Raw genomic sequence first — 72,089 nt, 5'->3', positions numbered from 1 at the left:
CTTTGCACCTACTCTATATTGATGAGTATCCAGAAGACCAATAGTCTTCTCTGAACAGTGCTGAGGAACTGTTGTGGTTTATCCCCCAGAGATTTGTGTCCTGTAATCTTGGTGCCCCAGGAGGTAGTGCTGGATTGATCTAATTTTAAGAGATGAGGCCTGGTGTAAGGTCCTTAGTTCAGTTGAAAATACGACCTTGAAAGAAAAAAGAGCCCTTTACTTTTCCAATATTGCCTGTCTTTCTTATACTTGTTATCACTGCATGCCATCTACCATGTGGCCATCGTTAAAGAACAAAAATAGTAAGAATACTGATTGAGGACTTTCACCCCACATGATATTATCTAAATAATCCTCTTTTATTTACAAAGCAGCATGCTTGGTTATTCATTAAACAAAACCAAACTAACACAACATCCATAGTCACAGTAGAGATGATAAGGCAGCATGAACTTAAAGCAACTAGTCATATTATGTCCATAGCTGAGAGAGAGAGAGAGAGAGAGAGAGAGAGAGAGAGAGAGAGAGAGAGAGAGAGAGAGACAGAGGGGGCGAGACTTAATATATGCTTGTGCTCAACTTAACTTTCTCCGCCATTAAAGTTCAAAGTATCCTCTACTTAGGGAATGGTGCCACCCATAATAGACAGGTCTTCTCATTTCAATTGGGGTAATGAAGATAATCCTCTGCAGACTTGTCTACATGGCAACCTGATCTAGATCTTCATTGAAACACTTTCCAGCTTATTCTATTCTGTTTCATATTGACAATCAAAATTAGCCATCCCATCTTCCAACCCCAAAATATCTATCAATGTGGAAATGAGTATGATAGTGGAGACAGAGTAGAAAACAAATAAATAATTTAATTATAGGTACACTGGAATGGAGTCTTGACTGACACAGGTAGCCCATAACAAAATATCACAGGCTCAATTGCTTAAATAGCAGAAATATAGTTCCCTAAGTTCTGAAAGCTGGCAAATCAAGATAAGGATGCCAAAGTGGTGGGATTCTGGGGTGGGGGCATTCACATTGCTGTTCCACAGATGGCTTTATTCTTTCTATGGCTTCACAGAATAGAGAAGGAATCCTATGTCACTCATGTGTCTTCTTACAAGAATGCCATTTCTAATCTAATCTAATCTAATCCATCAACACCTAAAACCTCACTTCTAAATACCATTGTACTTCCACGGAGGAAGTCTGGGGAGAGTTTCCATGCACACAGGCCATAGCAGGTAAAGGGAAATATATCAGCCATCCAAAGTAGGCCCAGTTAATAACATACTTGTTAACATAGACTCATCCAGTCTCCATTTCTTGTACTGCTCCTAAATCTCCTAGTTTCTCCAGTTGTCATCTTAGGGTAGAAGTATGAGGATTTCCTCATCTGTTCTGTACTGTCTCACTCTTCCCTCTCTATTCCCCCAGATAGCTTCCATTCCTTTCTTTCAACTAAGTTAGATAGCATCAGAACATACTAAATTTATTTCCATTAAGATAAAATGACACATTTGTCTATCCCTAATCCCTTAGGCCATGTTTGTTTGGATATTCAAATAACTATGGTTGGAACACCTTCTGGCCCCTGAGATATTTAAGGCATCTTCTGATGACCACTTTGAAAAATTAAAGCAGTGAGTTCAAACATGCTAACTTTGGACTTAAAACGTTATTGCCAGGATACCTCTCAATGTGAAACTAGGTCCTAACCTTATTCTCCTGGGAAGGATGATTTCTTTATTTACAAAGATCTTATGGCTCATGAGATTTGCCTTCTTTCAATTCATTAAAACTATTATTTTGGGAATTAAAGAAAAAAATTTCCCAGCTTTCAATTCTCTGTTGGTAGCTCTTTCTGAAACCTTCTCTCCCTAGTGAGTTATTCTCCTTGGACAAGGATTCCTCACTGATGTGCTGACTCATCCTCTACTCCAGCTCTCTTTCTGACAGCTGGTCTGCCCCCTGTTATGGGAGTTCCCCAACTCAGAGCTAGCTCCCTCCATTGTCTCCAATTTTTATAGTGTCACAGGTGTATTCTGAGCAATTCTATACATGTAATTGAATCTGTTATACACCAATCTGGTTGTTTCACAAAATCCTATCCATAGAGTTGCCTTCCATTGAAGAAACACAAGTAATTACTCTAATGATACATAATACTTAATATTCCTGGCATCCCTGGAGCAACAGAGAAAACCATTGTGACCTATGTTAACTCCTTAAATCACTACAGTGATTATTGACTGAAAGTCAATGGCAAAAATTGTGTTTTTTTTTTTTTCAGAAAAAAAACCCAAGACTTTTAACAGGATTTTTGTAAGAAAAAAAGCTGTCAAGATTTCTCTACTTAGTCTTGGGAACTGTGTCATGCTTTGCCTGTACTTAAGAAAGGAAGACTACATCAAGATATGTATATTGTGCCACTTAAATTCTACTTACATGAAACATTGGAAGTAGTCATATTCATGAAAGCAGAATATAGAATGGCAGTGCATAGGTCTTCAAGGAGGAGAGGTATAGATATAGACACGGGTCAAAGGTCACAAAGCTTCAGTTGAGGAGGGAGAAAACTCAAGAGATCCAGTGTATCATATAAAAACTACAATTAATAGATGATATACCTTAAATAGCGAAGAGCATAGAATTTAAATGTACTTACCACAATAATTCATTATGTGTGCACATATCATATTGATACATGCCTTGATGTGGTCATTTGTCAGAGCTCTGCCCCAGCCAGCTAAAAGTTCTGAGTGTTTATCTTGCAGGTGGAAAGTAAAAGTTTTATGGTAAAGCTGTCATCAGTGCTGGTAAAGGATTTTCTGAGAATGTCCTCAGTTCTTACATTAATGTGAGGTATCGTCACCACACAAAGGGAAATAATCATATTTAATGCATAAGAGTGACCACTGGGATGACTACAGGCACATGTCTGTTTAAAGGGATAAACACTGTTTAGATGGTGGGCACTGCCTGGCATGTGTGAACATAGCGACTCCTTTGGAAACAGAACTTTCGGTCAGGCAAAACAGTCTAGTTAGTTAATGTTGGAAGAGGCAGCCAAATGTGTCAGGCTTGTTTATTGATTGAGAAACAACAAAGCAGCTTGCAGGATTTGATACACATTGGACTGATGGCAGCTTTAAGGGAAATCTCCCAAGCTGCTTCTTTGTTGTCACAAACTGAGGACTGAGATCAGAGGCAGCATGAGGCACAGGAAGAATTCCAAAGCTGTACTAAACAAAGCATTCCATGGTCCAGCGTTTGAACAAAGTTGGCCACTCTGGACCAGAGTAAGCATCTAATTTTGGTCTTTTGACACAGCACACATAGTCTACACATATGCATATACCCTGCAGATAATACTTTAGTCAAGACCTAAATGAAGTAAGATAAAAAGAGAAAAAATAAAACCTTTGTTTCTTCATCTCCCCAAAGAGGGAGTTAAAAGCTATAACTTTGTTCCACACCTCAACAGTTATATAACATTTTAGCATTTTCTTCAATATGCAAAATAAGGACTGAATGTGGCTTAGTTGGTAAGGTGCTTATCTAGCTTACACAAGGCATTGGGTCCATCCCTAAGACTTCATAAATTACTCAAGGTCATCCTTGAGTGACCTTGAAGTCATCTTTGAGTGAGCTCAAGTCCACTCCATGCTCCTTGACACCCTGTGTGAATAAAAGGGCAGAGAAGGGGCCAGATAACAAAAAGGGAAGCAGAAAAGAAGAGAGACAAAAGAAGGGTGGATATAAAAATAAAAACTGATAGAAGAAAATAAGAACCATTTCTGGATTTATTCTTGCTTCAGATAGCATAGGAAAGCCAGAATGGCAGCTTTGAACTCAGTGTGTCTTTTCCACTCACCATGAGATCCTCTGGATTTTATCTCTCATCAGAAATTAGTCTATTCCATTTTTATGAATGGCCATATGTGTTTGGTCCAGTCACTGTAAAAGTTAGAACAAATTAAATATTTTCAGAAGTATAAATAAAGATGACTAAGTTAGAACAATCATAATTCAAAAATAAAAGTAAAGGGTCTAATTTGCATTTTATAAGGCGAAGACTATCAGACATAATTGACTAATAATCGATTATGTTATTCTAGAAACGAAGTGTTTCCAAATAAAATGTGTCAAATATATATATATATATATACATATATATATATATATGTATATATATATATATATTTGAAAACACTTCCTTTCTAGAATAACATAATGAAATACAATGAAATGAAATACAATGATGACTCATCTATAAACAAAAATTCCAAAGGTGAAAATATTAATGACTAGTACTATATTTGAAGAATTAACTGAAATCATTCCACTGGAGTTCATGACAGCAGTCAGGACATTTCATTGACAGGCCCATGTTCATGCCTTTCATGGTGTCTAAAGGCAAGCAGAATTCAAGAAATACTCACTGAGCTCGGTGCAGTAGCACATGCCTTTAATTCTAGCACTCGGGAGGCAGAGGCAGGAAGATCTCTGAGTTTGAGGACAGCCTGGTCTGCAGAGTGAGTTCAAGGACAGACAGGGCTACATAGAGAAACCCTGTTTCCAAAAACCAAAAGAAATTAAAAGGAATACTCACTGGGTGAATTAATTAGTAAATTAGCAAAAACTATAATTGCAAAAACGTATTTTATTGATCTAGAGAATCTATAACAATATTCAACTTTTATACTTCAGGTTACTTCAAAATAACCTTAATAACAGACATAAATCAGTCTCAATTCAGTCATCTTTATAATTTTAGAATTTTCTGTTGTGCCTTGTGTGCAATGTACTTATCTGACAAAGAAATAATGTAGTTCAAGTTATAAAAAAATAAGCCAGGCATCCACAATAAATGAACAATAAGGAAAGTATTGTTATGTGTATATGATGAAACACCATTCAGCCTAAAGAAAAATTAATTCAACCAGGAGTTGTGGTGCACGCCTTTAATCCCAGCACTCGGTAGGCAGAGGCAGGCAGATCTCTATGAGTTCGAGGCCAGCCTGGTCTACAGAGCGAGTGCCAGGATAGGCTCCAAAGCTACACAGAGAAACCCTGTCTCGAAAAAAAAGAAAGAAAGAAAGAAAGAAAGAAAGAAAGAAAGAAAGAAAGAAAGAAGGAAGGAAGGAAGGAAGGAAGGAAGGAAGGAAGGAAGGAAGGAAAAAAGAAAAAAGAAAGAAAGAAAGAAAGAAAGAAAGAAAGAAAGAAAGAAAGAAAGAAAGAAAGAAGAAAAATGAATTCCTATCATTGACAACACTAGGTTCCAGTTAGACAGGTATAATAACTTCAAGAAATCTTCTGTAGAATATGGTGACTACAGTCAATGAATGTAACCTCACAAATTGTGGAGGGTAAATTTTAATCAAAATATATTGGCTATATTATGTGGTATAATGTATATGTTAATTTGCTTAATTTAACATCTCCACAATGCTTACATCTGTGGAATCACTGTGTTATGTATATGATAAATGTATATAATTCTTATTTGTCCACTTCAAAAAGGATGGTAGCAGGGGAAATTTTGTGGCTAACCCAAAGCATGTATTGTGGTTGGAGAGGATGCCCATGGATACCACAAAGATGTATACATCACCACTGTGTGTCTGTCCCTTCTCTCTTGAAACAAGGGTCACAACTAAGCAGATCTGTCCCATAAAGTCAAATTCAGACTCTACTTTAATAAATGCAAACTTTGTAGTTTAGAGTGTGTCTGGATTCCCCTTCACCTCTCTGTACACCCCCTAAAAGATAATTCTCAACTCTTTGAATGTGTCACAAGAGCAGGATCCACATTAAGCCAGAGCTGAGCAAATTTCTTCTGCTGAACAGTTAGTCCATGAACCAGTTAGCTTAATAGAGAAGAAAAATGTTTCAGAAACATTGATGCCTCTAAAATAATGCCACTAACCTTAAAGGAAGATAACTGGTACCAATATAGTCTAGCATGTCAGGAAACTCAGGCACTAAAGAAAGCCTAGAATGGCATATAATTGTAAGAGATGCATTACAAAAGCTAGGATGGAAACACACTTTTGCTTTGACAGAATAAATGTGATTAATAAGTAATAAAGTTTAAGATGGCTTCTAGAACACCAACTAGGAAGATGTAGCCATGGATGGTGGTGTCACCAATAGTATCTGTGGATGATGATTTCACTAATAATAGCCTTGGATTATGGTGTTGTTAATAGCAGAAACAGCTTTAGAAAATAAGGACACCATGAGATCAACGGTGGCTTTATTTCCAGACATCTCACTTTCGTTGAATTCAAAATGGTCTAAGATGAGTTAACTCACAAATGGTGAGTGTAGTTTACAAAGTGCTTTAGCTGAGTACCAGCTACAGAAAAGTGATCAAGGAGATAAGAAATGAATACACTTTATGGTTGAGCAGACCATGAGAGAAGGATAAGTTACTCCTTTGTTGTCATGGATAGCTGTGTACCTTAGGACTTATTTTTGGAATCCCAGTGGAATTGGATGAGGACCTTACTGTACTGACAAGCAGCAATATTAAAAGGTCAGCTCTAGGCTAGTAGTGTAGCGCAGTAGCAGAGAATTCACCGAAGGCTTGGGCTCAGTCTTCAGCAAGGTGATCATAAATAAGTCAGTGGTGCTAGGATATTCATATCATTTCCTTTATCATACAAATATCTTCATCAGAAATGGTAAGAACTGAGCTAGTGATTCTTGCTCTATAAAAGGTGCATTCAGTTGAATTAGGCTCTGACTGTCTCAGACTAGCATCTTCACACGTTCAGATCCCACAGGAATCCTGTTAGATGTGAACAACACTTTGCTCCTACAGAGAGCCTTTTATGAGCCCTCTATCACATCCTTCTGGCACCAGAGTAGCAGTGATTATGGATCACCGAGACAGGTAGGCTAGAAGGTAGATCACCTTTGTCAAGGCAGAAAATTTACAGAGTCCAAGAATCATAACTCTTATTCTCTACAGTAAACATGGCATTGTTGGTGATTTAAGATCTGTGGATAGTGCTACTCAAGGTGATAATTATAAAGAATGCCCTGCTGTGGAGTATTATTTCACACGTCTGTAAATTTTCTGCCACTGTTTCTATTCCATCTCATCTTACACATCAAAAACTCATGCTGTCCATAAAAAGGAAGACCTGACACACAGTGGTTCTATCAAAAAAAGATCTTTCAGGTAAAGTCATTTCAGAATTCTCTGTCTGACCAGAAAGTATCTGTAGTTATTTTAGCTTATCCCAGGACCAGTGCATCCTGATTCAGAGATTCAAAGTCAGACTCTTGCATCATTCAATATGCACTTTGAAACTGTCAGCATACTAGTTCTAAAGCAGAACAACGACTGGCCAGAGTTACAGACCCTGAGGGATTTAATCTCACCTATGCAGCACAGGAAAGTGGGGGACCAGACTAGAATTCAGTCAGTCCTTCTGTTCTGTTACTGTCAACTGTCTTCGGATTTCACAGATCATCAGAAATGAGACATTATCTCTCTGTCTCATTTATGTGAAGGGTCACATGGGTGTCACCTTCTGAACTCCCTCATTCATTCCCTTGTTTCTAAGTTTTGGAGCCACCTAGAAATAGAACGTCCATTCTGGGAGCAAAATGATACCTTCCAAGATGAAGAAAATGCTAGCTCAATGGTAATGACATTGTCTATTTTATTTTAGTTAAATTTGGTTTAATTCTAGTTTTAGAGTTTTTAGTGTTTGTTTAACTTTTAAATATGTGTAAAAACATGTGTGTATTGTATGTGTAGGGGGATATGTAGATGCATGTGAGTGCTTTAGAGGTCAAAAGTATCATATCCCCAAGAGTTAGTGTTCCAGGTGCTTGTGCACCGCCTGCCATGAGTGCTGGGGATAAACATGGGTTCTCTACAAGAGGGATTTACACTGTTGACCACTGAGCCCTTACTGCAGGCCCTCTAGTTTAAGTTTTGATGGTGTTTAACAATTCTTTCCAAATCATTTGTTTGGGGCAGCATCTAACTATGCATCTTAGGCTAGGATAGAACTCACTGTGTAGCAATACTCCTGCCACTCCCCACTCAGTGCTAGCAATGCTCCTGCCTCTCTCCCTTCAGTGCTAGCAATGCTCCTGCCTCCCTCCCCTCAGTACTATCAATGCTCCTGCCTCGCCCCCCTCAGTGCTAGCAATGCTCCTGCCTCGCCCCCCTCAGTGCTAGCAATGCTCCTGCCTCGCCCCCCTCAGTGCTAGTACTATAGTACTATAGTACTATTGTTCAATACTATAGTACTCAGTGCTAGTACTACCACCACCCTTGATGTCTAATTCTTTTGAAAGTAACACCATTTAAGGAAAAGGAAAGGCTTGCCTCAGGTTGAACATTTGGTGTAGACTTCTTAAGAAGTAGTTTTGAGCTAAATTTCGTCAAGTTTTGTATTATTTTGTTATATACATATATATATATATATGTGTGTGTGTGTGTGTGTGTGTGTGTGTGTGTGTGTGTGTGTGGAAATATGCATGTACATATATATATATATATATAATATATATATATATATATAGTGTGTGTGTGTGTGTGTGTGTGTGTGTGTGTTTATTTGTTGTTTGTTTTTTAGAGTCAAGGTTTCATGCAGCCACTAACTCACTATGTTGCCAACATGACCTGGAACCCCTCATCCTCCTGTCCCCCGACCCCAGTGCTCGGATTGCAGATGTGCTCCACCATGCCTGGTGAGACTACATTTTTATTATTAGCAATAGCCATAGAATTTCCAACTGTGACCTGAAAACAAACGTTACACAGAACTGCCACTGGATCAGTTTGCCAGCCATAGTCAGCACCAAAGTATCAGTGAACTCATTTCACAACCTGGCCCAGATTTCTTGGTTCTAACATCCCTTCCCTTTGTTATGTAGACATGTATGAGAGACCACCTGGTATGTGTGTCCCACATGCCAATCCTATTCCTTATTCCCAGACATAAGTTGTTTTCTGAACATTTGTCTCTGTTTGTTTCTTGTTGGCTAAAAGAGTGGCTTGGTACAGCTCCTCAATTCCTCTTCACTCTCCTTAAGCTTCTTTTGCATATTTAGCTCCCCAAGGAACTGCCCCAGATACCCTCAAATGGTATTTCTCATCAAAAATGGTGACTAAGAGATGGTGAAAAAACAATGACTTCCAGTCTGTTCTTAAAGGGGACCAGCTCTGCGGAGGAGGTTTGTCCACAATTTCTCTATTTCATATCCTCTTTCCTTCTAGACTGCCTGCTTTGTAAACTTCAGGCTGTGGCATCCCATACTATACCAACACCCTCACATGCCCTGGTGGACATAGGATCTCATCGCAGGCTGTTATAGCAAACATCATAGACCAACTGCTGGAACAATGGGAATCTCTTTGGTGCATATTGAAGCATTTGCTCCAGGAGGCTGGTGGCAATCACAAGAAAGTAGAAAGATTTACAATGTTCCTTCCTGGGGTTATATGAGCAGAATTCCTGGGAGAGTGGAGATTCTTCAGTGGAGCTGCCGGCAACTAGGGTAGAGAGCCCGAGTGATGATGATTTCATGCTTAGTCATTCCTCTGAGGTGCACTTTTCAGTGATGCAGCTGTCTGCGTCACCCACGATCCAGTAGCAACCCCAATGAACTTACTAGGCTAGATTTGAGTTCACTCATTTCTTTGTATGTCCACAGGAAATACACCACATAGACAGTTTCGAATGAGAACCCTCTTCCTTGCCTAGAGATGATTCTTTACTTGAGGTACCCTGACAAGGTGTGGAGAAAGAGTTCTGCTATCTTCATCTCCTTGGAAGAACGCCAGACGCATTACAAGGGCTCCACGCTCCCAGCCCCATTCAATCACAGTATCTCCCAAAGGTCCCACTCCCAGACTTGTCACACTAGAGGTGGGGACTTCCATCCGTGAATTCCGGGAGAGAGGAGCATTCATTCTTCAGTGACAAGAATTCCTTGTGAGTCTGCTTTTTTGACCAAATGTCTGAATGCTGTATACATTGAAAATTTCTTGATGATTGCTCTTATGTGCTGTTCACTCTTGCCTGTCCCTTAAGTCTTCCTCTGATTTCCCTACCAAATCCTGCAGGAGTATTCCAAGCCCCGCTCTTTGCATGTAGCCTTCCCTCATATTTATGGTAAAATGTAGCCTCTTTTTTCCCTCCACCTCCCTAGACAGTTTTCTTGTATCTCTCTTGGAGCACATAGTGCATCCTGCCTTGTCTGGCTGCCCTGTGAGCCTCTGTCTTCTCTCATTGATTCCTTGAGGGCAGGAACAATGTCTCACTGTCTTCATATCCCCAAAAGCAACCATCCTAGTGCCTGATGCAGAACTGGAGTTCAATAAATGTCTGTTGACTTGAAGTCTGGTTCAGCCTGCTTTGTCCTCTGGCAGTGCTTGGGTCGTCACCATGGCACTATCTAAAAGACAGCTTTAGCCTTCTGGACTCTCTGCTCTTGTTTTATCTGTTTTTATGATGTGTTTATACAAAGTCCCTGCTTTCTGCCAGAAGCCAAACACTGTAGTGATACATTTGCAATCAGGTTAAGTGCTTTGCACTTTTTCATGTGGAGAGGCCCTTACTGGACATGTTAAAAGTTTTCTTTGGAAACCTTCTCATGAAAATAAATGGCTTAAATAACTGTATCCAATAAGGCATTACTTAGTCAATAAGTAAGGCAAGTTACCTAATACAGCAAACTCTTGAGAAACATGGGTTGAGTGACTGAGGGAATAAACTTATTAGTTTACTAATTAATGAAAACCCTAAGCGAGTGTTATTGTGGTGTGTGTGTGTGTGTGTGTGTGTGTGTGTGTGTGTGTGTGTGTGATATGCTATTTTAGTTTCATCACGAGAATCTTTCAAACAAACACAGATAAACACCGGTTTTGATGGACCAGCAAGCAGAGGACTCTTCTTCCAATTCTATTAGCTCATCCTCTTTGCCTTGGGTTTGCAACAGAGGGTAGTACACAATGAAGTATAATTTATGACTATGCAGAAATTATTTTTTTTTACATTTTCAAACAAGAAAACCAAACAATCACTGGTAGAATGGCTATCAAACAAACTCTTATCAGAATAAATCTTTATCAACTTTGTTTGTCTAACATCTATGAGAGAAAGGGTAGGTAGTAATTTCTCAAATGCTTTTCTAACATTACTGATATTAGTCAACCTGTTGACAGTATAAAAATTCACTTATACACAGTAAAGTTTGGGGGGCTCACAGTTCAGGTGGTGACTTGACTCCACTGTTTCAAGCCTTTGGGAAAATGGAAAATCAAGGCAGGAGGGCAGGACACTGCATAGCTGCTCATGAGGACTAAAGGAGAGAAAGAATGAAAGACTAGGCTCTCATCAGTACCCCACAAGGACATCATTCACAGTGACCCAAGGATCGCTTACTGGGCTTCACCTCCTAAAATGTCTATCAGTTCTAAATACAGCCACCCTCAGGTGTGTGTTTTTAGCACAAGTAGTTGTGGGTACAACATTCAAGCAATAGTTCAAAACGTATTAGGACTTGTTAAGAATTCTTTCAACTTCCTTTTGTCTATCAGCTTCTAGAAGGTACTGATCATTACATGATACTTCCATTCAAGGAAAGATCTGCCTTAAGTCCTGAGAAACCAAGTCCAATGCTACTGTAATCTATTAGCTCACTTGGCAAATTACCAGGGTAAAACTTCTTTCATAGATGCTATTTTTCTTTATGAAAAACAAAACAGCAGAAAAGGACTCAAAGAAACTGAAATAATTTTAAAAAACAATACTTTTAATCAAGTTATGTTTAAATTCCTAGTAAATCTAAAAGAATAATTTTTAAGCTCCAAGCAAAGGTTTTAGGCCAGTGAGACAGCTCAGTACATAAAGACAATTGCTGCTGATGCTGAGGACCCAAGGCCCTAGGACTCACATGGCATCAGAAGAGAACTGTAACAAGCTGTCCTCTGATCTCCACACACATGCCCTGACACACCTCCCTCCCCCCTTCGCCCCCCAAAATGTAATACTTTTAAATCAAGCTTCCTGGTTTGATACATGTTGCATTTCATGCAAACATTGTAATGTGACCTCTGATTCTGCCCTTGGCTGTCCTTTTATTTTTTAGGCTTAACATGTTGAAAACAAGCATCTCCATAAATATGCTTCTGTAAATGAGGAATATAGTGCTCCCCTCACTGTATGCTGTCCACCCAATTAAACTTAGGGAAGGTCAGCAAAAATAGCACTCATTCAACACACCTTCACTAAGTGCAGCGCCTGTCACATGCTATAACTGAATATTCCCATGGATACCAGGAGGTGACAAAAGACAACAAAGGGTTCTGTTGAAATAAGACTTGAAATTTCATCAGCGCTTATTAGACAAAGTAGGTCTAAATTAAATTGAAAATCCTTTTGTGTAAAGAAAGCAAAGTTAACAAAGTTTTACATGTGAAAGGTGTTGATGGATCAACAAAACACCGGGTGTGCCCATGCTTGTCAGACAGAAGGAAGAAAATAAGCCATCTGCTACGAACTCAACAGTGTGTCTCTTGTAACTCCAAACATGAGTGTATTCCAAGATATGACCTTAAAAGAGGTAATGAAAGTGAAATGAGTCCATTGTGGTGATGTCTAAACTAGGGTGCCTGTTGTCCTTTTAAGAAAACAGTCTGACACAGAGAAAGACATGGGGACCAGTGTAAAGAGGGTGAGCCATGTGAAGCAGCAGTGAGGCTGATGTCTTTATGCTGCAGAGAGACCTCTGGAGAAGACAACCCTGCTGGCTGATGCTTGGATCTGGAGTCCCAGACTCCAGACTGAGGGATAAACGTGTTCCCTAGGCCCCAGGCTGCAGTTTGTTACTGTAGCACTATAAGACCCTTAGAGAAATGAGATGACAGAGGAGCATAGGGACCTTTTCACACAGTAGGTCCTGCCCATCCTGAGTTTGTGCACCAGCAGGCTATGCAAAACTTCCAACAGCTATAAGTGGAGGACTAACAATACCTTGATTTTAAGTTGTAGTTCACAAAAATACTGCTAGCTGGGTTTCACATATGATAGAAAACACGGGCAGGACAGAAGAAGAAAAGGAAACTAATGATCCATTCAAGTGATCCCAGCAGCCTCACGGGGACCAGATGGAAGACAAGAGAGGTGTGATGTGTCCAGTGCATGTGATGTTTTAGAGATGGATTTACTAGGAGCTGGTCCAGGGAACTCCTTGTTTTCCAAATGCAAATGACTGGTCAGCTTCACTGTTGGGACTTTGTATACAGAGGTCTCCAAAACATTTACTGAATGAATAAACAAAGGAATGAAAAAATAATTAGATGTTCATTTGATCAAAAATTACACTGCTTCAATTATGATAACAATGTCTGGCCTACTCCCCCTTCTTAATCACTAAATATGAAGACAAGTGCTAACTCTAAATTTACAGCTGGCATGAGTATCATGCCTGGTCTATAGATTGTATATATATGTCCTGGCATATATAGTGATCAATTTCTCAATAGATGCACAAATGCATGGTGATTTGTCTCCGGAGGTGTTCTGTCTACTCACATAGACTAGCCACATATCCTGAAAGGGCTTTTTAGAAGGCTGGGAACTTTGTCTAGGGTTGAGGCCTCCTGATTTTACCCTATTTATGTTAACTTATATATTTTTATCATCCTTGTTCAGGTCATGTTTAGGTAGCAATCTTCACTAAGGAAGAGCACACCAGGTGATCATTCGATTCCAAATGGCCAGCCCTAGAAACATACACACATTGCATTAACATTATACATACTGAGGTTGGGTTTATGTATTTAAGAATATATATATATATATATATATATATATATATATATATATATATGATACATGTATATAGATAGATACCCATTGCAGTAATTTAAGATTAAAAAAAGCCATGAATTTGAAGGAGAGCATTGGGAGTATTTGGAGGAGGAAAGTGAATGGAAGGGAGAAAAATGTAATTATAATCTCAAAAAATAAAAAACTATTTTAAAAATCTGGGAACTACAAAATGTTACTTTTAAAAAATGCATTCAGCAAAAACACAACCCTTTCGCAAACAGCAGAAGATAGATAGCAGCAGCCTGGCACAGATGTGCATTGTTCTAAAAAGGTGGGAAGACTTCATGATCAGAAACAAAGGCTAAAAGAAAGTCTCATCGTCATCATAAGGTTTTATCGAGGAATGGGCAGACTGAATAAGTGTTTCTTTATCAAGATTTTCACAAAACCACAGAAAATAAGTAAGAATGTTTCTATATCTAGCTCAGTTTACCAGCTGCCTTAGTTAGGATTTCTACTGCTGTAAGAGACAACATGACGATGGCAACTCTTACAAAGGAAAAACATTTAAGAGGTGGCTTACATTTCCAGAGGTTTGGTCCATTATCATCATGGTGAGACATGGTAGCATTCAGGCAGACATGGTACTGGAGAGGTAGCCTAGCATCCTATATCTTGGCTTGCAGGCAACAGGAAGTGGTCTGTCTCACTGGGCGTGCCTTTAACATATATGAGACCTCAAAGTCTGCCTCCACAGTTACACACTTCCACCACCAAAGCCACGCCCTCTCCAACAAGGCCACACCTCCTAATAGTGCCACTCCCTTTGGGGAATATTTTCTTTCAAGCCACCAAGCTTCATTTAGAACTGGCTTGGCCAACTGTGGTCCATGAACCAAATGAAGTCCATTGCTTGGCTTTTTTATCACCCACTAGCTGGACTGTTTATCTTCCTAGTTTCATTTCATGTATTATTTGTCAAGAAAATAATTGTGTGTGATTTGTGTTTGTGAGAATGCCACAGAAGATAGGTGAAGGTCAAGGGACAACTTTCAAGAGTCAGTTCTCTCTTTCCAGCAAGGCTGGAAATCAAACTCAAGTCATCAGACTTGTGCTGAAAATACTTCTACCTGCTAAAGATCTCATCAGCCCTGATCTCCTGTTTTTAAATGTTGGGAGCATATCAAAAGAAGGAAAATATTTCTTGGCAATTGTGTTCACAATAAATAACATTTTATTAGAACTTAGTCATATTTTTGTTCCCACATTTTCTACTGCTGCCCTCATGTCACCAGGACAAGCCTGAGTCACTTTGACAAAGATAGTATGGCCTGTGTAACCCAAACTGTTTACTGTCACAGGAAAACATTCCTGAGACTCTTTTGAGCAGATCAAAGGCCTACATTTTTATTGACTTAGCAGTCCTGAAGTCCACAGTTCAAGCCTATACTTGTAGTGTAAAATGATAGACACAGTATCTGCCAGTAGGACTAGCACTGTCTCACATAAGCATCCATTATCTTAGCATGTTGCAAGGCATGCTATGTGGAAATTACTTTTGAGGGATGTTAAGTCCTGTCATGGATAGAGGATCTTCTGTGGGCAAATGTTAACTGACAGATGTTGGATGATGTTTTAAAACTTCAATGAATTTACAAGCATTTCTCAAACATGTTACACACTAGAATTTTTTCTATTCTACTCCACTTTTCAAACTTGAAGGACATGGGGAAACATCATGCCTTGGAGAAAAAAAAATGGAGCTTTTCTTACCACCTTGAATATGTTAAGAGCATGGTGTATTATGTATTAGATACTCACTAAAATATTGGGAAATTTAACCACAAAAGCATGCAGTATGAGATAGTTTAATGAAAACTTGGAATCCCAAAAAGCACACTTTGACTTAAATATTGCCAATGGTATTTAAATATTGCTATGTACCTTCTGATGAAGGGCAGAAAACACACTTTTGGCAAAGAAACTTGGCTTCTGAAGGCAGGAAAGTGTACTGACTTGGAAAGCCGACCAAAGGGGCTTAATGCAGCAGAAAGCCAAGGTTATCAACCAACACAGATTTCACCCAAAGCTCTAATCAGCAGGACCACTTGGAAGCCCACGGCGCCTGCAAAGAATAGAAGCTGCTTGAGAGATAAGTTATGCAAAACGTACACTCTGTATGGCCACCAGAAGTGGCTGCATTGGCTCCTAGAAGGGACAATCTTCACCTCTGATGGAATTATCTACTTGATTTCTACAGTTTAAAAATAGTCCTAAAACTTTCTTTTCATGATTTTGTGCCCTGGAGAGAAGAGATGAGGATAGTAGAATATTCTGTCCAAAATGAGAAGTGTCATTAGTTCCTTGAATGGCCTACAAGAGTGTTTGGTTCTTCTCACTAGTTTTTTACATATTTTGCTCACCTTCCTAATTTTCTTTCCCAAGGGAGGAAAAAAATGTATTACCAGGAAGCCTCAAACAAATCTGCTTTCAGCTCTGCTCTCTATGAGTTTGAGCATCATCTCTATCATCTTAACATCATCATCACCATCAGCATTTTCAGCATTATCATTGTCATCGCCATAAACATTGACATCACCATATCCATCATCATATCTATCATCATTGTCATCATCAGAGTAATTGCCTTTGAGGAAAATATCAACTTAAATTCCTGAGAACTGATAATCCTAAATGATGTTCTTAGAAACTTGTTTTTCTTTGTTTGGTATTTTTTTTGTTTGTTTTTAGTTTGTTTTTTGAGACAGAGTCCTGTATGTTGACAGGGCTGGCCTAGGACTTGGAGTGATACTCTTGCCCTTGTCTCTTCTGTGCTAATATTCCATGTAGGTGCTACTTGGCAGTTCTGAATATCTACACTTTAGCAGTTTCCTTAAAGTCTGACAGAACTGAGTGCAAATGAGCTATCATGGGTGCTGTCCCCTCATGCTTTCTCATCTAAAAATTATGAATAATTGGTTTCTAACACTGCTAAGAAAAGTGAACTCCAAAAATTATTTTAAAATAAATTTTTACAGCTGCTTATTTTATTAGTGGGAGTTGGGTGCCACAGCTTGTACATGGAACTAGAGAACAACTTGAGGATTCAGTTCTCACCTCCTACCATGTAGATTTGGGGGTTCAAATTCAGGTTGTCAGGCTGGGTGGCAAGTAACTTTACCCACTGAACCATCTCATCAGCTCAAGAGAATTCCCAAGGAAAACAAGAGCTGCATGATACAGAGTGCCAACTATGATGGATTAGATATGAAATGCCTCAGGAAAGCCATCTCCTAAGCTAATTGGGAGTGTGGGGAAGGGGGTGGGAGTTAGAAGAAAGACAAGGGGAGAAGAGGAAGTGAAAGGAGGACATGAGGGAGCAGGAAGATCCAGTCTGGGGAAGAACAGAGGAGAGCAAGAAAGGAGATACCATCATAGAGGGAGCCATTATAGGTTTAAAGAGAATTCTGGCACTAGGGAAAGGTCCAGAGATCTACAAGGCTGACCCCAACTAACAATCTAAGCAATAGTCAAGAGGCAACCTTAAATGTCCTTCTCCAATAATGAGATTGATGACTACATTATATGCCATCCTAGAGCCTTCATCCAGTAGCTGATGGAAGCAGGAACAGACACCCACAGATAAACACTGAGTTGAACTCTGGAATCCATTTACAGAGAGGAGGAGTGATGAGCAAAGGGGTCAAGAACAGGCTAGAGAAACCCACAGAAACAGATGACCTGAACAAGGGCTTGCTCATGGCCCCCAGACTGATAGCTGGGAAACCAGCATAGGACCAGACCCCCTGAACAAGGAGGTCAGTTTGGAGGTCTGGGCAATCTATGGGACCACTGGTAGAGGATCAGTATTTATGCTTAGTACACAAATGGACTTTGGGAGCCCACTGCAAGTAGAGGGATACTCTCTCAGCCTAGACACACTGGGCAGGGTCTAGGCCCTGCTCCAAATGATATGACAGACTTTTAAGATCCCCCATGAGAGGCCTCACCCTCCCTGGGGAGCAGAAAGGGGTTGGGATAGGCGATTGGTTGGGGGCAGGGGAGGAGTGGAGGGAGAGGGAACTGGGATTGACATGTAAAACAAGCTTGTTTCTAATTTAAAAATAAGTAAATAAATAATTTTTTTTAAAAAAAGCTGTGATCCCATTGTGGTGTTCACACATAGGGTTTGGGGGAAGAACTGAGTACTAAATGCTGGGTCAACCCGTGGATGAATATTTCATTAGATGACATTTGGGGGAGGTGGGAGAAACTAGGAGGTGTGGCCTAGTTAGAAAGAATAGTGCACTGGAAACTGGGGCAGATACACAAAGACGTGTCTTCAGTCCCCCTTCCCTGTGTGCTTCCTGGCCACCACGAAGTAGCTTTCCTTTGCCACGTCCTTCCACTATGCTGTTTCTACCTTGCTGTGGCTGAGAGAACAACAACAGAGCATCAAACCATGAACTAAAGCATCTGAATCCATGAGCTATCCACACAGCATCCCACTGACATTTGCCTGACACAAAAGCATGAACCCATCCCAGCTGCATCTTGCCTAGATATGAATCAAAATGGCAAGTAAGTCAAGCTAATCAAAGGACTCTAAGCTGTGCCTCAGGAAACCCCTGTGCCTCTTTGATGTAGACTTAACTGTAGCTAACGCTTATTCAGCAGATGTCTTGACATCATGAGGAAGTAGGAGACTGAATCCAGACCATGAGGAAGACAAAGCTGGAAGAAGGAGAATCATTAAGTGATGTCGTCATTTGAAGAGCTGGATCATCTCGTGATTATATCTAATTCCAACATAAGCTTCCCTGTAATTTGAGTATGACAGTGCATCTTCACCAGCTCTCCTGGATTTAGAATAATCTAGGAGATTGGTGAGGCACACCTCTGTATGGGGCAGGGAGGAGAGACAATTATGGAAAGGATCAACCGAGGGAGAAAGCCTGCTTCACCCCAAAGCCAGGCGATACCATACCATGGGCTGGGTGCCACACAAGAAATGGGGAAAAGGAGAAGTGAATCGAGTTCCTTTTCCCTCTGTGTCCCCACTGACCTGACATATGTTCCTGTCGGCCTGATACTCTTTCCAATAGTATAAGCTAACTGACCATAGCCTGAGGCCTCTACAGCAGTGAACCAACATGAATCTGTAATCTTTTAAGCTGTTGATGCCAGGCATTTTATCACAGTGACAAGAAATATGGTTGTTAAGACAATCACCCAGATGATTGCAATTTTTCTAAAGCCACTGGGTAAATTACTAAGAAGAGTTTTAGCTAGTACAATTTTCAAAAAGCATCAGCGCTTCATTGAAAAGGGTTATTAGTGTTTTACTAATGAAACTAAAAAATCTATTTCATCAGAAGGAAGCAAAGAAACTTCGAAGAGTTTTTAAAAAATATACCTTAACCCTGTCGTTTTATATTTCCTAAAATAGCTTACCTGTCCAGCCTGTGATTTAGTATTTTACATCTGTTTCTATTCTTTATGATAGTGGACTAGGTTTTCCCTAGATTCTCCCTAGATTATAGCGTTTAATATTATTTCGTGTTCATCTTGTAGGGTTGCCCACACAATGCTGCCAAGAAGCCCAATGCTTCTTCTTTGTTTTACATTCAAGAAAACACAAGCTCACCTTTGAAGGCAAATGCAGCTGCCCCAACTGAACTTATATGTGATTTGTCAGATAGTCAAAAAACACTAGTTGGAAGCTACTGCATGGCAGACACTGTAATTTATATCGGAGATGCAGAAGTAGACAGATAAACAGGCCTCCTTGGCGGAACTCATCTGCTACAGGAGGGAGACAGATGACAGGTAAGATGAGAATATACAATCGGCATTTGTTAGATGGTGAGAGAAGAGATGAAATTAGGTATGTGGTGGTGGGTTACAACTTTGCATAAGAGGATGTCGAGGGAGATTCATCATGGGGATGACACTGAGTATAAACATTAAGAAAGTCAGAGATAAAGTCATGATACTGCAGTTCCTGTGATGACAGTGAGCTCTCAGAGCCTTGGGACAGAGGTCAAGAACAAGTACGAGTGAGATCAGAGAGCCAATGGTGCCAGAACATGAGTGGTAGAAGAAGGCTGAGGGTCCCTAAAGCTCCACAAGATATACACTTTCTTTCAAAGTGAGTGAAAAGTGGTTCTAAGAAGAGGCGCATAGGCTGGCTCACATTTTAGCAGAGTCACTCTCATGGTGCAAGGATCAACTTGAGGTCAGGAGCAGAGACAGAAAGAGACGGGCAATAATCTGAGTAGGAAATGGGAATGGTTTCCATCAGGTGACTGCCCTAAAATGTTTAGGGATTTGCTAGATTCTGACAAAGCCAATAAAGAAAAGTCCAGATGCCATTATCCAGTCCCTGATCGAGCAAAGTCCAGTTCCCAAGGTCCTGTTTGTAGCTCAGTTCTCATACTGTCACCCATCAGAACCTGCCAGGACCTAGTGTGCTGACCTGTCTTCCCAGGAGATGCTGAACCTCAGGCTTGAGTTCTGTCCACTGGAAGGATGGCAAGCCAAGTCTTCCTTATCCTATTTTCTTATTGACCAAGCCCTTTCATAGCATTGGTCTTCTGGCTACTTGAAATTACAGTGTGTATCCTGGTCAAGGTTATAACCTTGTTTTGAACAGTCATTGTCATACAATAAGCATTTATAAACCTGTGCTTAATAATTCAATAATCACATTTCTATTTCAAGCTTGTTAACTTATTTAACCATTCTTTATTTGTAAGAGAGGTCACAGTCACAACTGCCTTCCTGAATTTGATGATATGAACATATGATTGACATAATGGATCCTGTCAGAAAGACAGCTATAACATGCTGATTTCCAGTTTAGTCTGGAAACACAGCTTGATTGTGTGTGCTGACGGTCCCTGCTTATAGAAAACAATCAGTTCCATGTCATATTTAAAACATCTCCTTGCCTTCTTGAACATTTGTTTTACCTTTCAGGACAGGAACTCAAGGATAGTTCATTGAATTTGGAGTCAGCAGGAAACAAAGCAAGCTTTTGCAAAAGCATTGTTTACTCAAACAAAAACTGTTCTGTGAATCCCCACAAACAGACCCAGGGTGCTTCCTCATTCAGTATCCATTCCTACCAACCTTCCTCAGGCCTGAGGGAGGGGGCCAAACTGCACAAAGCAGGGCTGGACAGCTGCACCTCCTTAGAGATCTAGCACAATGGAAGAGAAGGGTTGAAATGAGAGAGGAATAAATGATTTCCTCTTTTTATTTTGACAGCTTAACATTTTGGCAATGTCTACCTTGGGTAACTATACCTTTTGGTGAAGACAAATGATCATTTACTAGTGTTCTGTGTAGGCTGGGAAGTTCCTAAAACAAGTGGATTACCATCTCCACCCCCACCATGGCTAGGAAACATGTCTGATATTATGACGATGCTGCTAATGAGGATTGGGGGCCATTTTCCTAGGGTTACACACAAGCCTGTAAGCAAAGCTTGGAGTCTAATGACCATAAGGCATCCAGATCCTCCTAGCAATGACTTCTGTTTTTCTTTTTAATTCTCAACTCCCAAATCTTACTTAAGATCGTTTGTCTAACTGCATAGAAGAGTGTCTAGCCAGTTCAAGAGGAAGGACAGTTCTACAATTTAGAAATAGCATGTTGTCAGACTTGTTCATCATTTAGGTCCTTCTAGAATAATGTCCTCCTTCCCTCCTTTCTCTCCTTCTTTTCGTCCTCTTCTCCTCCTCTTCCTGTCCCCATTCACATTCGCTGTTTTTAGATTTAAAAAAAAAAAAAAAACAAACTCTTATATAGCCCAGGCCAGCTTAACTGAATCAGTAACTCAGGATTATCTTCCTGCTGTCACATCCCAAATTCTGGGATTACAGGTGTCTGCCACCACAATTGGATAACATTGCTTTTCTCTGATACTTGTTTTGTAAATAAAACCTTAATTATGTCCATTGTCCAGATATCACTGGTCAAATACTGTTGAATCTTAAGGCCCTTGATCTTCTGCTGTTTACATCCTTGTGTCTTGTTTCTGCTATTGGCACTGACCAACCCATAGCATAAGGTGCTTCACTGAAGTGATCTTACTTCAACAAGATTATTATTTATTATTTATTTTAGACATGATCCTCTAGGCCCTCTCCTCAGCTATGAGAGAGGAGGCACACTCTCCTCTTCCTCTGGCTCCAGATGTGACATTTCCATTAATAACCAAATCAAAAAATACCAGACAGCCTCACCAGTTCAAACCAAACAGTCATGTAGATATGCTGCGACACAACCAATATTGCCTTACTGAGAATTCAAAGGAAGGGTATGGCTGATGTAGAAACAGTTGTACTCACTCTACAATAAGAGCACTGGAGACAAAGAAGAGCAAAAGTAAAGTGGTTTGTTTATAACCTTGCAAAGTCGGGTATCATTCCTGAATGGCATATACACTGATTGAGGCAGAGAACAATCTGCCTAACCTTGAACCCATGACCCTTTCTCCTTTTTCTCATTATCTGAATAATCAGATGTATAGTCTCCCATGTCCTCTAGTTCTCATCTTTTCCTGTCACTCACATTTGTCTTTTTTTTTTTTTCAACAGAAACCATGCATGGGATCATATGCCCCATCTTACATCCTTTTTATGCTAAAGATTAGCAGACTCACAACTTTACAGGAAAGGTTGACTGCTAAATTTCTGCTCTTAAGTTTTAGTTCTTGGGTATAGCTTAACATGGTTGTATAGCTAGACTTGCAGGCATTAGCAGGGGTGTAGTGTTTTCATCTGTAGCTCAACCTAAGCTGGCTTGAGGCACCTTTGAAAATGAATCAGGTTTTATTTCTAGCAGCTGATGGGTCATTTTCAAATGAGAGATCAGAATTTGAGTTTCACACATGAACACATATTTCTCATGCACCTTCTAGCTTTTAGCTGCCCCATGTTGGGTTGGGGCTTGATGTTCTACCTGGCATACGTCTCAATCTCTGGAAATAGCAACATGAGATATACTCCTTTCAGGATTATAAAGTAGGAGCACAAGCATGCAAGCCCAACTGACCAAACACAGTTGATACCTCTGAATTACATCGCTAACTTCTGCTTGACCAAAATAAAACCCAGATCCAAGCCCTGGATCAAAGTAGGAAAGAACACGCCACCAGCATGAGGCAAGTCAGAGTCAAGTGACAGAGAAATATTCCCTCTCTACCACCCATGCATGCCTAAGACAATGAACACTTCTGGAAGGTGATTTAACTTTCTGCCCCATATCAATCAATAATCCCCATGTCAATCAATAATCATGGAGATGGCCCACAGACATGCACATAGTCCAATCTGATGGAAGCAGTTCCTCAGTCTGGATTCCCTTTTCCCAGGTATGTCAAGTTAACAAGCAAAGTTGGCCATTGTGAGGAACCAGAGAAATGGAGAAAAAGGAAAACACAGAAAATACTGACATCCACCAGACTGCAGGGTAGAACTCAGGAAAGAGAAATGGTAGTACGTTTTTAAAATAACCCACTTAGAGAACTTACTTTGTTAGGCTGTTTAAGCATATGAGAGCATTTAAGTTTTTGGACACAGAATTTACCTCAGTGGAAAACTAACTGTACTGATGCACCAGGAGTCAGGAGACTGCACTTTCTGAGTATAATTCAGTTCTGTGAGTCTAAAACCAGATGTGGAGGGGTTAGATGAAGCAGGGTATATCTAGGAGCTGGGCTTCAGATTTCCATAGTTTTGTTTGTGGTATGAATCCCTCTGTTGCATCAAAAAGCATATAATTTGTCCCCAAATTGTGTACCTTGTGTGTAAGGTGACTTTCTGATCTCCAGTCTAAACAAAGAATTGCCAACATCCTAGAGTGGATCATGTTAAAAATGGACAGGGGTTTTACCTATAAGACAGGGTTGGTCTAAGACTTGACAAATGTCTTCTTTTTCTGGCCTTTGCAAGGCAGATGTAGAAATAAGCAGGTGAGTAGCTATCTGCATTGACTATGATCTGAGCCAGGAAGATAGTCACTAGCCAACCATGTCTACTGAGCACCCTCCACATGGTTAGTGTAAGTAAAATACTCAGTCTTTAATTGTATTTAATTTTAATTAATTGAAACAGCTTCATGTGGCAAGTGACTGCCATATTGCTTAGCACAATTCTCAAATCCTGCCACACTCCTTTAAGTAATCCAAAGCAGTTTCTGGACCCCACTCTGAAAATTTACACCCTCCTGCAAGTTATTAACTGACTGCCAAACAGCAATGGTGAGTTCTCAGCAACTCCTTCAGTTGTCAAAAGAAAAAAAAACAGTCCCCAGTTTCTGGGCAGACACCTGACTGTGCAACTGTTTCAGAGAGACAATTTAGTTCAGAATGATGTGCCACCCTGACCGTACCTGGCAGGTGCCTTCTGTGCTGGCTTTTCTCTCTGCAAACTTGAGAAAGATGACAGGGTTTTAAATGATAAACTCCTCTGGGCCACATTACTTAATTATACAGTACATCCAGGGATAGGCACATGGGTCTTTTATGGTAAATGATATGACGATCTTAAAAACTCATTAATATGTCATTAACCAAGCAGACATTTACTAATTAAACAATTAGCCCCTCTGTTCTTTTCCTTTGTTCCTCCCAGAGATGCTTGGTTGCCCGGGTCCCCAATTTAGCGGAAGGTCCTCTTCTTTTCCCAGAGAAAATCACTCATAAAGCCAATTTTGAGACTAAATGATTTTGCCAGATTTGTTTCCCAACTTGGCCACAAAGACAATCAGATCAGATTTCCATAGCACATATGAATTTGAGTGTTGATCTAGTTCAAATAAATCATCCTGATGTGTAAACCAATTTTAGACATATACAAAATAGCATCTACCATAACCAGCATAAACATCGGATACAGCAAAACTATATATCTTAGTAAAATAAATACAAATGGACAAGATTAATGACTTGAGATGTGTTATGATTCACCATATGAAGTCAGTTCCAAATAAATGTATAATGTTCTTAACTTTGGCTCTCAGACAGTTTTTAATATGTATTATGCTTTCTGTTAAATTTAGCTTAATTCTATTTGTTGTGTTGACACTGTACTAACTTGCAGTATAAGGGGGTTGTCTGGCATATTAAAATAACACATAGCAAGAGCCTTTGGGAGAAAATGTCTTGCACATTAAAAAAAGACCATAAAATTGTTTTAAATTTAGAGTCCCATTTCTAGAAATATTCAAGAACAGTGGGATTCATGAATGTGTGCTCAGGTACATTTACAGTTACATATTTGTTGGTTTGACTAGACAGTTCTAGATACTCTCATAAATCTTCTATTGACCTAAAGCATTGCACATTAACAAAGAATCAAGAGCTGGGTTATAATCATTACAGTCCACATGATGATAAAAGGATGCAGCTGGGTATTCAGTATTCAGATTATCCAGATAGTAGTAAAAGTATACAGCTGGTATCTAGTGTCTGAACATTCCAGATGATGATAAGAGGATACAGGGGAGATGCTAGAATTCAACAGGAAGAGTTCTAAAATGAACATCATTGTCTTGAACCAATTTTGTTTTCTTAGTTTTTCAGTGGGTGGAAAACCTGAGTGAGCACACACACAACATCTTTTATTGTAATAACTCTGGATTAGTCTTGAGAGAAATAATCTGATGGATGATGAGAAGCAAATTGGTAGTTCCCTTAATAAAATGGGTACAAACGTTTCAAAGGATTTACTCTGCCACTCCAGCAGGCCACAGTGGCCTGTAGAAAGCCTGCTTTACGGAAACACATTTGTTCTTAACTTCACTAAAGACCAGATGGCAAAGTTAATAAAGCCCGAAATTTAGGAATCCCGAGTCTCAAAACACTGATGTGAGCTTTTGTAAGACTGTGGGCAGGGTGAAGGGGAAAATGCTGGCCATGCCCGCTTGAGGGCTAGCACAGATGAGGCCGACCAAGCACACTTGGGCGTGGTCAGAATGATGTAGCAAGACTTTAAATATGAGGGTCACACTCATGCAGGCTCTCTCTGTTCCCTGACCCACCTGGTTGTACAGGACTGCCTCCGTCGAGTGAGTACTTTCCTAATAAACCATCTGCTCATCAAACTAGCTCTGACTCCATAGCTCTGACTCCAGGGTGTCTTTTACTTTTGCATCGTGTTCATGAAATACCTGCTAAAAATGAGTTAAGTGAGAAAGGCTTTTTGGGCTCATGATTTTAAAGCTTTTAGGCCATCATGATTATAAAGGGTTGTGGACAAAAAAAAAAAAAAAAAAAAAAAAAAAAAAAAAAAAAAAAAAAAAACCAATTCAGGAAGAAGAGAAAACAAGGGACAGCCCCCAAAGACCCAACTCCCTTGACCTACTTCCTCTAGCTATGTCCCTAAAAATTTCCAGAATGTTTCAAAATAGTGTCACCATCTGGAGCTCAAGCACTGGACTCATGAGGCTTGGTGGGTGGGAGGTGCTTTTAGTATTCAGGCATCTGCACTAGCCTGTCCTTGGGGTTCTGGCAGGAAATGCCCTCATCTGCATGTCACTAAGAGCACCACCTGTGCACATTCATTCATTTAAGTTCTCTTTTAAAGGGTCCTGTACACCTCCTGTCCCCCGCCCACTTCTATGCCTGTCTCTCTGTCTCTTCTTTGCCCCTCTCTCCCTCCGCCCTCTACCTTTCTCTTCTGCTTCTGTTTCCAGAGGCTGACAGGTTTCCCCCTCATCTCCCCACCTTTCCCATTCACTCTCCCCCCCCAAAAAAAAACCCGCTACCAAAGCTCTGTCTCATGGAATCTTTCTCTCAAGTGTTTCTTCTCCACCAAGCTCTTATAATCATGATGGCCTAAAAGCTTTAAAATCATCAGCTAAAAAGGCCTTATTACCTTAACTCGTTTTTTAGCAGGTACTTCATGAACATGATGCAAAAGTAACAGACACCCCACTTTTTTAAATTAGAGCAGGTGCCAGGTGGGGCAAGTTGGTTTACAGTTAAGAAGCATCCTGAGTCTTTCTGCTAAAATGGCTCAATGGTGCAGGAAAATAGGCCAAGGGTCTCCATTTCTGCATGCTTGTATTATCTGATATAAATATTGAGTTCCATGTTAGTTTTTGCTGGCTACTTGGAATACAGTTTTAAAAGAAATCCCCAAATTATTCAAGCTCCAGGACACATAAAATCTGGATCATTCTTGAGCTAACCAATGTGCTCATTGCTGAAATTCAATCATCGATGCGCACATTGCATGAAATTAAGCCTCAGCTGCTAGAATCCATTATAAGAGACTATTTGGTTCTGCACTAAATTGAGGAGTACTTTAATGTGACATGATTAAGGGCCTTTTTGCAATGTGTGCCATGGTGTTTCTGTAGCTTTCTCCTGGAAGGACAAAACGAGAAAATCAGTTCGTCCTATAGAATGCTGAGGTGTGTTCTCAGCTGTAAGAGCCCCTCACCTCTGCATCTCTAAGTAGCTGCATGACCTCAAGAAGCTCACTCCATCCCACCCTTACTGTGCTCATCTATAAAACAGAAAGGAGTGGTGAATCAGTAACACTCTGGCATGCAAAGTGAGTACCACCCCTCCCCTCTCCACAAGGACTGGCATTTAGCAAGAAACATACCTAGGGCTTCATATGCACCTTGGCATTTGATCAGTGTAAATGGAAGCACAGTTTCCCTTCCTGCTCTAAAACAGATAATTCTGGAGAAGATAGGAGACATGAAAACTAGCTGGAACTTTTAGGAGGAAAATTGAGTGCTTGCTCACTTTGATGTTCTTGATATTATCAAATCACCAGCACCCCCAATATTCTCTTTGAACTTCAAGCCCAATCATATTTTGTCTATCACATATACTGCTTATCTAATTTTCTCCAATAAACTCACTGGTAAATTATAGTTTTGTTCAACCATCATGATCCCTTATGAGTTGCTGGAGTTTAAATGTGTATGGTCCCCAAACCCTTACAAATTTATATATTTAAGTCTTACCCATTGTGGGTCTCTACAGAACCCTGGGAAGTGACCAGGATATGAAAGCAAAGCCCTATGACTGGGAGTAGTGACCTTGTAAAATAGGTCCAAGGAGTCTGTCCCCTTCCAATACTTGAGGAGAAATCAGAAAGTCATGATGTAAGAACAAGAAAGCAACCCTGACCCAGTACCAGATATGCCTATCCATTAGTCCTGAGCTTCACAGCCTCCAAATGAAGAAATATCTACCATTTATTGTTTATTAATTATTTAGTCTGTGCTCTGTTTTAACATCAGTCAAAATGGACTGACAAGGATACAGTTCAAGGGCCTTGAAGACACAAGAAATAAATTAAATGAAAATTACTTGTCTATAAACTACTATAAAACCTAACTACAGAATCTAATGTGGTCCATTAACATTGTTCTCATATCTTATGAAAATGTCCTCTTTGAAAAAGAAAACCAAGGGACTGGAGAGATGGCTCGGTGGCTCAGAACTCTTGCAGAGCACACAGGTTCCATTCCCAGAACCCATATCTGGCTGCTCACAGGATCCAGTTCCAGGAGATTTCATGCCTTCTTCTGGCCTCCATGAGTACCTACACATGGATGCACTTACACAGACACAGACACATACAAATTTGAACATAACAAAACATTAAAAAAGGTATGATGTCTCTAAACTCTAGACAGAATTATTACATCCAAAGACACTTACAGTAAATAACTCAACATAGAAAACGTTGAAGGGCATGCCCCTATTTTCTGGAAATTATTGTAAAATTAATTGGGACAAGCCTGAAAATTGTCACTTAAATTTGCAAGCCTGCTAGAATGTATTTGGTCAAAGAACTCTGATAGATGTAAGTTTTTAAGAAGATTCACAAAGTAAACATGAGTGTAATTAACTGGCACTCACCTTCATGGGTGGCTCCACTTTCATTACATGCAAATCAGCTTACAGATAATGTGAGACCTCTAATCAGCATATACTCTTGAAATAAACTTGGATCCAAGGAACAAACTGGAAGTCACCAATAAACTTGGTTCTGACTTGTATTAGTCTTGGAGTCAAAGAATCATGAGCTCAGATTCCAGTAAATACCTGCAAAAAAAGGGGAAAAGCCACTAGACATTTCAACACTGGAAAACATTTGCGTGAGAAACTTCTTCATAAAGAGAAGATCAATCCCCCTTCCACTGACTGAAGACAAAATTAATTACCAAGGTTGGCAGAAGATAAATGGCTCCCATGTACAGAGCTGTGTAATTATAGCAGCTGCAAAGTTAGGAACCTGCTCCTAACTTTGAACCTCAACCCCAACTTGACATTTCTCCCCATACTCAGGGCTGCCACCAGCAAGAACATTAAATGATCCCTCCTCCTGCCTCTGTAATTACACGTTGGGGTACAGCGGTAATCATTGGCTCAATGGCCGGCATGAAACCTTATCATTTTCTTGTTTGCAAAAGGTATGCTCTATCGTCTTTTGAAGTGTTGAAATCTCCAGAGAGGGAAATTTATTAGAGAGAAGTTACTGTTATGGCAACAGAGTTAATTCTGCCATAACATGTCAAATTAACAACCTTCCTTAGGACTGGGTTCTGAGCCAAGTTCAGAAATGGGCAAGTATTGAGAATTGGTTTCTGAAATATCACTGTAGTTTTGAGTAGAGCCAAGGTAAACAGCACAGTTTATCTCAACAGTCTCGTGTTTACTTCAGAACAACACGAGTTGGAAAGAACTAAAGAAATACTCCAAGCGATTTTTTTTCTTCCTTTTTCCAAACAGCAAAGAAGGTTGTCATTAAGGCTCTGTGGAGGTTTTGATTCCCTCTTTGAAGCTGAGAGGAAAGTTTTTAATCTGATCTTTAATTTTAATCCTTTAAAATATGTAAGTGATTTAGAAATGTACACGTGACATTTGGCAGAAGGCCTTTCTGGTCTGAAGCTGAGCAATTTCTTTCAACTTTGCAATAATAAATGAGTTCAAAGCTGGCCGGCGGAGCTATCTAGAGACCTCAGCCACAAGCTGCAGTCCACTGATTTAAAATTTTCCCTTATTGAACATGTTTAGGAAAGCAAAAGCATGTGATCCAAACTTTGAAAGTCATGGGGCACTATCAAAGAAATCCAGCCACACTTGCAAAGTGTTTCTGGGTTTTCTGTGTGAAGAAAGAAAATACATTATGAGTTTTAAGACAGTTGTCTTGTGATTCAAAGGGAATTTTCCTTTGTCCAAAATCTCAAGCCATTCTTTCTGACACACATTTGTATACTCATATGATAAGTATCACTTAAAAGAGACTGGTTTTAGTCCACATTGTAGTGATATATTTGAGCCTGATAATGGTTTTCTAATTGTTTTTATAAACATGCACAGCATAGGTGTGCTAGCCAACTTTTAATAACTCAGAAAAAATATCTGAGACACTCAACTTAAAACTAGAAAAGCTTCATCTGGGTCTTATGGTCCATAAGTTTTAGTCCACAAGTGAGTGTTTCCCATTGCTTTTTGCTTCTTGCAAAGGAGCCATGGTGGGAGCATGTGGTCGTAAATGACTTGCTTCAATGCTTTGTGGCTAGAAAGCATAAGACAGAAAGAGAAAGACAGGGACACAGTGAGACAGAGACACACAGAGAGAAACAGAGACGCACAGAGAAAAGAGAACCTGTCTAATCTATCTCTCCGAATCTCTTCCAGAGTGTGTCCTTGAAACAACCTAAGACCTCCCATGAGATCCAACCTCATAAACACTCCAGAAAACATCAATTTTGTCTCCCCTGTTAATCTTTTAACAGGGGACTTTAACGCATGATCCAGAGCATCAGCTAACCAGATGGTAACTAAAATTACACACGGTCTCATTCACATTATATACCTGGTGGTTTGCACTGGCTGTCAGTAGGACTCTCACCAGAGACTCGGGAAAAGTTCCTAGGCTTCTTCTCAAACAGGAAGTAGAGTTTAGATGATAACCAAAGAGAAGAAATGGAGGCTTCCTGGATCTTAAGCCCTGAGCACAGCATTTCTCCCACAGATGATGAGTCCAAACCCTAGGCTGTGATGTGGTAAACATTTCACCCAAAAGCAAGTGAAAATTTGTGGTCTCTCATGGAAATGGAGCCTGTCATCATAGTCCTGTTGTGGGCAATCACTTCAGACTTCGGTCCATTCTCATTAATTCTGCGACTGTGACTGCCTCCATTACTTAGTTCCCATTTTCCCAGGAGGGTTTGCAATGCTGTATCTTACCCCTGCCCTTTCCTCACCACCATTCTGCTCCTTTGTTATCCACCATCTCAGCCAATCTCTAAATCCTCCAGTCCTCTGCCATTGCCTAATGGGTGTCGTCCTTAATCAGGGAGGCTATGGCACTTGTTCAATGAGGAAAACACAAAAGGAATTAAAAACCGGCCTCAGGTGACTTATCATTAAAATGGGCCACATCTCCTCAACTACATTAGATCCAACTTACTCCATTTCAACTGACACTCCGGCCAGAGGTTCGGGTACTAACTTCAATCAAGTTAAAGATTTCAAACAAGACCTTCAATCAAATAAATCCCATCTAACATGGACTGGATACTAACATTTTCTTTCTACAGGACCCCATATGACTATCAACGTCCCATTTCAGCAGGAAGTAACTTGGAGAATGCTACGCCCCCTTTCCCCATTGTTGTCACTTAGGATAGTGTATATACCTAGTTAGGAATAGCTTCCTATTGTTTATGACTTTAGGGTTTAGTTATATTTTACCTTTATACTGTTAAGTTTTAATCCTCTTTTAGACTAAAAGGGGAATTGTAGGGGAAGCTGTAGCCACGCCTTCTTAGGGGCTGGCTACAGGAGTACCTGAGGGCTTGTGAGGGCGTGGTCAGAGTGAGTAGGGGGACTGCATTTTCGGTTTCGGTTTCTCTTTGCTTCTTGCTGTACAGACTACCACCGGCTGGCTGGTCCGCTCTGTAAGTAAGGCTTTTCCCTATTAAATACCCTTATATTTCTACCTCTGTAAGTAAGGCTTTTCCCTATTAAATACCCTTATATTTCTACCTGACTCCGTATTGGTAATTTCATACTATAGGAATTAATAAGAAGGACAATCAAGTGGGAGCCTAAATGGGAACAGGTTAGAACCCCACAGTCACTAAGATGCTACATGACAAATCATTCCCCAAACTTCTGAAAGGAAACCAGAGCTAATCTTCTCATATGGTTGTGATGCTTCATAAGAAACATAGGTACTAACTGGTCCAAGTGAACTCTCACCATCATTTTCATGCCGTGAAAAGAATTTAGGGCAGCCTAGATCCTCATGGTCCAGCCTGCCTGAAGGCATCCTGTCTAGCATTGCAAGGTACTGGGTGGGTGGGTGACATCATGTTGGTGGCCTGCTTGTCATCTGGGACTAGGATGGCATTTGGGTTTGGGTTGCTGCTAAGACCATATCTGGGTCAGTGGGCAAGCAGCAGCCAGGTTCTGGGTTGTTGTCCATGACTCCTCTTGCCACTGGGGGCTGAGCAGATACCCAGGGTCTGGACAGCCACCTAAGAATGTCTTGGTATCCGAGGCCCAATAGGAGCTGGCCTGATGGTATGGGCCTAGAAGAGCTGGCTCGGTCCCAGAATGACCAGCTCAGCTACCACCTACACCCACATCCTATGCCTTGATTTTGCCCACCCTAATGTATACCCCATCTATGACCTGCTGGAGTACATGAAGAGTCTGGCCCTACAGTAGGATGACTACAGGATACCCATGGCTTAGGGTAACAGCAGGATAGCTGAGAGGAGTTTCAGTGAGGGTCCAATGATGACCGTGTGCCAGAGGCTTTGAACCAGACCAATAACTCTTTTCAACCAACATTTTGTGGGTGGGGCTGATTGGACAAAAAGATATACTGTGTGATGCACTGCAGTACCCAATGCCACTAGGGTGAAGAAAAGGGTGCAAAGACAGAGGAGAGAGGTGTTTTGTTTTGGTTTTAATTGATTTTGTTTGAGGAATTTCTTTGGGTGGCATGCTGTAGGTGTAAGGAGAAGATACGGAAGGACTTGAGTGTGAGTGGTATTGAGGTACATGATATGAAACTCTCAAAGAACCAACAATGAATTATGTTATTTTTAAAAAGAATTTAAACATTTCTCATAACAGTCCTATAGACAGAACAACAAGTTATCTTATATGTGAGTTTCAAATATTTTAATAGAACTTTGAAATACAAAGTAATAAACATGCTTAATAACATTAAAATGTATGTATTTTGTTTTTATGTTACTGATCACCAAGATCAGCAACACTAACTTGCAGAAGTGAAACTTGCAATTTAAAGTTATAGACCAGCCAGGGCAACTTCACCTATGATATGGTAAGAAATGTACATTGTTTGGTTTGCATTATTTATTCTTGTGATAAACTATCAAGAAAAATATTGCAATAGGTAAGATGAGTGGATGTAGAATTGTTGAGCTCCTTTACTCTATACCATTCAACATAATCCTCTTTTAATACATGTTGCTTAATACAAATAAATTGTTTTTCTCGTTCTTTTTGGAAACCATCCTATTGTTTCTCTTGAGTGTGAAAGTGTATAGGACAAAAAGACACAGGTCCACTTCATATCAGTCTATGTTGAGGCTAAATATATGCTGAGATTTTAGAGTTAAGATGTTTTCTCAAAGATCCTGAAATCTTAGGATCATCTCTCTAGTTTGTATTACACAACAAAGTGAATCAATGGCTATGAAAATTTTAGGGAAAATATACTTAAACAGGGAAACTGATCAGTAGAACTGGATATATGCTAATAGTCAAATGTGAACTATACCAAATTGAGCAAGTTTAACAAAATCTCAGTTTAGGCTCAGTAGTGGTGGCCCACGCCTTAAACCCCAGCACTTGGGAGGCAGAGACAAGCAAATCTCTATGAGTTCTAGATGAGCCTGGTCTACAGAGTGATTTCCAGGACAGACTCTAAAACTATATAGAGATGCCCTGCCTTGAAAAAATAACAACAAAAAAAATCCCAGTTTAACCAACATTTCTCAGAAAGCTTGTGTCTTAAAAAGTTGAGTTCTTCCTAAATGAGAAAAGAATGTTAGTGTCAGATGAGCTTGGGCTACTTGTAGGTCACCATTCCATTTCATCAGACAACATAAGATCTTAGTTGCCACCATAAATTTAAAACTTTAGTCGACTCTAAAAGACTTTTCCAGACATGAATAAGATATGCATTGATCTTTGACTTCACGAGGCCATAGAAATGTCATTTTGGAGATCCTTGTAGGTAGATAACAGCCCACATCTAGTGATTAATCTCTGACTTGAAGCTTGAAAACCTGTATCTATTCTGTTAGCGATAACCACAATCCTTACTAGAAAACAGGCTGGAAGCATGAAGACTCAGTTCAGTCAGTAGCCTCACTTAAGCAAGCATGGAAGCACATGCCTGTAACAGCATGAAGGAGGAAATAGGAGGATCTGAGAGCTGAGTAGCCAGGGGGCCTAACCAAATTGGTGAGCTCCACATTCAATGTGAAACCCTGTCTCAAAAAGTAAAGTGGAGAAATCGCTGAAGAATGAATGACACCCAGCATTGTCCTAAACCATAAACATGCATGCACACACTGACTAGTTAACTAAATAATAGAGTGTCCTCAAGTATGAATCCTTTTTCCTGTTTTTGTTTGTGTTTTTGTTTCAGAGTCATGTGGTCTAGTTAGAATTTCAGTCAGATCTTGACTAGTTAATGTGAATCAAGAAAAATAAGGGAGGAAGGGAAGAAGTTTTAAGAGCCTATGTTAAACTCTTCCAAGTAAAGTTAGGAGTTGTTTAAGAGTCAAGAAACTAGCATAGACATGTGTGATCAGAGAGGTTATGGAAATTTTAATTTTAAATGCACAAAATCTACCTGACCTAGCACATTGTTGGTTGTTACATAAGAAATGAACCCTAAAAGCAAACAGGCAGAGTGTAGGAACAGCAAGGTGATTTTATCTTATATTTTATGTTATTTATTTGTTGAGAGTTTTATATACATTTTAATCATATTCTTTTTTCTCTCTAATATCTAGACTCTCCTGTTTCTCCCTTCTAGCTTCATGCTCTCTCTCTCTCTCTCTCTCTCTCTCTCTCTCTCTCTCTCTCTCTCCTTCTCTCTCTCTCTGAGACATGTTAACTAGTTTATTATATGACCCGGTAGAGTAAGGAGACTAAGAGAAAAGAGGAACGGGGTAATGTCTGACAGCCATGGCCGGTCACCATAGAGAGGCAGAGAGAGCACGTAGGTGGGAGAAGAGCAGAGAGTGAGCAGAGAGAGAGAATGGCGTAAAGAGAGGAAGCAGAGAGAGAGAGAAGCAGGAAAGTTGGAGCTTTTAAAGGGAAGACTGCACTTGCCCACTGAGGTTCCACACATTCCCAAAGTCCTCATGCATATCTTTCTCTCTCTTAAAATTATACAAAGAAATAAAACATGAACCCAATTTGGGTTGATTAATTATTACTGTGCATGGGCCCTGCCCTGGAATGCAATTGATAAATGCAGTGTCACTCCAATGATGAGAACTGATGTTCTCTCTACCAAATATATGATTTCCTTTTAAAAGACCAAATTGAGTTAATAAACTTGGCCACTGTTTGTAATTTGGCTGTTAACTGTTGTCAGCTATGGTCTTGATCATTATAAGCCTCAACTTCTCAGTTTGTAATGGTGATAAGAGAACATCCCATAAATTATGAGGATCAAATGATAGATATAATGACCAAGTAAAGTTTCTGTAAATTCTGTGAAAGTTGCCATAAATTTACACAGAAAATATCTATAAATTTAAAGTATATGGCCTTAAAGTAATGTTCCATCCAAGAATGGAAACATCATGTACCTCTTTGAAGACTCTAACCAAGAAAATGAAGAAAGCCATGCAGAGTGAGTGCTAAACACAGTGTTGACAATGAAGAATGTCCCCAGTAAACTACATGGAATATTTTTCTGATTATAAAAGTCAATATAGGCAGCAACCCAGGGTAACACTCAGAATGTAAAAAGGCAACATAAAAAGCAACTGGTGGGGGCAGACTCTGGAAGGTGAGAAATGGAGAAGGTTGTATGTACGAAAAGACCAATTATGACAAATGTGCAATGGGAGCTTTGTCACAAAACTAAGTATTTGTTCAGACATGAGGGCAGCTGAAATCTTATACACATAAACAATGGAAGCAGACCCAGCAGGTTGTATTTATACATGTTTGTGTGTATACATGCATGTATATATGTAAGTTACAATAATCAAAGAAAAAAAGAGGCTAGCAAATTGAGAGTTGGGGGTGTGGGAGGTGTTCAAAGGAGGGTAACCAGAAGAAAAAAACTGGATGGAGGAAAAGAGAGAAAATGATGCCATTCTATTTCAATTAAGAAACATTTTATAAAAACACATGAGGGTAAAGAGAAAAATAAGATGAGAAATAGTCTTAAGATGCATGGAATTTCCCCAGTGTCGAGCATGGGCTTCATGAGTCACAATCAAAAGAAGCTGGAGAAAGAAAGGGGACAGTTGAAAAGGGTGGCGAATTCACTGAGAAGACAAGGGTGTGAGTGCGTCAGCGTCATAGGCAATGGAAAGAGCAGGGTGCTTCTGTCTGCTTTCACTCTCCAGACCTGTGTACCATGTCAGCTTCACCAAAGACAAATGCCATCCATTTCTCAAAAGCCCAGGTCCTGAGTGCCACTTTTGGTCTTACCTGAACTAAGAACAAGGACGCATTCAGACAAAAAGATCCTGCCAGATACGGCCACAGGTGTGCTCACTGGGGCTAGAGAAGCCTTTGTAGAAATCTGATTTTCATAAATAGAAAACACTGTGTTGGCCAGTTTAAGCACATATACTTTTTCTATCATTATTGCCCATCATCAGGGTCAGGTCTATGAACCATGTCTAAATAGTCATGACTTAACATCAATGAGATCTTTGGTAATGACCTGCCAGTGATCTGGATTATTATATTGTATTAAAACCTAATACTGATGTTTCAATTGTTGCATATTGAATAAGGACTTTTGCATAGACCATTGGTTATGAAAATGCTGATTATTTTCTTGTTTATGTAGTATTATTCTGTTGAGTGGGGTTAGTCATCTTCCCATAGAATCCCTTGTAATGTAAGGAATCCACGTAAACCATGCCCAGTATTGACATCCATCAACCTTAACACAAACTCACCTATTTCTATTTAATTTGAGTGTTTCTATTGCTTTTCTATCTACCTCAGAATAAACACTGTTAGATTTTATTAGACTACGAGATGTTAATTTCCATTATTTGCTATCCACAAAGGAGTTTTACCTATATGTTTTATGGTATGGCACAATGGTATTTGTGACATTGTGCCTGGAAGATTGGGGAAAATATTCTGTCTTTAGGCCATATAATTTGTATATGAGTACCTAATATAATGTAAATAAGTGAAAATCACAGCCTTCCAACAAAAAAGAAGGAAGGGAAGGAGGGAGGGAGAGAGGGAGGGAGGAAGGAATGGAAGAGAAGAGAAGAGAAGAGAAGAGAAGAGAAGAGAAGAGAAGAGAAGAGAAGAGAAGAGACAAGCAACTATTAACACATTGCCACAAACAAAATACTAAGCCTTAAGCTGATTTTGCCTAAAATGGAAAGGGACCGAAGGCAGAAGGCAGATCACTAAAACATGGCAGCTTTCATCTTCACCCTGATCTGGTCACCACCACCCCTGGCCCCCACATACTCTCTTCTGGACAGTGGAGTATAAAGTAAGCAGTGTTTTAAAAATGAGTTACATGGAAGAAAGAACAGCAACTAAGATTTTTTTGTGATTAATTTGATAGACTTCCAGTAGGAAGTATTTAGTTTATCTGCACATAGAAAATGAATATTAAAATATTCATACCCTAAGGCTATGAGCTAAAGCAGATAACAGCTGTTGGTCTAAAATGTGGTTTCATTATGCAGAGATTGGAATAAGCTTGTAATTATGAATTAAAGCTAGAGCAGTTAAAAATGTTGAGTAGGTTTTCTAACCCCAACATTTAAAAGCTGCTTTCTGTTTTTTTTTTTTAAAGTGTTTACACCAGTTCCCTCAAGACTCTTTCAAGCAGTAACAGCAGCAGCCGGCTCACCTCTGCTCACCTCATAGAGAGCCAGCCAGACATCTCTGTCCTTCTCGACACACTTCATGATGTTTCCCAAAGCAAGTCTGAGTTCTTTGTCCTGAGTCCATACTCCCAGTGTCTATTTATTTTAGACACAAAGAAATGAAGTTTCAAGTGATTTTGACTCATAATGAAGATTATGAGGGATTCCTTTGCCATGTACATAATGTTTTCTGGTATTGGTTCACACGACAAAAGATAGCATTTGATAATAGAGTCATGATATAGATTAGCAATGCGATTATGAATAAAATAATCTTCTCATTTCAGAATCATGGCAACTAGGAATAGGTTTTGATGCCATCTTGATAGCAAAGTGAAATAAGATATCGCTTGATCTCTATCCAATTAATCACTGAATGAGGCCTGTGACTTCAGTATGGAACAATGTAATGTAAGTAGCATAATCCCAACATAGAGAAAAGAGTGTGTGTGTGTGTGTGTGTGTGTGTGTGTGTGTGTGTGTGTGTGTGTGTGTGAGAGAGAGAGAGAGAGAGAGAGAGAGAGAGAGAGAGAGAGAGAGATGAGAAAGAGAGACAGACAGGGACAGAAAGGTTCACACACGGAAAGATATACAAGATACTTGCACTTAAACACATACATACAGAGAAATGCAGGTATATAGATATAGATATGAGCACACACTATATAAGCACACACGCTACATAAGCAAATCATACTGAACAGTAAAGGAAAACATAAGCCGGGCGTTGGTGATACACACCTTTAATCCCAGCACTCAGGAGGCAGAGGCAGGCGGATCTCTGTGAATTTGAGGCCAGCCTGGTCTCCAGAGTGAGTGCCAGGATAGGCTCCAAAGCTACACAGAGAAACCTTGTCTCGAAAAACCAAAAAAAAACATAAACTTTTCTACATACCTCCCACTAGCTCTCCATTAAAATCTCTATTTTTAAGTAGTTAGCAAGACTTCCCCTAATGGGATTTGGATACCAACCCTGCCACATAACCTTCCACCTATAGTCTGTCCTGCCTATGGGATGTACTGAGGTAAGGGTGGCACAGAGATTGTGGGAGTGGCCTAACAATGGCTGGTCCAGTCTGAGACTGATGCCATGAGAGTGAGCCCACCTTTGACACCGCCTGGAGCACCAGAACCCAGAAGCTGGATGACCTAGAGACCTAGGATAGAGCCAAATATAACTGGAGGGCTGGGAATGTCAATGTAATGTCTAACTATATTCTGCTACACACATAGATTGGTGCCACATCCAATAGTCATCAGAGAGACTTCATCCAGCAACTGATGGAAACAGATGCCAAGATCCGCAGTCAAACATTAGGCTGCCCTTGGGGGATGCTGAAGAGAGGGAGGATTGTAGGAACCAGAGGAGTCAAGGACATCACAAGAAAACCCACAGAATCAACTAATCTGGGCTCATAGGAGCTCACAGAGCCTGGACCGACAACCAGAGAGCTTGTATCAGACTGACCCAGGCCCTCTGCATGTGTCAGTTCTATAGCCCAGTATTCTTATGTGACTCCTAACAGCTGGAGCAGGCCCTGTCTCTAATTCTTCTGCTGGCTTTTGGGACTCTATTACTCACACTGATTTGTCTTGCTCAGCTTTAACACAAGGCAAAGTGCTCACTTAGTCTTACTATAACTTGATATTCCATGTTTTGTTGATATCCATGTGAGACCTGCCCTTTTCTGAGCAGAAACAGAGGAAAAGTGGATGGAGGAGCAAGGGGAGGTGGTGGAGGAAAGAGTTGGGAGGAGAAGAGGGAAGGGATGGAAAGAGATATATCTTATGAGAGAAGAATCTCTTTTCAATAAATAAGTATACTAGATCAATTGTTCCTAAGAGAAAACCAGAGACAAAATGTGAGAGTTTTGGTATGAATGTTACAGTTTAATTAAAAATCAAATAATTTCAAATATCCAAAATTGTCTGAAGCCTACACCTAGTTAAGGAACAGTAGGTAAGAAAATTTGTGTTTGTTACTCACTGTAATGTGAACTTGTATGTATAACGTTTTCTTGGTGCAATGATCACTTCCATTTTACGTGTACACTCTAACATTAATGTTAATACTCTTCCATCCCAAGACATCTAAAACTCTACCCTTCTAGAGCAGATGAGGGCAAGACAGACAAGAAGACAGCTCCAGAAATCTTGAAAGTCTTATAACTGCAGCCAGCAGCCCCAGGGGAGAGGTAAAGGGAGAACAGAAACAATTATCTGGATAATCTTTTCTTTACAAATCAGAGCCTTTACTCTGCCATGATCTTAATCTAGAGCTGGCAGAGACCTGGAGCAAAGGCTCTCTAATTTTTTCCTCAGACCATAGCCGCCTCCTTACCTACTCTTTCTTCTTCTGCAGTTTTGGTTTACCTCAGAGTAACCATGTTCTAATACCGTGACATGGAAGTTTCCAGAAACAAATAGTTCCTAAGGTTTGAATTCTGCAGAGTTCTTAGAAATGGGAGAAAAATTGGTGTCAACCTCTTCCATCCTGCTAAGGACATGAGTCATTTCTTCTGTGCAGTGCATCCTTGCTTTAGTTGTCACCTGTCCACCAGCCTCTTAGCGGCCCTCATCTGTTGGATATTCCTCTTTGTACTGCTAGTTGTTAATTTTTTATGGTGCCTAATTTGTTCATTAGAATTTGTTGCAGCTACATATAGAGAGAAATAGTAAGTATTGTACAGTCAGGTGTTATCCACAGCTTTAGATGTTGACTGGATATCTTGGAAAGTACAGATTGTAGACATCACAAGAAGGGACAACTATTGCTTCTACTTCACACCTGCAATCACCATGTGCCCAGGGCACTTATTCCACCCTTGATGGAACACTTGGTGATGGGGGAAATACTTCTGTGTATGTTTATCTTATTCATTGTTAAATAAAGTATTTGCTTGGCCAATGAGACAGTAAGTTAGGCTGGACTAGGAGTCAAAGAGGATTCTGGGAAATGTAGTAGAGAAGTGGTGTTCCAGGCAGGAAGTGACATAGCAAGGAGACTCATATTTAAGAAGAGGAAAAAGGAAGTGTCGCTCTCTTCCCGTTCCTGCTCCAGTGGCAGGATGTGATTCACCAGCAAGGAGGTAAGCCAATAAGGCGTCTGATAAGATAAGTCTTATAAAATATATAGATGTATGATAATTGAGACTGAGCTAACAGATGAGAATCCTAGTCATTGGCCAAGCAACATTGTACCTAATACAAGTCTCTCTGTGTATTTATTTGGGTCCTAACTCGGTCGGCAGCTGGCATAGAGCACACACGTGGCAATAGGGCTCAGCAGCTTTTGGGGGAAAGATTTATCGTAACACACTTGGGGCAGGGGCTGGGGGTGAAAGCAAGCCACCCATCAAAGCTTTCCATTCCTGCAGAACTAAAGTATGCAATCATTCCAGGTAGTCACTAGGGCCTCCAAAGCCCTTCCCTTTAGAAGTGAGAAATAGGGGGGAAAGTAACTTTGAACCTATAGAATAAACTATTGTTTTATCCTCAGTGTATCAACAGAAAAAAATAAGTTTCTCTTCATAAAGACAACTTTCCTTTTATCTTTACTGGGGAGGGAGAGAAACTTTGCAAGGTAATCATTTCACACTTTTTTTTTATTCTAAGGAAGAAGTTCAAATACAAAATAATTGAATTGGTATTTCTAACACAAAAAAATAACAATTCAATTGAAAGTATTAAATGCAAAGAGAGTATGTCCTTTCCCAACATCAGATTAAACAAATAACAAAATAATTAACTCAAGTATATAACCTAATGTTTTCACTATTTAAACTAGAAAACCTTACCATTGTTTATTTAATATAATGATATTACACCCATATTATTAAATATTAGTACAAATATATTTTTAGTTATATTGTAATGTTTTTTCTCCCTAAATGGAGTGACAGCATAAAATTAACATGGTACAATAGGCATGAAAACTTTTAAAATAGGTTACTTTTACTTTCTGAATGTCAACCATGATTATAGGCAAGAATAGACCCCCATTAACTTTCCCCAGAAATTTTATTCAATAGTTACTGAGCAGTTTAGACACCACCTTAGGAATTGGCAACACAAAGGATGGGAGTGTAGTTTAGTGGTAGAGTGCTTGCCTAGCATGCTTGAGGTTAAGGGTTCAGTCACCATTACCTCAAAAAGAATTAGCAGATTCACAACCTTATGGTAGCTAAATAAGGTTCAACATCATTAAAAATGCCATAAAATATTAGTTACCCCCATAAAATATGAGGCAGGTTGCCAGCAACATCACCTCTGTTCCAAAAGTTCTATAATCAAAATTCTATCCCATGGACTTCATGTTGGGGTCAAAGTACAAAGCTCCAGAAAGAACAGAAAGATGGTAAACCTCCATCCAGTCTGCTTCTAAATTGTTGAAAGATGTCAGTGTAGAAGGATCTGACTGGTGTTTGTCACCTGAATCTAACCCTTGGGTACTAATTGAACACCTGCCTTTAAGGAAAGCATTCTCAGCACAGACATCCTGTACTCTTTTAATTGAGCCCCTTTGGGGGAATGTATCATTTAAATATAACAATATATTCAGAACCCTAAAATAATTTGATCTATAATAAATTCTTAAGCAAGGGAGGAAGGCCAGCCTGGGGACCTTGGGAGGGGAAGATTGCCAGGTACAGAGTCAGAGATTCACAAGGAAGTTGTAGACGCTCCTTCCCTGGAGACTTTAAAAATAGACTAGACAGCCCTCTCCATACAGCGATGTCGGAGGCCCCATTATACTTTGCTATTAGAGAACTCCACATCAGCTTCCTTAGACTTGATTAAAAAGAAGAAGGAAGGAAAAGAATGTGGGAGGAAGGGAAGGGCAAGTTGCCAGTGTTTGGAAAAAGCTGTTGGAGAAATGTCTTTGATGGTGAGCACTCAGCTCATTGACACTGAAGTTCAAAAGAAATTTAGATTCTAATGTCGTTTGACCTATTTGCTTTCCACTTTTGTTTGAATTTTCTATTTTTTCACTAAATATCATGGTTTTTGAACCCCTTATAAAACAGGTGAAACAGAAACAGGAAGTTACATGGATAGTTTTCTGCTTTTCTCTTTGAACACTGCAGCTCTCAGTATAATTGGTTATACGTGCAAGCACAAACACATGCATACATATGATTTAATCACACACTTTCAGAGAGAATGAACATTCTTCAGGAACATAACCTTTTAATTAATATACTGTGGAATTTATTCTTCACAAACTCCTGAAGGTGACTTCCTTCTTCAGGCATGATTCAAAGTAGATGTGAATCATTTGTTGATTAAAAACAAGAAAGGGAGAGAAACCACTTTCGAGTCTGGGCTCTTGTCTCACATCTCACCAACAATCACCAAAACTAGCTATTAAGTATAAGTTAAAGAGATAAATTTAAGTCAAAATTTATTAAGGGGGAATCCCTGTAAATAATATAGCTAATATTTATATCAGCTAAATGGATGCCAAATTGACGGGCCTCCATTTGCACATGTAAATATACTATCTTAACATAACAGACATCATAACATAATTTCCACCGAGTAGATGACATTCATCTTAACTGTGAATTTGCATATTAATGAATGTTGTCTAAAGCACTAAAACATTCTGCATCCTGCAAAATTTTGGGTAAAATTCTAAGCTTCCAGAAGCATCCCATGCACTGTTAGTTTTCCCTTTGCTAATAGAACAAACTGCCATGAACTTTGTGTCTTAAATCCTGGATATCTGGAAATCTCCAAACACAAAAATGAAGTTTTTATTGAGCCTTGAAATCTTTTCTTGATTTGGGAGTGAGATATCAGTGTCTTAGCCTCCCTGCTACTTAGGAATTGCTATAGTCCTTGACAGTCAGCCTAGAGAACCTTCACACATTTTTAAAAATTAATTTAATTTCTCATTGGTACAGTATTTGTCCATATTTGTGGAGTACAGGGCGGGTTTTGAATCATATACTCTGAGGAATGACCAAAGTGGGCAATTAGCATATTCATCACGCTCAACATCCCTTTTCCTTGTGTTGGCTCCCACTGAACACTTCTCTTTTTATATACAACACATTTCTCACTGTTCACTATATTCTCCAGAACTTATTTCTCTTGTAACTATAACACTGTGCCCATTGAACCACTTTTTGCATCGTCCTTGCCCCCTATTTTACCCATTTTCTGGAAACATTCTACTTTCAACTTCTGTAAGACTAGATTTTTGACTCTGCCTAAGAATGTGATCCTGTGGTGATTGTTTTTCCAAGTCAGAGCTGCATCACCTAACATAACATCATACAGAACCATCATAATTGTCACAAACGCCAAGGTTGCCTGCTTTGTCGTAGCTTCTTGTGCCAGACTGAGGCCTTCTCAGATACTTCATCCTGAATTTCCTCTTCTCGGTTAATCATCTCTGTCTACTTGGATAATATGGATAATAATTCTTTATTCTGAGGTCAATAATGAGCAACCTTGGTTGCATATGGCAACGTAATCTCTGTTTACCGTACCACATGGTAGAACAGATTCAAAGATACAAGGGAGTAGAGTGTTACTTTTATTAAGGAAAATGGTATCAATTTCTCTACCACAAAATCAAAATCTCAACTACAAATTTATTGTAAGCTTTTGTTCCTGACAGTACTAAAAGAAATAAATGAGAGAAAGAGAGAAAGCAAGAGAGGGGTGGGGAAGATGAAGGGAGGATATAAGCTGCCATCTCCACACGTGCACCTAAGCACCGAAGACTCCTTTTGGTTAGTAAGAGGAAGTCAAGTAGAGCTGAGACAGTGAGTACAGGCAGAGGCTAAAATTCAGCCCTTTAGGCATCGCAGTGCAACACAGTTCTGAGTTATAAAATTCAGATTGGCATTCGTATTTCCAGAGTGCTGTACATGTATGCAAAGCAGACAGAAGGAACACTGGAGAGCATTTGAGCAATCTAGTGGCACCTCTTACAAAGACATTAATCCAATTGGATCAAGCTTCATCGTTATAACCTTATTTAACTTCAAGGATTTACACACAGTAGACGTGAACATCCCTTTTTATATTTGTGCCTGAATCCTTGAAATATTTGGAACCTATCCTGTTCTCGACATTCTTATTCTAAAATTCAAATTCAAATTAACTTTGTACATTTCAAAAGCAAATTAATCTCTCAAAAATGTCAGTTTTCTGACATGCACTAGAATATATCTCATTTCTTTTTTAAAATTCAAATTATTTTATAAGTCTACCAAAAATTGAGTATTTTGTTTTCAGAATACTTGAATAATAGCTTTGTTGTTGTTGTTGTTGTTGTTGTTATTATTATTATTATTATTATTATTATTTGTAGTAGTAGTAGTATTTACTATAAGAAGTTAGGTTTTGTTTGTTTGGTTGGTTTTTGTGACATGGTTTCACTGTATAATTCAGGCTGGCTTGAATTCACTGTTGAGCTGACATTGGCCTTAGTCATAGCAACCCTCCTGCCTCAGCCTCCCAACTACTGGGCTTATGGGCATGTACCACCTGGCCTGCCCAGAAGTTGTTATTGTTAAAGTGTATCTGTGTAAGTGGGAATTCAAGGTGGGGGGCTGATAATGGGAAGTCAAGTGAGTCAGGAGATTTCTGAGGACTGTCGGTGAACTGACCATGAAGGGTCTTCACAGAGCAGCTGCAAGCAGAAAGGGGAAGTAGGGCCACTCCCCCAACTTCACTGGAAGGATTGTAAAAGAAAACCAGAGAATTCAGGAAACTTTGGATACTTCAGCATTTGCTCAACTAACTAAATTTTAATTTGCATGAAGTGTTTTCAGTAGCATAAGTACAAGCTCTAATTAACAGTGATCCTGTTCTCCAAAAAAGACAGTTTAAAATTAAAGAAATGAAATAAAGTCATATAATGAGACTAAAAATCCGTGCGACTTGATAGAACATAGTGACCAAGAGGACATCCATCCAAGCTCTTTCACAGACTAGCACCTTCCCTGATAAATATTCATTATTCTCCTATTGAAGATCAACTTGTTTTTATTGTACTATCTCAGCTTAACTTACTTGAACAAGGAAAGAATTCTATATTGAAAAAACTTCCTCTCTCTCTCTCTCTCTCTCTCTCTCTCTCTCTCTCTCTCTCTCTCTCATTCTTGAAAGAATACATTCCTATTTCCTCATTGATTATCACTTATACTGGTATAGATAACCATTGTATGAATTTGACAACGTTCATCTTTTTCCATTTGCCCCATCAAAAGTCAATTATTCTTTGTTTTGCAGAATTATCGTATGTACATCTCATTGAATTGTTTTTCCTTATATGATTATTTGATTATTACCTATGCTAAAGAACTGATAGAATTTAATTATCTCCAAAAATTACTGAATCTCAACAGGAAGTTTACAGAATGCCTTTCTTTACTTAATAAAGAGCCATCCCCATATTTCATGAGTTTCCATTCATCTGACAGAGCTGTAGTGTTTGTAATTGTGCACATAAAGCCATCAGTCTTCTAGAACCATCTTCAGCTGAGCAAGCCCCAAAGCATGGTCCATTCTGCTCAACTCTGATCAGCATCTTTATGGTTTATCAGCCTTGGGGTTCAATTTTGTTTGGGATGCTTTTATAAATGAACACAGTCATTGCCAAATCTGTTCTTCCAGATTGCAAAGAGAAAAATTGAGAGAAGAACATTAGTAGATTAGTGTGTCATAGAGAATAAAGTAGAAGTACAAATATACCTAAGGTAGTCTCTGTGATGATTTTGTGCAGTGTACAATTTCACCTTTGTTTCACTAAAATTAGATGACTGTCTTGGTCATTATTGTCTGTGAAGTTATGCACTTCCCTCAGGCTAGACTATGACCAGTGCTCTATCTAACAAAATCAATTTGCTCCAAGTACTTTTTTTTCCTGAAGAAGAAGGAAAGATAAAGGAAAAGAGAAGTGACCATATACAGAAAGTGTAAGAATTACTCCAGACTTCCTCTTTCTGGAAAGATGTCTATGGCATTGTTTGCTATTAAAATCCATATAGTCTTCTCAGATTTCCAATGGCTTCAGAATTAGCAGGGTCCAGGTGGAAATGTTAATGACTTTAATGAGTTTTGTACTTATAAACATTTCCTTAGAAAATAGTTTAAAGTACTCATCTCAATGAGCTTCAATAAAGTAAGTGAATCTTTAAGGGCTTGATTCTTATACATTCATATAAAACTCATTTGCCTTATTCAAGTAAAATATTGACACATTTAACATATGAATACAAGGATTAAAATATCATGACATCAAACACTCCAGAATTCATTTGCAAATTGTTAAGCTTCAGAAAGACTCTTAGGTCATTGAAGCAATTCAGGCCTGACCAGTGCTCATTTCCTTAACTGTGAGATGCTTAGTGGGGTCACAGCATTGCTGGAAATCCAGGCCAATGTTGTCTCATTTCTGAACACCTGCTACTCAGTTGTTGAGAACTATAACTATCAAGGTTGTCCTCTACACTCCACGAATGAACACTGACATGAAGGATACTCTCGCAGACTTCCTGGATTCTGTGCAAGATCTATACCCTGGGGACATCTTTCTTATCAATAGTGACAGCATGGAAGAGAGAGGTGAGACACATCATATTACCCAGCAATCATTTTTTTGTATTTACACAAATGAGTTGAAAATGTACATCTGCATAAGAATTCTCCCATGGATATTTACAGCACCTGTGTTCAAAACTACCAGACAAATGAAGGCATCAAATCTACAGTAAGAGAATTCATGAACTATAGCTCATCAACACAATGGGATACTATTCAGATACTAAACAAATGAGCCATCAGATTATTGAAAAGACAGGAAGCCTATGTAACCTACATCCATAAATAAGATATGCTAATTGGAAAGGGCAGCATATTGTAGGGTTTCAGCTGAAACATTGCCAAGAAGATACAAGGGTGATTTAAAAAATGTCAATGGTTGCCTGGTGTTAGGGTTATGGAAGAAAGTTAATAGAGTCTAGAGGATTTTAGGACAAAGAAGTTATTCCATATGATGGTATAAAGATAGATATGTGGCAAAAACAGGATATACAACAGCCGAAGTGACACTGACACCAGCATGGACTTTGGATGGTCCTGACATATCAATATGGCTTCCTTGAATGTAACAGATGGACTGGGTCACAAATGGCAGGTTTGAAAGGAGGCAGGATTACAAAAGTCTACTGCCTATCTAACAGGAAGTGGGTATGGGGCTTTGGGTATAAATAAAGCTAATCCAAATGAGTAGTGAGAGAGAGGTAAAGATACCTATGGCATCTGATCCTGTTAACAGAAGCAACTCTAATTTGGGCCCTGCGTGGGCTAGGAAAGCACCACAGGCCATGCTAGAGAGACAATGGTGACACCATGCTTGAGGTGTTAAGTAGACTTGTATATAAAAATTGATTAGAGATATAGACGTTCTGAAGAGTATAGTGTGCAAACTAGGGCACCAGCTATATTTTCTTTCTTTCTTATGTTGTTGTTTTGGGTTTTCAAGACAGTATTTCTCTGTTGTAGCCCTGGCTGTCCTGGAACTCTCTTTGTATACCAGGCTGGCCTCGAACTCAGAGATCTGCCTGCCTCTGCCTCCGAAGTTCTGGGATTTAAAGCATAAGCCATCACACCCTGCAAATTTTAGCAGGCAATGCCCTGTAGTGCTTCACATGCAGAAGTCGGCAAAGACTGTGGGTATGTTCCTTGAGTTATTACAGCTGTGGACCTCTCATTTGGTGTTTTCCTACATCGTGAAAGCCACATCTATTCATAAACAGAAAAGTGGGTTTTTTTATGTTCTTGTATCATGCTGACACAGTAAGTTAAATACTAGAAAAATTAATCATTTTAACTCTTTTAACACTTAATACTACATGTTGTATCCAGAAAAAGGATAGTTAATAACTTCCTGGATAAGTCATGTTCCAGGTTAACTGTTACACACACACACACACACACACACACACACACACACACACACACACACACAAAGAAAAATGTGTTCTCGCTGCATTTTAATTTATGTCACTTACTTTCCCACAACTTTAACAAACACATTCACTCTATTATAAAGATGAACAATGTGGTAAGTTTACATGGAACTTCCAAAACTTGCCTTGCCCTACAAAGCTACAGTAATGAAATCTAAGCCATTATTTTTAATTTTGTCATTATGTTTAATTGTTTGTACTTGTACATGGTGGTATGTACATGCAAAAGTTCCAGCACCTACAAAGGCCACAGGTGCAGGATACCCCTGGAGCTGGAGGTACAGGCTTGTGGACTACCTGGCAGGAATGATGGGAACCAAACTTGTGTCTTGTGCAAGATCAGTATGTGTTCTTAACCACTGAGCTTTCCAGGCCCCAGGAGACAGTCCAAAAATACTAGCAATACATATTACAAAAATTTTGATATTTTGAGTATATGTTGAATATATATTGAATATATACATACACATACATATGAAGAATTTAGATCAAAGCAGTGTGTCTAAATACAAAAGACAAAAACAAAATAATTAAAACACAATACTAATAAAACTAGCTTTAAATTATTACAAAATGTGAATGAGAATATACAAAGATTTCAAAAACAAATAAAAGTTGGAAAAAGAAGAAAAGGAAAACAAAATAGAAATGTTAGTATATCAGAATAAGATAACCCAACTCAGCTGTTACAGTTTGGATTAAATATTCAAAAATGGTTTAAAATATGACAAAGAAGAAGAAAATAAGGGCACAGAGATTTGTGAACTGATCATAAAGAACTATTAATTAGTGTGATGTCACAAAGCAGTGAGAAGTATCATTTATATTTAAAAAAAACATTGATAGCAAAGCAAGTAGTAACATAACTCCAGTAGCACAGACACTGAGATTGACAATTAATAAATGGGACCTCCTGAAACTGAGAAGCTTCTGTAAGGCAAAGGACACAGTCAGTAAGACAAAACGACAGCCCACAGACTGGGAAAAGATATTCACCAACCCATCATCTGACAGAGGGCTGATCTCCAAAATATAAAAAGAACTCAAGAAACTATTCTCCAAAACACCAAACAATCCTATTTTTAAAATGAGGTACAGAACTAAATAGACAATTCTCAATAGAGGAATCTAAAATGGCTGAAAGACACATGAGAAAGTGTTCAACATCCTTAGCCATCAAGGAAATGCAAATCAAAACAACTCTGAGATACCATCTTACACCTGTCAGAATGGCTAAAACCAAAAACACCAATGACAGTTTATTCTGGAGAGGATGTAGAGATAGGGGAACACTCCTCCACTGCTGGTGGGAGTGCCAACTTGTACAGCCACTTTGGAAATCTGTATGGCGATTCCTCAGGAAAATGGGAATGAGTCTACCACAAGATCCAGCAATTCCACTCTTAGGCATATACCCAAAAGAAGCACATTCCTACAACAAGGACATCTGTTCAATGACGTTCATAGCAGCATTATTTGTAATAGCCAGAACCTGGAAGCAACCTAGATGCCCCTGAACTGAAGAATGGAATAGAGAAAATGTGGTACATTTACACAATGGAGTACTTACTACTCAGTGGGGAAAAAAAAAAAAAAGACAATGGAATCTTGAAATTCGAAGGCAAATGGATGGAACTAGAAGAAACCATTCTGAGGTAGGTAACCCAGTCACAAAAAGACAGGCATTGTAGGTACTCACTCATATGTGGATTTTAGACATAGAATAAAGGATTGCCAGCCTGCAGCCCCGGCTGCCGGAGAGGCTGGTAAACAAGGAGGACCCTAAGAGAGGCATACATGGTCCCCTGGAGAAGGGGAAAGATCTCCTGAGCAAATTGGGAGCATGGGGGGAGGGGAGAGGGAGCTAGGAGAATGAGAAGGGGAGAAGAGGAGGGTGAGGAAGACATGATGGGGCAGGGAGGTTGAGTTGGGGGAAGAACAGAAGAGAGCAAGGTAAGAGATAATAAAATAAAGAGAGACATTATAAGTTCAAAGAGAAATCAGGCACTAGGGAAATGTCTGGAGAGCTACAAAGATGACACCAAAAATCTAAACAACAGAGGAGAGGCTACATTAAATTCCCTCTCCTGATAATAAGATTGATGCCATTGTCATATGCCATCGTATAGCCTTCATCCAGCAGCTGGTGGAAGTAGAAAGCAGATACCCATAGCTAAACTTTGAACAGAATTGAAATCCAGATGCAGAGAAGGAGGACTGATGAGCAAAGGGGTCCATACAGGCTGGTGAAACCCAAAGAAACAGCTGACCTGAACAAGGGAAAACTCTTGGTCCCCAGACTGATAGCTGGGAAACCAGCATGGGACTGATCCAGACTCTCTGAATGTGGGTGTCAGTGAGGAGACCTTGGAACTCTATGGGGCCTCTTGTAGTGGATCAGTACTTATCACTACCATAGGAATGGACTTTAAGAGCCCATCCCACATGGAGGGATACTCCTTGAGCCTAGACACAAGGGGGTTGGCCTAAGCCCTATCCCAAAGAATATGACAGACTTTGAAGACCCCCTATGGAAGGCCTCACCCTTCCTGGGGAGCAGAAAGGGTGTGGGATAGGTAGGGCATTATTGGGGGGGGGACAGGGAAGAGGGGAGGGAGAGACCTGTGATTGACAGGTAAAATAATTTACTTTCTAATAAAAAAAGGAGACAAAAGCAAGTACTATATATTCCTTGTGTTTTTAAAAGTTATAGTTTTGAAAAATTAGAAAACAAAACCCAATGGCATTGAGAAAAATGTATCACAAAACAATCATATTTCAATATATTGCTTATAGAAGTAGATAAATGGTAAATAAATGATTATGTGAAAGATATATTAAGTGTATCTTAGTAACTTAATTTTTGCCCAAAAGAAATATTTTACAATGTCTAGAAGGCTAAAATGCCAAAGTAGGAAGAAAAGAATAGCAACTGTATGTCTGACTGGGCAGGTAAATGTTACTCCATTTTATTTTCATTTATTTATTTTTATTATTTGAGAATAAAAGTGTAGTCCTGGCTAGAACTGGCCTTGACCTCCCTGAAAGGTACACCTGCCTGCCTCTGTCTCCGCCTCGGCCTCGTCCCCGGCCCCGGCCCCTCTGCCCCTGTCCGTCTCTGCCTCATGCTGGCATTAACACCACCATGTTTGAATTGTCTCAAAGAGACATAGCAACTTCACAAAATCTGATCAGTTCCCTGTCACCTATGTCACTTCCTCAGAAATATAAAGCAATATTCTTAAACCAGGAAATCTCATCCGTTGGCTCTCCCATGGTTTCAAGGGGAAAGCCCCGGAGAGAACTCAGGCTCCCCCAAGCCATCTATGTAAAAGCAGGATGGACTCTATGTGTGTGTGTGTGTGGCATGTATGTGTGCACATGAGTGTACACGTGTCTCTGAGCACAGATGGAAAGGTCCGTTTTAATTACCGCACTGTAGTAAGTAAAAGAAAGCTTCAAGGAAACACTCAAAACATGCTGGCAGACAGCCCAAAATACTTACCGGTTAGCCAGGCAAGTGAGGGCCTGCTGCCATACTCTTAATAATGGTTTAAAGGCCTCCCTTCTCCTTCCCATCAGTGAAGTCTTTACCAGTTCACACACCATTTCTCTTTCCACGCATTAAACACCAGGCAACCATCACTCAAGACCAGGCTTTGCTGCGATGGAAGGGAGCAGAGGAAATGCAGCTTCAACAGAATGGTTCCTCTCTAATCCGTCACGGTCACGCTATTCAAATAGGAAGAAATCTGTAACCCATTAGACATTTTCCTCCTGCATTAATAGACAGAAAAATTAATTATATTTTGTAGCCATTCCTATTATTGTTTTTTTTTTTCCAAGTTAGGAATGTTTTCAAAAGACTGTGTCTGGAGAGCAGCACGTGGGGACAATTGAATTGGGGTGGGGACAAAGAACAAAGCTTTGCAGTCCTGTATTGCACATACAATTTGGGGAACTGGACCCCCGGTGACAGGAGAGAAGACGACGACTTTGGCAAGAAGAAAGGTGGCATGGTCTTTGGCATCCAGTGCATCAAGAAGTGGTTGGCTACTGATTGGCCAATGCCGTTAAGTATATCCCAGGCATCCAGCCACGTATTTGAGAAAAACTTGGAGTTGATGCAGATGCTATTGGCCATCAGCAACAACACTCCACCCTTGAACTGCAGCCTCATCAGGAAGAAAAATCTCTCTCAAGCTACCCATCCCCACACCACATGTGTGCTCATGGACCATCTGAGAATTCAAAGCTTTCCACACATTTAGGTCACAGAAATATCCACATGGTGACCTGGTTTTCTTCACAATCGTTTAGGTAGAATCAAGTTACCATATTTAGATGCAAGAAATCATTTATCATAATGTTCTCCTGCTCCAAGCAGTTTAACCAGTTCGCATCCAAATGTGCCACGTTTGAATCTGAAGACTTGCTATTTCCAAAGATTGCATAAATTGTAGAATTGCAGAGCTGGAGGCTGCCTCGCATTAGCATCTAATTAAATTTCTTCCATTTCCAGATGAGGAAACTCGGCCTGAGGAGCTTGTCTTAATCCAAGGTAACAAGTAACTAGAGACAGAATTGAAATTTGACCACAGTCAGTTTTCTCTTTTAAAAAAATAAAACGACTGGTCACAGAAAAGTCAAGCAAAATATATTTATTTTTATTTTCATCACTGTCTCTACATTCTATTTAGTTTCCAAAGTTAACAGAAATACAATATGCTCTATGTTGCTGACACTTGACAATGTTTTCTGTATTTGTTTTATATAGTGATGTGTTCATGCATGCCCTTCCTATACACTTCATAACATTAAATGGCATATTTGCATGTGATTCAGTCTCAGAATGTGAGAACACTTCAAAGACAAGGGTTTGTGTTGTGGCTTGTGACAATGTGTGATGAATCTTCATTGTCAACTTGATTGGATTTAAAATCAGCTAGAACACCTAGGTTGTGGTGTGTCTGTCAGGGTATTTCCAGAGAAGTTGAGCAAAGTGTGGATGGCATCATCCCACAGGCCTAACAAAATCCATCACTCTGCTTCCTAATGACTTAATGAGACTATGTCTCCCCCTACTGCCACCATGCCTCCCCACCATGAGGAACTGTCTAATCCAAACTGTGAGCCAAAACAAGCATTTGCCTCCTTACATTGCATTGACCAGCTATGAGAAAAGCAACTCATATATCAGCTATTAAGTACTTTCAGGGTCTTTATTTCTCGACTTGGCTCCACCATGCTTTAATATCATCATAACAGAATAACTAGCTTTGTTCCACATATGAGGATTTTCTGTAAAGCAATCATGAGAGGTGTTAATATCTGATTATGATTATGTGAATTAATTACAATACCATGAAATAACTAATAGCAGAGAAGCAACAAATAATTCCTTTATACATAGAACTTTAACTGGTAAGATGTTTACAAATTTCAAAATATTTCTGTTTCTTAGCAACCTGAGCTAAATAGCAATGACACTTAGTCTTTTATCTCAGTACGCCTTACATAATTTTACTAAAATGAAAGTGAAGATGGTCTGTCTATGGAAAGCTATTATTTTAATGTAATTTACACACACACACACACACACACACACACACACACACACACACACACAATCATCCATACACAGATACCCATGCACACAACACACACACAAAACACAGTGAGCATCTGTTGTTTTTAGCTGACTAAAATATTATAAATATTCTATTCATTATAAAAATAGAACCCCAATCTCTAGTCTCTCAGTTCTTAGGATTCTGGACATCTAAACCATTTCCTTACAGCTTTCTGCATCTTCCATTCTCGTTCTCATCTTCTGTTGGCTGTAGGAGACCAACTGTGAGACAGACCTTACCAGTAGAGCCCATCCCTGTGTCAACAGTGGTTTAGTTACAGGAAATGAGAAATCATCCCATATGACTGAAAGCTAGGGCTTTGCATGGAACGACTATGAACAAACAAAGTTTTATTTTTCTGGTACAAATTACTAGGGCAGCTGAGAGCATAAGAAACAAGAATAGTCATTTTGCTATCTTCTATGGATAGGCTGACTGGTAGGATAGAAGGAAGAAAGGAAGGAGGGAAGAAAGGGAGGGAGGGAGGGAGGGAGGGAGGGAGGGAGGAGGGAGGGAGGGAGGGAGGAAAGAAGGTCAGGCAGGAGGGAAATAGAAATTACATAGAAAAAAGTGAAGTAAAGTGATAACAGCTGCCATATTAAAATAATTTACATCATACTCTGCATCTTTGAATCCAGATATTACAGAATTCAAGGTAATTCTTGGCAATTAATGACAAGTGCCAGCAAGTTCCCCACAACCTACCATGATTTTTACTAGATTTTGCATCAAACAGCAAAAACTGGTTTCCACCTGTAGCCAAAGCACTGAACAAATATGAAATAGCCTAAATTTAAACAAGAGAGCAGCAAAAACTGTCAATTTTTCCCTTTGAGCTAATTTTACTCAACTAAATGGAGGCAGTTAGCATTCAAGGTTTAAGCAGGTATAGTCTTACCTTCTGATTTCTTAACAGTTTTCTAAATCTAAGTATTGCCTTTCCCTCCACAGCCTTCTGAGAGAAACATCCTACACACACACACACACACACACACAGAGAGAGAGAGAGAGAGAGAGAGAGAGAGAGAGAGAGAGAGAGAGAATGTGAGAGAGAGTGTGTGTGTTTTTCCAATTTTCTTATTAGCATACTTAGCTAACATGAGTAAACAGAGGTATGAGAGGGTAGAACAAAGAAAGAGTAACAGGAAGTAATGATTAACACAGGATGTTTTAAAAGGACATACGGAAATCTACTCTATAAACGCGCGTGCACACACACACACACACACACACACACACACACACACACACATATATTCACATATATAAGAAACACACAGAAATAGATTTGATAGTAGATAGACAGGGAGATAAATATAGGTAAATATATAAATAGATTCATTTAAGAATTCAACTGTAGTTACCCTAAAAAGAGTAATGTTCTTCCCTGAACCCAGCAGTAGGTGTGAAATACCTACCTTTGAATTATTGTTGGTCAGGAGACTCCACCAAAATCCCCAAAGCATACAGGCTATGATGACTATTCTAATTCACACACCAGAACTTGATGATGATACCAACTGCTGAATCCACCACACACTTTTGTCTTAGAACGTGGAGAAATCAAGTTAACACTGACCAGCAGCTTCCTCCATGATGGCTAGCTAACTTTCATAGAACTGGAAGGTGCTGTCAGGCTGTGGGGGCAGGAGGGAAGGTGCGTAGGATGGGAATCATCAACTGTCTTACCTAGTTATGAACCCTGTGAACTATAATCATGGCCAGCAGAGCAAGATATGCCCAGAGTTGCATTAGTGGCCCAAATGTCTTGGGAATAACTAACCACATTCTGTTGGGATCAGACCCTCTCCACGGTGGGGGGAGGAGAAATGCATTAGTAACACTATAAATATGTCAAACAACACACAGTTGTGGACCTCACAAGCCCCAGAGATAAGCCTACTCCTATTATTCTGCTAAATGGACATAGTATCAAACTGCCCTCTAAATCTACATCTCTCCACCCACAGACCTTGTGCAGCTCACAGACCTTGTCAGAGAAATTTCTTGGGGCATTGGATGGTGGTTACCACAGAAACTCACAATTGGTTAAAGCATAAAGAATAAATGTCAGTGGAGTGCTCAGCCACAAACAGGACACTTACAGCACTCTCCCATGCAAGACTCAAGGGTCATTGTAGAAGAAGGTTTGGGAGCCTGAGGTCAGGGAGAGCTGGAGTGAAAGTGTCTTCTAGACTTGAGAGGAGTTCTGCACTAATGAATTCACAGCCACAGCGGCTGTGATTGTTTGCACATGACCAAGACAGTCAACCTTCCAGCACTGAGGCAGAAAAGGCTCACAAGTCCCACCAGTAACTGAGGAGTTATTAACAAGCAATGGCTTTGGGGAAATGAAGAGTCAGTTTCCTTTTAGGGTGTGGCCCCAGCAGTTTGACCACACTCCAGCAGATGGCTCTACATCCAGGAGTATAAAAAAAATGTTTATTATTTAAAAATAATAAGCTTATTATTAAAATTACTAATTGAAATACTATTTTAGAAAAAGCTTTAGGATATTGACCTGTTCAAACTGATTCTGTCAAGTTGGCTCATCAAAGATGGGAAAGGTTTAGCCACTTGATTCAACTGGCAGGATGCAGGAACTTCAAACATTAACCTTGGGAAGGTTGAGAATCTAAGCCCTCACACTGTAGTTTTTTATTAAATTATGTTTGGAGAAAGGACCAAAGGCATATGTATCTAAGTTCATGGTTCTAGCAAGTAGTTTTAGAATGCTCATTTAATATATCTGATTTTTAAAAAAAGAACCAGTTTTTATTCTAATAATACATTACTGTGAATTTCTTCCGCAGCTTCTCAAATGTCTTGTTGCTGTAAATTATTCAGCATTTAGGATAATGACATTTTCCTCTCATTTCATCACCATTTGGAGAAGTATAATTAACAGATTATCCCTTTTGGGGTACTGTAAGAAAATAGGATTTAATAGTAGTCTTTTTAGAAGACTGAGTATGCCAGGTTGTAAGTTTAACAAATATTAATATCACAGATACAGCATAGGTCATATTTTTTCTATTTTGAATGGTTCTGAGAACACAAGGTTAGAATCACAACAACATTAATTATATGAGAAAATCTTAAGATAACACTCAGGAGGAGATTTCATCTCCCTTCAAATAATTTTAGCTAATGAGTATTGCTTATGGGGATACCCTAATTATATTAAAGTGTAGCAATATTTGTATAGCTTTCTAGTTTAGAAATGATCTCAGCCCACCAGCCGACAAAATGGCTCAACAAGAATGAAGTCCTTTCCACAGAATAAGAAACAGATGTTCAGATCAAGCTCTTGGTGAGTGTCTAACAAGGGTGGTTTTAAGTGGCTCTTATAATTGGATTCATTGCCAGAGAGCACTAATCAGAATTTCCCACTGAGGAATCAAAACAGAGTGCTGTCCACCTAGCCAGCAACATCAAAACCCAGGTATCAGTTATCTCTCCTTAAATATTATTGGACTTCAGAAAGAAGAGAAACCAATCTGGCAAAAATAAAAGAATGCCATAGGCATTAGAGGTGTGGGAGCAGAGATTTTACCTGCCCTGGTGCCTTTGGGAAACCCATATCTCATACATGGTCACCACCCAAAAGCTCTTTGCCAACAAGCTGACTAAACAATCTATCCTAATAAACTAATGAAACCTAGCAAATGTGTGGATATATATATATATATATATATATATATATATATATATATATATCATAATATTACATATATTATTATTATTATTACTATTATTATTATTAGGAAATCAGTAAGTTATGTATCACACAAATCTAATTTTTAATGAGTACTTTAAAACTTCCTCATTTGAACTAGGTAAAATCTACTTGTGACTTACATGACTCTTCATGGTCTTGCTTTTTGTTTTATTTTCTGTGTGTGCATGTGTGGATGCTTGGTCTGCATGTATATATGGGTACCTGATGGGGGAAGTACTTCTGTGTATGTTTATCTTATTGATTGTTAAATAAAATACTGTTTGGCCAATGACATAGCAACTTAGACAGGAGTAGGAGTCAAAGAGGATTCTGGAAAATGTAGTAGGGAAGTGGTGATCCAGGCAGGAAGTGACATAGCAAGGAGACTCATATTTAAGCAAAGGAGAAACAGGAAGTGTCCCCTTTTTCCCCTTGCTCCTCCAGCAGCAGGATATGATCCACTGGCAAGGAGGGACGTCAATAAGGCGTCCGATAAGATAAGTCTTATAACATATATAAATTTATGATAATTAAGACTGAGCTAACAGATGAAGAATCCTAGTCATTGGCCAAGCAGCTTTGAACCTAATATAAGTTTCTGTGTATTCATTTGGGCCCTAATTCAGGCGGGCGGCTGGTGGAAAGCTCACACATGGCGGTGGGGCTCAGGCGGCTTTTAGCGGAAAGAGTTACCGTAACAGGTACCACATGCTTGGTTGCCACCACAGAGGTCAGATGCTCTGGAACTGGAGATATGGATGGTTGTGAGCCACCACACAGGTGCTGGGAAAAGGAACTGTGGCTTCTGCAAGAGCAGCAGGTGCTCTTTGCTGCTGAACATGTCTACACCCACATAGTCTTAATATTATAAAATAAATATCACAAAAGAGATTTCTTATTTGTTTCAGCCAAATCCTAACAACTACACTGCCCATCATTGCATTGTCTTTCTTCGCCACCCAGGCATGCTGACTACACTGGCCTGTACTTAGAGTTTTTAAACTACTCCATGCTTCTCTGCTACCTGGGCTCTGGGGATCATTTGAGTATAGGGCTTTCCAGGGAATTGATTCCTTCTGTTTCAGAACCCTGGGAGAATGCATTTCTTCTGCCTCTGTGACTTTCTGTGAGTACAAATGGCTTGTGTGATCACTTTATATCATTTTCCTATGAATAATATGGAAAACAACGATTTTTTCTCACAAAAGTCTATTACCCTAACCTACACTTTCTCCAGATTTTACTCAAATATATGCGTCCCTCACTCTATTTCCTGTATCTAATCTATTTATATTAAAAAATCTCAGAAAAATAGGGGCTACTCTCAAGCAAGTCACAAATTTTTACCATATTTATAAACAAAACAACTAGATTCAATTTTTGAGGTAAAGTCAAATTATGAGACAAGATATTTGTTGGCTCCTGAAGGGAATCCCAGCAGCCAGAGAGGATCCTGAGGAGGTATCAAAACAACAGATAATGAATAATCCAATAAATTGAGTATGGAATCTGGTCACTGTCATGGAATCTGCTGTGAGATAGCATGGAAGAAACGGCTAAATAAATTTCTAACTCTAAGATGACATATACTCTATCCTCCCCATTGAACTAACTATCCAGAATCCAGTTCAACCCAGGAAAACTGAGGCCAGACAAACACCAGGTCAAGCTAGGAAGCATGTGCTTGAAGGAGGAGTTGAATCTTGTGCTTGAAGTGAAATTAAATTGATTTGTAGGCAATGAAATTAAATTGATTTGTAGGCAAAGAAAAGTATGCAACTCATACATCTGAGTTGCTGATTGCTGAATCGCTTCCTTGATTGCCAAGGGACAGAGTGGTTGTATTCAATATGAAGAATTTCGATAAAACATTGCTAAGACAACAAAAAAATGACTTTTCATAACTTTCAAATTCTCCCATTCTTTCTTGTCCCTCTCAATTACGGTTATATGTGGATATTTTTATGTACAAACTTAATTAATTCACTCAACAGATATTGATTGAGATGCTATGCTAGATACTATGAGAAATACAAAGAAATATGCAATAGTCTGCTCCCTTGAGTGATTGATAATCGAATTGGTGACAGGGAAACCAATTAAATGAACAATGTGCTTTATTGGTATAAACCAAGCAAGTTGTAAAAGTGATAAAAGTTGTATGAGTTTAGACAAAGGAAGGAACAGTTGTGCTGGGATTGTCAAGGAAACCCTCACAAAAATAAAAGTGTTTTATGAATATCAAACAAATCCCCAGTTGTGGTCATGAAATTATTTCAGTGATTCCTTCCCAAGATTAGTAAAATGAGATGGGATGGAAATATCAAATGCATTGTAGGAGTGTATAATTTAATCGAGTTTTTTTTTTCACACAAGTCTGTGTGTCCTTTGTATCTCCTGTGTCTTGGTATAAAATGTATTTCTTATTGTGGGTCATGAACAAACCATGCTAAGATCACTGTCATGCAAGAGATAGGTGTGGAACATCCCTCTAAAAGAAAGGTAATACTGTAATATATATAGAGAAAACTTGACCAGGGCTGGGAAATGGCAAGGCAAGAACCTACAGTAAGGAAGCAACTCATCTGGATGCATGTAAAAGAGTGAGCAGAAAGATTGAAAAATAACCCTATGAAGACATTCTAAATGTAAATTTTGTTTGGAGATATGGCTAATTCCCAGTAGAAAAATTTGGTCTAGTAAGCTATTCCATTTCTCTTAAATCACATGTCAGAGTTAATCCACAGTCTTCTATTCTTTTGTAGCGTCCTTTTCCTTCCTAAAGTGGCCTTTTCCTCCCACACCATTACCTAATAATTCAGATATAAGTCAGTATAGTACCTTTGCCCTGCATAGATGCAATGATTCCCCAAGCTATAACCCTTAAAACACAAACTAGACAGTCTCCCATCTTCCCCTGGCTTTCCCATGGGGGAATGGGAAGGCAGGAGACACCTCATTCCCAAGTTGCCTAGTAACTAGAACTCTACTCATCAGGAAAGAGCACCATGACTTTGGATGAGAAAAAGAAGAAACTGGAAAAGGCCAAACTCCTTTGGCTATTGATTCAACCAGTGCTGCTCGTCATGTTATAACTTAGGCTGTAAGTGATTATTATTATATTGAATCTAATTCAGGGGATGAAAAAAACATGTTACTTTATGCTGCTTAGCAATTTGTCTTCAAACCTGAAACATTTGACAGCATCAAGAAACCTTACTGGTTTCCTTATAATGTCCACATGTAAGTCAAGACCAGGAAACTCAGAACTTTATAAAAAGGGCCAGTGAGATGGCTCAGCACATAAGGTCACTTGCTGCCAGGTCATTTCAATTCCAAGACCCTGTATGATGGTAGGAGAAAAGAGTCCTGCAAGCTATTCTCTGACTTACACACACACACACACACACACACACACACACACACACACCATTCAGTAAGAAGAATATAAAAATGTTTGCATGAAAATCAGACCTGCTTTAGTTTGGATGGTGAATGGCCCCTGAAGCCACACTTGATAAAGCCGTGCTCCTTAGGGTGATACTCTTAGGAGATAGTAGAACCTTTCTGTAGAAGCAAATGGGGAGGTCCTTAGGGCATTGAATGAGTGCCCTCGGAAAGGATTGAGGTCCCTATACCCTACTTTCCTCTCTTTTGCTTCTGGACATGAGGTCAGCATTTTTCCTTCTTTGGACTCCCTTCCATTACTACCCAGCTCCCTTACCAAAGGATCAAAGCACTGGGGTCCATCTGATATGAACTCTATAGCCATGAGACAAAGAAATTTTTGTCTTTATAGATTATTTGTCTCAAGTATTGTGCTATAGCGGCAGACATGACTTACACACAATCCAATGAGCACAATTTTACCAAATCCCTGCTATGGGTAAGTTTAGTATGTCATTTCAAAGTAAGTATTTTTGAGATGAAATTATCAAGCATAGGGACTGAATTCCTTTTTGATTGCATTCTGAGAGCAGGCCCACTTGATCCTACATATACAGCCTGTAGTCTGATGTCTCCAGCTGTTTCATCTAATCACCTCTAGGAAATCCACAAATCGATTGAGTAGACTATTTTCCAGATAAGGCAAGTGGTGCTCATTCGAGGTTAATGAAATTTCATGGTCACTGCCTCCACATACATCATCTTACAAAAGAATCCGTGGGTTTTAAACAATCGCGTCAGCTTCCATTCCTTAAGAAGCCGTGGTGAAATTCTTAAATTATTTCTGGTAAGTAATTTATCTGTACAATCCCTTCTTGTCTCTTCATTACTTTTATAGATGCAATCAATTATTTCAGTCAAACAAAATATACTGCCAACTTTCCAGAATTCCTAGAATGATTTTAACTACTTGCTTGGGGTTTTATTCAGTATGAGCATAAAAGTTATTATATTCTAATTGCTTGTGATTGTTACTACATTGAGATTTATTTTGGTTGGTTATTTCAAGACACTGTTAAAATGAATTTAGTGACTTCATTCTGGTTTTCCCGATTGATTCTATTATTAGGATTGTGAAAGCCTGGGGCCTTTTGGCCTTACTGAACATCTTGAACCATTTTTTAAACAGTTTGGGTTTGGCAAAACCTATTTTACCAAGAACATTACTCCTTAATTTTTAAAAACCATGTGCTCTTTAAGGAAAATGCAACCCATATGTTCCTAATTCCTCAGTACTAAACACATCAAAATGTTTTGTAAGAATTGCTTGATTTCCAAGAAGCCTTGTGAATCTTCCTTATAAGCACTTTTAAGTTATTTTCTTTTAAAACAGGAAGTTATTTCTGCCGAGGATAAAGTTATTAGACACCAACTGTTTCATGAAACCCATGAGCTAAGTGGAGATCATTTATGTTTCTCTGGAATCTATTTACTGAATAGAGTGGCAACACACATCAAGGAGGGGGGGCAGCAAATCATCAAATAAACATTTATAAATCTATAGGCATGTTTTCTGTGTCCCTAAATTAAAATGCTTGGTTATAGATATTCTATTTGACAAGAACACCTGCTTTAAAGGACTTTATTAGAAATAACATTAGTCATTTTGTTTCATTTGCATCTTTGGTGTAAAAACATCCCTTAGCTGAATGTCTTCTTTCTTTTGGGTACATCTTTTTCCAAAGGATCCAGTTTGCATTTGTCTTAATATTTGCATCAATAATCCCAGCAGTAAAAAAGTCAAAGAATATTAATGTGTGTGTGTGTGTGTGTGTGTGTGTGTGTGTGTGTGTGTGTACACTCCCAGATCTTCTGAGTAGTCAAACTGCTTCAGGTTCCCACATTAGCCTCTCTATGAGAGTCCAAATCATTGGAGTCCAAAATCTCAAACTGATGAAACTCAGTAATCATCATCTTAACCAAAATTAATGGAACGGGGCATCCAACACAAATTTGGCACTTTGAAGTGGAGGCAGTCCTCCATGAGATCACCATGGAGAGACCAGACAATCTGGGTGGCCTTTTCCTTGTAGAGTTGTTGGTTGGTTGGTTGGTTGGTTGTTTTGTTTTTGTTTTTGTTTTAAGGGGGATAAGGTTGGTTTTGTATTTCACTATGACATGTTTTTCATCTGTCTTTCAGAGTAGACTTTAAGAAAATGGAAAATACTTGCCCCTGCATTATGCCTATATGAATGACCACCTTAGCTTCAGTGAATTGAATCTTCTCTCAGGCACCCAATTTAGACACTTCTAGGGGCAATGATGTCTGCCCCCATTGTTTTGCTGCATTTTTCTGGTGCTCCATTTGGCTTCTTCCATGTCTGTCCCTACACTGCCAGGATGGCAGTTCCTTACATTCATCTGAGTCAATCCGAAACTCCGTACTCAGTAGATGTCACAACAAAGGCATTTCCTAATTGATGGCTATCTACAGTTAGTGCTCAGTGATATGAGAAACTATATCATCAGTGAAGATGATGTTAATGCTATGATTCTAATGTAAAAAGTCCCCATAGCTCATTAATGTGACCATTTGGTACCCAGCTGAAGGCATGGTTTTGACAGTTGTAGAACTTTAGAGGGGGAGCCTCACTAAAAGAGGAGATCACTGGGACCAGGCCTGGAGATCTGATGGCTTACTTTCCCTTCCTGATCACTTCCTGCCTCCAGACACATGACCAGTCACCTCAAGCTCATGCATCCATGCCTTCCCTGCCATGTTTGACCATATCCTTCCTTAAAACCTGAGCCAAAATAAACCCTTCCTTCTTTAAGTGTCACCTGTTTTGTCAAAATAATAAGAAAATTGAGTAATGAATATGTTAGCATCATTGTTGGTAATCTTGAACTGTACAGACAGAAAGCACAGAGCAGAGAAGTTATTGTCATCTTCTATGCATTTCCATTTTCTTGTCTGTAACTGAATATATAAATACAACCTACTCAGTCCCTATAATGTTCTTATATGTTTATGTTTTCAAGGCAGAAATTTATTATTGGGTAAACAGTTGGTGTTTTCTCAGTATTCTTTAGTGACTATAGTTTTGTTGTTGTTGTTGTTTGTTGTGACCCACAGGACTTCAACCTGGGGCAAGAGAGTCATAGATAGGGAATGGGGACAAGAGATGCAGAAAGAATGACCACAAGACAGGATTCTAATCAAGTGGCAAATTTTATTTTTCTCAGGCTAGCTTATATAGTCAGTAGAGCAGGATATGGGGAGTGGTAGAATAGGTTGTTTGTGCACCAGGTGTAGGCAGGATATTAGGAAGCCACAAAGAGGATGTTTGGCAGGTTAAAGAGTTTATGAGTAAGAGGTTCAGGAAGGGTTGCCTAGGTGACTGAGCCTGTGGGTGGAGAACTGGGTCAAGTTGTCTCTTTTCTTGATCTGAGGTTCTAAGGAGCTGCTATGTAAAGGTTAACTATGTGGCCAGCCAAGCATGGCCTAGGATCTCATGCCACGCCCTGAAATTTAGTTCCCAACAGTTGTTGTTGTTTATGGTCAAGGCCACATGAGCTTCCTCTCTCTCTTTATATTAGCATATCTATTGGTGTCATCTTTGTTTGGATTATGTTTAGGAAGCCATGTTGGTGAGACTTCGTGTATGAAGTTTCTCTGACATTCTTAGGAGACGTAACCTCATAGCAAACTTCCTGATCCTCTGGCTTTAACTATTGTTTTCTTCCTTCACCCAATGATCCCTGAGCCTTAAGTTCAGGACTTATGTTGTGCATGTGTCAGCTGGGACTTGGTTCACATGTCTGCATTTTGATTGGTTGTGATTTTCTGTAATTGTCTCTGTTGCAAAGAGAAGTTTCCTTGATGAGAGTCAAGACTGAGATCTGTGGACATGAGGACAAATATTTAGAATGTAGTTAGGGATTATGCTGGTTTAGCATAGTGGTGGTTGAAGGTTCTTTTCCAAGATCCATGGTTTCACTAGCCTTGGGAAGTTGGCTAGCTTTCCTGTACCAGGCATGATTTCCCTCTTAATGAGCAGGCCCTAAGTCCAATTAGAGAGCTGTTGGTTACTGATAAGTTATGCATACCACTACTGCACCCTTCAGATTACTGTGCCATGCTACTCATTGTATGAAACAATTCTTAATATTCTTTGAGGCAATTCTGTATGCAAAAGGTTGGCCCTTTGCAGTTGGATTTGGTGGCATGCAGTGCTTCTTGATGGAAGCATTTAGATTGCAGTCTGAGAACACAAGGATGGAAACTCTGTCTTTGTGGATTTTAAGTCATAAATAAATAATCATTCAAGCAGCTGTGACTATGCCTAATTAAAGTTTTTATTGATAGGGAAGAAAAGTGAAATCTGGAGATTCTCATTCTCTACACAGAAGTATAAAATTGAGCAACAGTCTCTCGAGCATGGATCAGAAGGAAGGATGAAGTAGAGATAGAAATTAGGCCATCACTTGAAGCCTGGTGGGGATCTGAGGGTCATGCTGTAGCCAGGGCCGTACAGATCTGAGTGATTCGCCCTGCTACCTGGGGCCATAGTGCCATCTGGGCTCAGGCTGCTACTGGAGACCATGTCTGGGTCCATGGTCCTACCACAACCAGGGTCTGTGTTGATGTTCACTGCCGATGGTGACACCAAAGGTCACATGGATGTCCAGGGTCTAGGCTGCAACCTGTGGCCCTGTTGGTGTCTAAGAGCCATGCTGCCATTGGGGCATGCTGATCTGGGTGACCTGTGCTGCCACATGAGGCCATGGTGTAGTCAGACATGGGATGCTTCCTAGGTCCATGTCTGGGTCCATGGCCCAGTAGCAGCCAGGGTCTGAGTTGATGTACATGGCTCCTGCCTGGGATCTGACATCTGAGACAATGTCTGAGGGTCTTTCTGCTTCTGCAGACTTACTGATCTGGGTGGCCTAAGCTGCCACCAGGGCCATAGTGTCAACCAGGCCTAAGCTGCAGCCAAAGGCCATGTTGGGTCCATGATCCTTCTCCAACTGGGGACTGTAATGATGTCCACAGCCTGTGTTGCCACAAGATGTCATAGGAACCATGAGTGTTGAAATCCAAGGGCTGTGCTAAGCCAGTCCCATTACTCACTGGCCTTATAATAGCTGGTCACGCTCCTCCCTGGTCACAGCAACAGGAGAGATGGCCCTGCCCTCTTCTGGAATAATCTTTTTATACACTGTAAAGATTTGTCTTTGCCAAGGCACCGTCTGAATGGTTTGATTGAAAAAAAGCTGATGGCCAATAGTTAGGCAGGAAGAGGTTAGGTGGGACTAACAGGCACAAAGAAAAGAAGAGGAAATGGATCTAAACAAGAGAGAATCTAAACAAGAGAGAGAGAGACCAGAGGAGATGGAGATGGAGAGGAAGTAGGACATGCAGGAGGAGAGGTAAAAGCCATGCAGCATCATGTAGATTAATAGAAATTGGTTAATTGGCATTATAAGAGCTAGTTAGAAATAAGCGTAAGCTAAGGCTGAGCTTTCATAATTAATAATGTCTGTGTCATGATTTGGGGGCTGGTGGTTCAAGAAAACCTGCTATACCACCCCCCATGGGAGAGCTGGCCCCCACACTCAGGGGCCAGAAATTGCTCTACCCCTCACCATGCATGGGAGATCTGATCCCAATTGCATGGGCCTAGGTGAGCTGTCTCTGCCCTTTGCCTGAGGGGGAAGTCCCAGTGGCCAAGACAGATCAGCTCAGCTACCACCCAGACCCACATCCTGAGCCTTTGGTTGGCCCATCAACCCCACTCATGAAATATTTGTTGCCATGAGTGACTGGTCTGGCTCAAGGCAACTGGCACACCATCATCACTGGACCCTCACCAAAACTCCTCTCAGATATCCTACTGTTGCCCTGAGTCATGGATCCTGTAGTTTTCATTCTGCAGGACTAGTCCCTTCACACACGCCATCCATTAGGTCATAGATGGGGTACATGTTAGTGTCGCCCAACCACCATACCAATGCACTAAAGTTGCAAGTGTAAAGAAAAGAAAGAAGACAATAGGTTATTTTAATTAATTTTAAAGTACGAGCCAATCATCATAGAGAATCATGACTATTCCAGGCCTAAGGTACAACTGGATGCTTTTGTTATGTCTTGTCTAAGAGGCCATGTGAGAGATGGAGAAGGGCCAGGCAAAGACCATGAAACTGACTAATGTAATGAAAACTTTGGAATGGTGAAAACACTTTTAAAAAACTAAAACTCCAATCAGAAAGGATAAGGATGAGGTTAGTCAAAGCTATGCTTTAAAACGGTACAAAAAGTATTGAAAAGAGTTGTGAACTATGTGCTTGTGTTTTTCCCTATAACTGGGACCTGTTGAAGCCCTCATTCCTGCTGTGCTAGGGTGAGCGGTGGAGATTAGGACACAAAGGTAGTCCCTTTGGAAGGAACCTATGCACTTAGGAACGGCCTTGCTGCTTCCACCAAGATGAGACACAGCCAGAAGGTGCTATCTGAGGCCTCAAGTCCACAGATGCTTCATCTTTAACTTTCCACCATTGAGAAGTAGGTGAAATAGATTTTTATTGATTATATATCCACCAGCATATATTTTGCTACAGCAGTCCAAATGTACCAATCCAACAGGCTAATATAATTCTGTTGTGTTAAAAGATTAAAGGATTTCATATAAATGGTGCACAATGAGGATGTTGGGGAGATGGCTCAGTGGATAGAATGCCTGTTGCACAAGCATGGGGACCTGAGTTTGGATGTTCAGCACACAGGGGCATGCTGCCTTCCCACAGTGCCTGGGAAGCAAAGATTAGTGGATCCCCAGGTCTTGTTGCTCAGCCAGGGTAGCCCAAATAGAAAGCCCCAAGTTCAATGAGAGACCCTGTCTTAAAAAACAGTGGAGAGTCACTGGGGAGGCATTCCATGTCTACTGTGATCACTGCAAACTCACACACAGGCTAACACAATCCACATACACATATGCACATATATGATTACAACACACAAACACAAAAGTAAATTAATTTTTAAAATGCACAATGGAATCTCTGAATAGGTGTTTTAAGTAGATTCACCATTATATTAGTGGTATAAGTTAGGTTTGCCTCTTGTGAATACACCTCACCATCATTTTTTAATTTAAATGCTAAACAACAAGAAGTATATCTCATGTGAAAGCTTCATTCATGGTATCATGAGAAGCAGCCATGCTCCATATGATCAATGCCAAAATATTAACAATGTTCTTAATGAGAAACTAACACTCAAAATTACATCGTACTCAGCAATCTATTTCAATATACCACACACTTTCACATGCGGTTTAAATTTTTCTGTAATATGGAGCTTTTGGTTAGGAAATGAGGAGATAAAACGAATTCTCCAGGAGTGAGATGAAGGAATTGAGGAAAACCACAATAAAGAAAAGAATCCAAACAACTTGAGTTTAGATAAATTTTTACGTGTAACCACTGATCTAACTAGCTTGATCTGTAATAGTTAGAATGTTCTATTATTGTTTTTCACAGATGCACATTTTGACTTGTTTATTTCCACTCTTACTTTTGTATAGTTTTCCTTGAAATTAAGACCCTGGAGGAATTAAAGAGCTGTACATTGAGGACAGTAATAAAGTTGGCATGAAAGGTGGACATAGACATTCCCAGTACATATATTTCTTTTCTGGTACACTTTCCAAAACTTGGACACATTAAGAGCAATGAAGTGGTCCACTTTCTTTTTGAACCATGCACAGTGCCTCAAAAGGGTAACATTAGCCAGATCTGAAAGTTTTCCATTAATGGGGAAGCATTCAAAGTTACCACAATTAAATATACTCATTTCACTGCAAGCCTTACATATTTGTTCAACCCTTTCTGCCTTAATCTGAAGCTGTGCTGACCCAACCACCTGCAATAGCAGATGCTTTGCAATGAAGTCTGCCTGAGCTCCTGATGACAGTAATAATATAAGATGGGCTTTATGTTGTTTATGGACTGAGAGTAAACACTGGGGTTCATGAAGGAGAAGTAGTTTGTTTACCCATGTGAGGTGAATGAACTTTTCCAGGGGAACAGGATGTGATGCCCTCAAGGAGGTAATTTATTAAATGGAGCTAGAAATGTGTACTCATTTCACTGGTCTGAATAGAGCAAAAGGCATCATCATTAAACAGCGATTCGGAGGCACTAGGGTTTCTGTATCAGGTATTATGCAAACGTCCTTTTACGTGCACCCAATCCACCCCAGCATTACAGCAGTGTGGCGATAACTAATAGGCCCTTCTGCACAACAATCATGTATTGATAGAGGGGCATGAAGCCATATTCTAGGAGTCAGGACATCTTAGTCTGCCTTATCTTCAAACACATAATTCAGTTCACTTGTCTGTATACATGAAATTTCAGAAATAACTATAAAATCCATTTCCATTCTAAACTAAGATTATTGAGTCATTTTCTTCTCAGTGTCTGGACTCATGTCTACCAAATTCTATTGAAAACATTTTTATCTCAGAAATGCCTCTTCTCTGTTTAGTCCAAATAATCACCTAAATTTAAGCAAGGTTAATTGCTAGGCTATCTTTCTTGTGTCTCCAAAATATATGGAAAAACCATGACAGTGCAAAACTGTCTTGTGTTTAAAAACAACCGGATGTACAGATAACAAGAGCTTGAGCAGTTACATCATTTCTTGCTAACTTTACCCACCATCCCCAAAGCTGATCATTTCCTGCCATGTTGTGATGGAGGTAGTACCATGTTGGAGGAATTTCTCCAAACCTGGAGGTGTGGGTAAGACAAAGACCCAAACAAAACCCGATGGTATCTTCTACAAAACTCATAAATCTACCTTGAGGAAACAATAGGTTCAGCTATCAGGTGTTTTGGAAAGAAAGAAACAGATGGAAAACTTAGATCTGAAAAGTCAAGCTAAGTGGGCTCTGGACAAAACTTCAGTGTGACAAAGCTTAAGTTGCTATTGGGAAAATGGGGGTGCACACTGAAAGGAAACTCAACACAAGTGCAAAGCTCCTTGTTTTTCCTCTCTTGACTGTTTTCCAGGGCCAAGGGCTCAGCTCCTCAGAACATACACACACCCTCTGCTCCTAAGAGTGCTCACATCTTTCAATGGTATATAGCATCTCTAATAGGACTAACTTACTGGTTTCATTTTTTGGATGACATTTCCATCAGAACACACTGTTCTGTCTTTGAAGACAAGCACTGTGCTTTACTCCTCTTAGTTCCCAGCATTTAATACTCCATACGTGCTAGATGGTGAACAAAGTGTGTTGCATCCATGTGAAGAAAGTATCAGAGATGACCTTCTTTAAAATACACCAAGCATTGAACATTCTCGAAACGTTAAAATAACTGAAATGTACCCAGCAGTCACTGGTGCTAATCACGTCACAATCCTTAAAATTAGCCAAAGAGACATGAACATCCCATTTCACAGAAGAGGGAATTTCCAACAAATCCGGTCCCTTGCCCACTGTCCTGTTGCTGGCATTCCATAGAACCAAGCCCTGCCTGTCTGGAAACAGATCCTGCATTCTCTGCATTGCAGCATGTTTCCTTGCCTTTGTGACTGCTAATTATAAAACATTCTCCATCCCTAGACTTTGTGAATGCCATTATTGGGGTGGGGCATAGAGGAAATCGTGTTTAGGCTTTGGCATTGGCTAACGTTTTCCAGATAGATCTTCACCAGATAAGCAGTTTCCTTCCACTTCCATTGTTTTATTCCATCACTGTCTTACCAAAGGTCCTTCCTCCAGAGGGAAAATTCTGTCCAAAAATATTACAGTGGGAGACAAAAATCAACTTAAGTGTTGTGACTTTTAAGGTCACCAGAGGACCAAGGGGGGATATAGAAACCAGGAGAAAGGATGACTTCTATCATCTTCCCAATTGTATTGAATTCAAACCTGGGCAGGTGAGACTCAGTTCTAATTATCAGAGAGCAGCAGGTGCAAAGGTTGCCATTCTTAGTCCTTGTTACTTCTCTGAGGCTAGTCCTCCTCCAGGTTGCTCTCCTGCTTCAGTCTGGGGTGCTGATGAAGTTCAAGGCCATGACACACACATTCTCAAGTCAGGATTCATTGATACTGGACCCCATCTTGCTTTAACACTTGTGTAAGAAGAAAGTGAAGAATCAGGTGATGTCATGAAGGAGTACCCACACACACACACTCAGAATGTGACCGGCAGGCATCTTGATATAGGTTTCCATCATTTCATAGCCTGTTCTTGTAACTTTTACCTTCAGAAGAAGGGCTTGGCCCTGATTGGCTAATTACTTTGCCAAATCAGTTTGGCTCATTGCATTGTAAAGGTTGCCAGACCTGGGGATCTGTTGTCATGTTTTCAAATTCATTTTCATT

At 39.7% G+C, this 72,089-nt stretch overlaps 1 long non-coding RNA gene across 1 annotated transcript; it reads left to right on the top strand.

Annotated features, from left to right (window-relative positions):
* Positions 1-40,995: 40,995 nt before the first annotated feature.
* On the top strand, positions 40,996-53,785 carry LOC118238612. Its single transcript, XR_004769387.1, has 2 exons — positions 40,996-41,040; positions 52,792-53,785. It is a non-coding gene; the product is annotated as an uncharacterized LOC118238612 (long non-coding RNA).
* Positions 53,786-72,089: the final 18,304 nt, after the last annotated feature.

This window comes from Cricetulus griseus, chromosome 3 (assembly GCF_003668045.3).
Source record: "Cricetulus griseus strain 17A/GY chromosome 3, alternate assembly CriGri-PICRH-1.0, whole genome shotgun sequence".
In the NCBI taxonomy this organism is placed as follows: Eukaryota; Metazoa; Chordata; class Mammalia; order Rodentia; family Cricetidae; genus Cricetulus; species Cricetulus griseus.
Note: the sequence above shows the minus strand (reverse complement) of the source record. Positions and strands in the feature narration are given on the sequence as shown.